This window comes from Diceros bicornis, chromosome 13 (assembly GCF_020826845.1).
Source record: "Diceros bicornis minor isolate mBicDic1 chromosome 13, mDicBic1.mat.cur, whole genome shotgun sequence".
NCBI classification, from domain to species: domain Eukaryota; kingdom Metazoa; phylum Chordata; class Mammalia; order Perissodactyla; family Rhinocerotidae; genus Diceros; species Diceros bicornis.
Genome location: NC_080752.1, coordinates 49,159,599 through 49,229,295, shown reverse-complemented (window position 1 = coordinate 49,229,295; position 69,697 = coordinate 49,159,599). Strand labels below are relative to the sequence as shown.

General features: G+C 51.0%; 4 protein-coding genes across 6 annotated transcripts; all 4 read right to left on the bottom strand.

Moving 5' to 3' along the window:
* Positions 1 to 17,590: 17,590 nt before the first annotated feature.
* Positions 17,591 to 20,210, bottom strand: GJA4 (gap junction protein alpha 4). The gene has a single exon (XM_058552067.1). The coding sequence runs from the start codon at positions 19,152 to 19,154 to the stop codon at positions 18,153 to 18,155; it is 1,002 nt and encodes a 333-aa protein (XP_058408050.1). The 5' UTR covers positions 19,155 to 20,210; the 3' UTR covers positions 17,591 to 18,152.
* Positions 20,211 to 26,774: 6,564 nt separating this feature from the next.
* On the bottom strand, positions 26,775 to 31,231 carry GJB3 (gap junction protein beta 3). 2 transcript variants are annotated; one of them, XM_058553611.1, is made up of 2 exons: positions 31,155 to 31,231; positions 26,775 to 28,275 (listed from the first exon to the last, which is right to left on the bottom strand). In XM_058553611.1, exon 2 carries the CDS (start codon positions 28,239 to 28,241, stop codon positions 27,426 to 27,428), a length of 816 nt encoding a protein of 271 aa, XP_058409594.1. In that variant the 5' UTR covers positions 28,242 to 28,275; positions 31,155 to 31,231; the 3' UTR covers positions 26,775 to 27,425. The 2 variants fall into 2 exon arrangements, with proteins under 2 accessions (XP_058409594.1, XP_058409595.1); XM_058553612.1 differs by lacking the exon at positions 31,155 to 31,231 and adding an exon at positions 30,477 to 30,543.
* An 18,281-nt stretch (positions 31,232 to 49,512) lies between these two features.
* Positions 49,513 to 50,346, bottom strand: GJB4 (gap junction protein beta 4). The gene has a single exon (XM_058552066.1). It carries the CDS (start codon positions 50,344 to 50,346, stop codon positions 49,546 to 49,548), a length of 801 nt encoding a protein of 266 aa, XP_058408049.1. The 3' UTR covers positions 49,513 to 49,545.
* A 2,722-nt stretch (positions 50,347 to 53,068) lies between these two features.
* GJB5 (gap junction protein beta 5) lies at positions 53,069 to 56,788 on the bottom strand. 2 transcript variants are annotated; one of them, XM_058552064.1, is made up of 2 exons: positions 56,578 to 56,788; positions 53,069 to 54,251 (listed from the first exon to the last, which is right to left on the bottom strand). In XM_058552064.1, the coding sequence occupies exon 2, from the start codon at positions 54,225 to 54,227 to the stop codon at positions 53,406 to 53,408; it is 822 nt and encodes a 273-aa protein (XP_058408047.1). In that variant the 5' UTR covers positions 54,228 to 54,251; positions 56,578 to 56,788; the 3' UTR covers positions 53,069 to 53,405. The 2 variants fall into 2 exon arrangements, with proteins under 2 accessions (XP_058408047.1, XP_058408048.1); XM_058552065.1 differs by lacking the exon at positions 56,578 to 56,788 and adding an exon at positions 54,489 to 54,676.
* Between the last annotated feature and the right edge of the window lie 12,909 nt (positions 56,789 to 69,697).

Here is a 69,697-nt window from a genome sequence, read left to right as displayed (position 1 = left end):
GTGGTTTTAATGGAACATTTTATATGATTCCATTTTCTTTCCTTTCTTAGCATATCAGTTATATATATATATACACATACATTTTACTTTTTAAAATGGTTTACATTTTGCCATATACATTTACAACTAATCCAAATCCACTTTCAAGTAATACTATACCACTTCACGGGTACTGTGAGTACCTTATAATAACAAAATAATCCTAATTCCTCCCTACAGTTCATTGTATCATTGCTTTCATTCATTTCACTTATACATAAGCACACAAACACACTCAAATGTGTTTTTGCTATTATTATTTTTGAACAAACTGTTATCTGTTAGATCAACTAAGAATAAGAAAAATAAAAGTTTTTATTTTATCTTCATTTGTTCCTTCTCTGATGCTCTTCTTTTCTTTATGTAGGTCTGAGTTTCTGACCTATATCATTTTCCTTCTCCCCAAAGAACTTCTTTTAACATTTCTTGCAAGGCAAGTCTACTGGCAACAGATTTTCTCAATTTTTGTTTGTGTGAGAAAGGCTTTATTTCTCCTTCACTTTGGAGAGTAATTTTGCTAGGTACAGAATTCTAGGTTGGTAATGTTTTTCTCTGAACACTTTAAATATTTCACTCTATTTTTCCTTGCATAGTTTCTGAGGAGAAGTCAGATATGATTCTTATCTTTGCTCCTTTATACATAAGCTGTTTTTTTTCTCTGACGTCTTTCAGGATTTTTTCTTTATTTTATATTTTATGTGATTTGAATGTGATATGCTTAGGTGTGGTTTTTTTTCGCATTTATCCTGCTTGTTTTCTCTGAGCTTCCTAGATCTGTGGTTTAGTATCTAACATTAATTTGGGGGAAATTCTGAGTCATTATTGCTTCAAATATTTCTTCTGCTCCTTTCTCTCTTTCTTCTGGTATTCCCATTATGTGTATGTGATACTTTTTGTAGTTGTCCCCCAGTTCTTGGCTATTCTGTTATGTTATTTTTTTTTTTTCATTCTTTTTGCTTTTTGCTTTTAAGTTTTGGAAGTTTCTATTCAGATGTCTTCACACTCAGAGATTCTTTCTTCAGCTATGTCCAGTCTACTAATAAGCCCATCAAAGGCATTCTTCATTTCTATTACAGTGTTTTTCATCTCTAGTATCTCTTTTTGATTCTTTCTTAGAATTTCTATCTCTCTGCTTACATTGCCCATCTGTTCTTGCATCCTGTCTACTTTATCCATTAAAGCCCTTAGCATATTAATCATAGTTGTTTTACATTCCCAGGCTGATAAGCCCAACATCCCTGCCATATCTGTGTCTAGTTCTGATGTTTGCTCTCTCTCCTCAAACTGTGTTTTTGCCTTTTAGTATGCCTTGTAATTTTTTCTTAATAGCTGGTCTTGATGCACTAGGTAAAGGGAACTGCTGTAAGTAGGTCTTCAGTATTGTGGTGGCAAGGTGTGGGGGCAGGGGAAGTGTTCTATAGTCCTATGATTAGTCTCAATCTTTTTTTTTTTTTTTGGTGAGGAAGACTGGCTCTGAGCTAACATCTGTGCCAGTCTTCCTCTATTTTGTATGTGGGATGCTGCCACAGCATGGCTTGATGAGCAGTGTGTAGGTCTGTGCCTGGGATCCGAACCTGTGAACCCTGGGCTGCCGAAGTGGAGCACGTGAACTTAACCACTACACCACGGGGCCAGCCCCATAGTCTCAATCTTTTAATGAGCCTGTGACTCTGGACTGTGAGCTTCACAAGTGCTTCTCAGGTTTTTCTCCCCTCTCCCCTTAGGTGGGACAAGTTGGCTATAGTGGGCTGGAGTTGAGTATTTCCCTTCCCCCACGTCTGTTAGGCTCTGATAAAACTTTAGCAGGTTAGGCTATGGTTAAATAGTTTCTCCCGAGGACAGACCTTGCAAAGAAGATCGGAATGCTCAGGTGTATTTAAAAATGACTACTTCCCCCCTCCCCCTGCTGGAAGCATGAGGGGATTTTTCTCTGATATTCACTGTGAGAACCTAGTTGAGCTCCTGGAGGTAAAACTCACAGAACTGTGAGGACCCCCCTATGACTGGGTTCTCCTGGAGTTTTCAACTCTCGGACTTGTCCATACTGAGACTCCAGGGATTCATCAATTACAGTTTAGGTTTTCCTACCCCAGCACTGGTTCTCTCAGAAGTTTCAGCTCATGGGTCCAGTATGTTGTGATTTTCTATATTCACCTGTTGGTCTCTCCTTTTTGGGGGGCAGTGGTCTGCTCTGTGACCTCATTTCTCTTACAGATCCAAGAAGAGTTGTTGATTTTTCAGTTCGTTCAGGTTTTTACTTTTTGTTTGGATGGAGTGGCACTCTAAGCTCCTTACATGCTGGACTGGAAACTGGAAGTCTCACTTTCATTGTTGAAATATATTTTCCCTGGATTTAAAGTTCTAGATTGATAGTTTTTTTTTTTAACTCTAAAAAATATTGCTCTATTTTGTTTTGGCTTGCTTAGTTTTTGATGAGAAATTTTCTGTCATTCTTTGTTCCTCTGTATGTAATGCTACTTTTTATTCTGGATGCTATTAAGATTTTCTCGGGGGCCAGCCTGGTGGCGCAAGTGGTTGGGTGCATGTGCTCCGCTTCAGTGGCCTGGGGTTCACCAGTTCAGATCCCGGGCACTCACTGACACACCGCTTGTCAAGCCATGCTGTGGCAGCGTCCCATATAAAGTGGAGGAGGATGGGGACAGATGTTAGCCCAGGGCCAGTCTTCCTCAGCAAAAAGAGGAGGATTGGCATTGGATGTTAGCTCAGGTCTGGTTTTCCTCACAAAAAAAAAATAAAAAGACTCTCTCTGTATCTCTGGTTTTCAACTATTTGATTAATATGTACCTTGGTGTGATTATATTTATTTTTCTTGAGTTTCATTGAGCTTTATCATTGAAATTCTGTGAGTTTATGTCCTTCATCAAAGTTGAAATTTTTTCAGTCATTTCTTTTTTAAAATATTTTTTCTGTCCTCTCTCTCTCTCTCTTTTTTTTTTTTTTGGTGAGGAAGATTAGCCCTGAGCTAACATCTGTTGCCAATCCTCCTCTTTTTGCTGAGGAAGATTGGCCCTGGGCTAACATCTGTGCCCATCTTCCTCTCTTTTATATGTGGGACGCCTGCCACAGCATGGCTTGATAAGTGGTGGATAGGTCTGCGCCTGGGATCTGAACCTGCAAACCCTGGTCCCCGAAGCAGAGTGCAAGAACTTAACCACTACGCCACTGGGCCAGCCCCCTTTTCTGTCCTTTCTTTTATCTTTTCTACTTCTGATATTTTCCCATTCATTTGTTAGACTACCTGATATTGTCTCATAGGTCAATAATGCTTTGCTCATTTTTTTCAGTTTTTCTTTTTGCACTTCATTTTGGATAGTTTCTCTTGATATATCTTCAACTTTACTCATAATCTTTACTACAATATCTAATCTGATGTAAATCTCATCCAGTGTATTTCTTTTTTTTTTTTTTGGTGAGGAAGATCAGCCCTGAGCTAACATCCATGCCAATCCTCCTCTTTTTGCTGAGGAAGACGGGCCCTGGGCTGACATCTGTGCCTATCTTCCTCCACTTTATATGGGATGCCGCCACACCATGGCCTGACAAATGGTGCCTCAGTGCACGCCTGGGATCCGAACCCGGGCTGCCAGCAGTGGAGTGCACGCACTTAACCGCTACGCCACGAGGCCGGCCCCCGTCATCCAGTGTATTTCTAAATTTCAGATATGGCATTTTTTTCTCTACGTGAGTTGCATTTTAGTCTTTTAAAAAATATCTTCCATTGTTGGCTTCAGCATATTCATATTTTCCTTTATATCTTTGAGCATAATTTTTTTTTTTTGTGAGGAAGATCAGCCCTGAGCTAACATCTATGCCAATCCTCCTCTTTTTGCTGAGGAAGACTGGCCCTGGGCTAACATCTGTTCCCATCTTCCTCCACTTTATATGGGACGCCGCCACAGCATGGCCTGACAAGCAGTGCGTTGGTGTGCGCCCGGGATCTGAACCTGGGCCACGAGCAGCGGAGCGCACGCACTGAACTGCTATGCCACCGGGCTGGCCCCATAATTTTTTTTGTATATAAAATAACTCACTTTTTTTAAACTCACTTTTTTGCTAATTCCATCATCTCTATCATTTTGGGGTCTGTTTCTATTGGTTAAATTTTCTTCTGGTTATGGGTTACGTTTTTCTGCTTCTTTGCTTGCCTGGTAATTTCTACTGAGTGTTGGACATTGTGAGTTGTCCATTTTGGATGCTGGATTTTGTTGTATTCCTTTAAAAAATATTCGAATTGTTCTAGCATGCAACTAAATTACTTGGGATTGGTTAGGTCCTCTTGAGGCTGGCTTTTAAGTTTTGTTAGGGTGCGTCCAGAGGATCCTTGAGTCTCACTACTGCATGATACTCTTGTCAGGACTTTACTCAATGCCCCATGTGTTATGTGGTCTCTCCACTCTGGCAGGTGGGAACACAAATTATTCCCAGACCTTTGGAGCTCTGGGATTTGTTTAGCTTATAGTTTTCCAATGATTCTTGCCCTGTCCTCATGGAGTTTCACCATGGACTCAAGGGGACTCTTCCGAGGATCTCTGGAACTTTCTCTCTGTGCAGCTTCATCTTCTGTGGCACTCTACCCCAGAAAGACTAGTTGTCTTGGCCTCCCTGAATTCTGGTCTCTTTCTCTTCAATTCAGCAAGACTCCTGGTCTCTGTTTGGGTTCTCTTCCCTGCTCTGCAACCTGGAAACTGTTTCCATACAGTAAACTGGGGCAATTGTGCTGCTCACCTTGTTTATTTCCCTTCTCTCAGGGAACATACTCCTTCACTGCCTATTATCCATTGTTTCCTATATTTTGTCTGGGTCTTCTAGTTGTTTATGATGGAAGGGAATTTTTCATAGCCGTTAATCGTTTGTGAGTAGAAGCACAATTCTCCATTAATTTTTAATTTCAATAACTTCTAGAAAAGTTCTGTAAGTTTGATTTAGTTCTCTTTCTAAAATGTATGGATCTTTGTTTCTTAATAATATATTTTTTTCTTACCTTTGATTCCCTTTTGTTTTTTTAATTCATTTTAAACACACTAATTTGTATCACTTAACTAGTTCCATAATAATATTGTGTAGCATATCACCCAAAAACTTAGCGGCCGAAAACAAAAATCGCTTATTCCTGTGGATGTGTTGATCGGCTGGGGCAGCTCTGCAGAACTAGGTTAGGCTCCAATGGGAGCCTCTGCTTAAAACTGTGGCAGCTCGTGTGGCTCCCTTTCTCACTGCAGATCTGGTCTGCAGATCGTGGTCTTCTGGGACAGCTCTGCTTCTAGAGTGTCCATTCAGGTCCCTGGCAGAAAGGGCAGCGGTCACTCAGGTAAAGATCTTCTCAAGATGACTGCAGAAGCATAAAAGAACAAACAGAAACACGTGAGGCTTCTTAAGGCTTAGTCTGGGAACTAATCCATGGTCACCTCCTCCCCATGCCACTGGTCAATGCAAGGCATCTAGCCAAGCTCTAAGTTAAGGGGTGTAAAAGTGCACTTTGGCTATGCTGAGGCCGTGAGTGTGGCCTCATCGTAGGGTGTGGATGCAAGGAAGGATAAGGTTTTGGGGCCAGGGAGTCAATCTATCACAATTCAATCTATTGAACCTATCCAATGGCTTAATGATTTGAAGTTTTTGGAGGTCAATTCTTCTATATGTTGTTTTGCTTACCTTCTCTCATGTTGCATTTCCTGATGTTTTTATGATTTTGGATTATGTGTTCATATACGGTGGGGCTTTTTCTGTGGGACTTCCATGTGGCTTTGCTTGAGGAAACAGCCCTTAAGATTGACTTTCAGTTTCTTTTGAGTACGCTAAGGTTCATATTAGCTAAGGACTACTTATTACGTCAATTTCGTAGGTTGAGGGTATCTGGACATTACAAGGAGCAGAAATATGAACCCCATACTCATGTGAGAACAAGTTTGTGATTACTAAATCTCAAGGAGGGGCATTTTCTTTTTTCTACTAGCACCAGGGCTGAGAGAGAGAGAGTACTGGCTGCATGCAGGAGTCTCAGTTCAAACTCTCTGGCACAAATGGGCCCAAAGCCTTGTCTCTTATTTCTATATCGTCATTAAAAGCCAATCCCCTGTTACCAAAAGCAGGACAACCAAAAGCACTGGTACCCGCACACTCACTTTGGTTTTAAATTTCCTCTTTAGTTTTGGCATCTCTTCTCAGATCAGCTATCCACTTGTAGAAACAGAAACACTTTTATTTCTATAAACAGAAAGTTGCTTGTAAACAAAAATTTCTGTTTTATAGAGGGAAGTCTTTCAGGTTCTTGCATCAGCTATATTGCCATTTTGTACATGCTTTTCTCTTTTCCTGGATTCCTCCTCTCCCCCTTGCTCAAATCCTTTGGCTAATGCCCTCTTATCCTTCAGAGCTCATTTCTTCTGAAACCTCCAGTAAATAAGATATCCCTGTTATTCTTCCTTACTGCAAAATTATTTTCCTTTATAGCATTTATCACAATTTATAATCTTATAGTTATATGCTTTATTTAACTTGTCTCTTCTCCATTAGACTATAAGTTCCTTGCAGACAGAGACCATATCTATTTTAATTTCACTGATCCCAGAGCTTAGTACAATGCTTAGAATATGGCAGACCCTCAATAAATATTTGTTGAATGATTAGTTGTGATGTTTGGAATACCTTATGTCATTAAAGTTGTATATATGATATTAGTTAGTCAAAATGATAATCAAGTGTGGTTCCCAAAACTTGAGAAATATGAATGAGGGAGGGGCTCTAATGGTCTGCTTCAAGGCTCTGCCCTAGACTCTGGTCTGGTCAAGGTTTTAACCAGTGATTGGATGATGACATCTATGGAGTGTGTCAGAGAATTATACAGGCTTTGTCAAGACACTTGGTTGAAAGCAACAGAAATGGACTCTGACTGGTTTAAACCGAAAGCTATTTAATTGGAAAGGTATTAGATGGCTTATAGAATTGACCCGGAAGGCTGAGAACTGGGCTTGAACAGGATCTAAGGAAGGCAAAGCTCAGCCAAGATCCCAGCCTGGAAATTGTTCGCATAGGACCCCTCAGCTGGGCCTGTTGTCAGTGGATACATCCTACCATGTTCTTGGATTCTGTAGTCCTTGGAAACTTACCATCTGCTATGGACTGAATGTTTGTGTCCCCCAGAATTCATAAGTTGAAACCTTAATCCCTAAAAGGATGATATTTAGATATTGGGCCTGGGCCGGCCCTGTGGCTTAGCGGTTAAGTGCGCGTGCTCTGCTGCTGGCGGTCTGGGTTCGGGTCCCAGGCGCGCACAGACGCACCGCTTCTTCGGCTATGCCGAGGCCGCATCCCACGTACAGCAACTAGAAGGATGTACAACTATGACATACAACTATCTACTGGGACTTTGGGGGAAAAAAGAATAGATATTGGGCCTTTGGGAGGTGATTAGGTTGTGAGAGTAGAGCCCTAATGATGGATTAGTGCCCTTATATGAAGAGATGGGAGAGAGCTTGCTTACCCCTGCTCCCTTCTCTCTGCCAGGAGAAGAAACCTGGAAGAGAGTTCTCACCAGAATCCGACAGTGCTGGCACTCTGACCTCTAGCCTCCAGGACTGTGAGAAATAAATGTTTGTGTTTAAGCCACCCAGCTTATGGTATTTTTGTTATAGCAGTCTGAGCTAAGACACCGTTGTAGCACTGGGCTCCTCTCTAACTGTCCTGTGTCTTGGCAGTGCTCCTTGGAGAGTTCTGGGTAGAAGCATCTGATTGGCTGAACTTGAGTCATGAGCCCAAGCCCTGGTTGCCGGGTTCCAGGGAAAAGGTACTATCTCATCACTGCAGCTTCCGTAATGGGAGGTAGACCCTGCCTTCAATTTATCTCAGGACTCCCTCCCCACTGAGAAGGGGTTCAGATGCCTGTTCAGAGACAGCTGCTTATCCAGAGAAGATGCTCCTCTTATCTGCCTGGGTCTCTGTTTGCCCCATTTTCCCCTACCTCAGGCTCCAGGGATGTAGCTTCCTTTCCTTTCCTTTTGTGACACTTACCTGTCTTCCATGCAACATTTTGGAGTTCTCTTCTCCTAAATTGGTTGTGGGCAGGGTAGGTCTCCCCTGCTCTCTGCTTCTTCATATTCTGCAAATAAGCTCATGGACTTTACTCTTTTGAAAATGTTCCCTGCTGAGCTCTGTCAGAATCTCTGAGTTCAGGTCAATTAAATTCTACCAAATTTTTTTTTTTTTTTTTGGTGAGGAAGATCAGCCCTGAGCTAACATCTGCCACTCCTCCTCTTTTTGCTAAGGAAGACTGGCCCTGGGCTAACATCTGTGCCCGTCTTCCTCCACTTTATATGGGACCCTCCCACAGCATGGCTTGACAAGCAGTGTGTTGGTGAGCGCCCAGGGTTCCGAGCCTGCAAACCCTGGGCTGCTTCACTGGAGCACGCGCGCTTAACTGCTTGCGCCACCTGGCCGGCCCAATTCTACCAACTTTAATGAGCTTATTTTTCTGGTTCAAAAAATGGTGTCTCTTCATAGGATTTCCTGGTTCTGGGTATTGGGGGTGCACAGTCCAGGCCCTCAGGGAACTCGTGGTCTAGTGGAGGAGACCTAGAAACCCAGACCATCAATATCAAAATCCTCGGTCCAGGTTTCTGACTCTTTTCAAAGCCTTTCAGATGTTGAAAAGCTTGGGCCACTTTCATTTTTTGAGGCTCTTGCTATATTAAGTAGTAAAGAATTGTATAGACAGAGTTACAAAAATTGTGGTATGTTTCAAATATGTGAATATTGAATGCTTTTTAACACACATGCTAAAACACAATTATATGTATAACCTCATTTGGAAATAATGTCAAAACTCCCATTGATGTCACTGCTGGGTTCGTAGAGAGTTTTCAGTCTTGGTCTGTCCCCTCATTATCTCTACTTCAGGTATGTCTGGCTCTGACACTCTGTTGTCATCTCCTCAGTCCTTCTGGAGGCCTCTCTAGAGCCAATCCTGGGAAGCCGTCTGGGCTCCCTGGCTTACTGTGTTCTCTTCTCGGCAGAGACTAACTATTGTAAGGCCGAGAACGGTTCTTCCCCTGGGTAAAGCTTGGCTTATGCACCTACTGTCCTAGCCTAATGCCTGCGCATCTCATTTTGGGAATCTTTATGGGCCCTGTGCTGGGCTGGGCTTCCTGTGTCTGTCTGTCATCTCTTGTATCCTTTTATAGGAATCTACCCCCTGCCCCCACCCTCGAGTTCCTGTTTCTGGTTTTAGAGATCCCTCTGGGTCACAGCTGAACTGGACTGATGAAGTTCCCTGAGCTCAGGGCACGGCCTAGGTAATCAGGTGCCCTCACACTTTCAGGTTCTCTGTGATACCTTGCTCTGCTGCCTCCACTCCTGTGGAGTGGGGCGGATAAAGGGATATGGTCTTTTTGAAATAGTATTTTGCACTTAACAAAGACCCCAAACATGCAGACCCAGGAATAAACATCTTCTGCACCAGGGAAGGCCATTTAATTGCATTAAACTCTCAGATTTATCAGATGAAGGATAAATCCAATTTATCAAAGTTAGGAGTGGCTAATACTGTGGATGACAGAATCCAGATTTAAGAGGATGGTTCTTGTCAGTTGGAACAATGGGCTAAAGTGGATATGATGGCATTTCACTGGGGCAGATGTCAGATTTGTCACTTTTATTGCCCAAATTCCCAATTACATAAGCTCATGCTTAGTAACAGCTTAATTGCAGCCCACATATAAAAGGCTCGGGGATTTTAGCTGGAAAGCTTTCCAGTTGCTTTTACCAAATGAGCATAACTCTGTTTACAAAACGTCTCCACATGGCACACAAAGAAGGCCAGGAACAATTTTACTTAGGGCTTTTAGTTGAAGTGTAAGCAAAGTGAGACTATATAGTGTGATGACATACAAGGCTGCTAAACACTTAATTCAAATAGGCAATTTTTTTTGTGTGGGGAAATGTAAATTACTAAGATAGATTCATGAAGAAGAAAATTTGAACAGACAGTTGCTGAAGACAGTGAAAAAAATGTTAAAGAACGACATAAGGGCCAGCCCCGTGGCTTAGCGGTTAAGTGCGAGAACTCCACTGCTGGCGGCCCAGGTTTGGATCCCGGGCGTGCACCCACTCACCGCTTCTCCAGCCATGCTGAGGCTGCGTCCCACATACAGCAACTAGAAGGCTGTGCAACTACGACATACAACTCTACTGGGGCTTTGGGGAAAAAGAAATAAATAAATAAAATTATAAAAAAAAAAAAGGTTATTAAAATAGTTTAAAAAAAAAAGAATGACATAAGAAAGGCACCGAGTCCAGACGGGTGTACAAGCAAGCTTGTTCAAACCCTCAAGGAATCACGCCATTAAAAGAATTGCAGAGCACATAGTCTACCCTCCCACTTTAATTGGTCATTGGCCTGGGTATAGAATTCCGGGCTGCTAATTACTTTCCTTAGAATTTTGAAGGTGTTGATCCATTGTCTTGTAGCTTCCAGTGTTGTCGCTGCAAATTGTGATGCTGTTCTGTTTCTTGAGACTGTGTATGGAACTGTGTTCTCCCTCTGGAATCTTGTAGGCTCATCTCTTTGTCTCCAGTGTTCTGAAGATTTTCAGTTGTGTGGACCGATATTTGTCCATTGGGCTGGGCACTCAGTGGCCCTCTCAATCTAGAATGTTCTCTGATTATGCCCACTCCTGTTTTTATCTGTTCCCCTTTTCTAGAACTCCTGTTAGTCAGACCTCCTGGACTGGTACTCTAATTTTTTTTTTTTAAACCTTTTCTAATGTCTATACACCTTTGTCTTTTACTCTATTTTCGGGGGTGTTGCCTAGCTATCTTCCAAACATTTTTTTTCATGTTTTAATTATTTTATTGAGGTCATATTGGTTTATAACACAGTGTAAATTTCATGTGTACATTATCATAGTTCAGCTTCTGTATAGACTGCATTGTGTTCACCACCAACAGTTTTTATCCGTCGCCGTACACATGTACCCCTTTACCTCTTTAGCCCTTCCCCCACCCCCTTCCTCTCTGGTAACCATTATCTTACACCATACAAAAAGTTAACTCAAAATGGATTAAAGACTTGAGTGTAAGATCTGAAACCATAAAACTCCTAGAAGAAAACATCGGCAGTATGCTCTTTGACGTTGTCTCAGCAGTATCTTTTTGAATACCATGTCTCCCCAGGCAAGGGAAACAAAAGAAAAAATGAACAAATGAGATTACATCAACCTAAAAAGCTTCTGTATCGCAAAGGAAACCATCAACAAAACAAAAAGACAACCCACCAACTGGAAGAAAATATTTGCAAAAAATTGGAAATTAACAAGGGTTTAATTTCCAAATGTTTTATTGAAGTTTTCAATTCTTCTATCTTGTTTTTATTTTCCAAGGCCTTGGTTTTGTTGTTGTTCTTTGCATGTTTCTTTCTTAGAGCATCATCTTATTTTACGGACACAATATTCTCTTTTATATTTCTGAAGAAAGCAGTAAGTTTTAAAAAAATGTTTTATTCTTCATATGTAATCTCTGTTTCCTCTAGAAAGCTTTATTCTGTTTGATTCAGACTCTTCCATATAAGATACTTGCCTCAAATGCCTCCGGTCCTTGGCCGTATGCTCCTATGTAACAGCAGATCCCTAAAAAAGCTGTTTCCATGCTCTGAGCGAGTGGATGGGGCTTCCTGACTGATCTTCATTGCATAGCCATCTAGTTGTCTGTTTCCTTGAGGAGCCCCTATCTTTAGGTCTTTTCTTTTGGGTCTGTCAGATTCCACTGGGAAGACTCTTCCAAACACCTGCCTAGAAAATATAGACCTGGCTTCCAGGATTCTCAGAAAAAGTAAAAATAATAAGGGAGAGTGTATTCACCAGATATTTAAGTGTGTTACAAAGCTACACTAATGAAGAGCGTGATAGTACCATGTAAATTGACAGATCAATGGAATAGACTTTTAGATAGCCCACAGATAGACCATTTTATGTGTAAAAATGTAGTACGTGATCAAGCTGGTGTCGTGAACTAGTGTAGGAGGGATTATTCATCAAGTGGGATCATTAGTTATTGGGGAAAAAAGTTAGCATTTCACCTTACATTATATGCTAAAATTAATTTATTTGTTCATTCTTTATTTATTCACAATTATTTGTCTTCTGTTCGAGACAGGTTAAAGTATTAAACATATAAAATGAAAAATAATCTTAGAAAAGGAGAAACAGTATTGGCATGAAATTATCGGAAAGGAAAAAATTGGTAAATTTGATTACATAGAAATTAAAAAGAACAAAATGACACACTGAGAATTTTTTTATAACAAACATACCAGTTAGAGTTTTATCTTTATAGAGAGATAAAAGAGCTCGATAAAGAGCTTATACAAATTGATAAAGAGCTTACATAAATTGATCAGAAAACACTAAAACCTGAGAAAAATATGGGCAAAACAAATGTACAAAAGAAACGTTAAGTGCTGAGGAAGTATATTTTAAGATGTCTAGCTTCATTAGTAATCAATGCTTATGCATTGAAAGGTGATACCATATTTTTTTCCTGTTTAATAATTAATAAACAAAGGAATTAAAAATTTTTAATAACGCTGGTCACTTTCATACAATGCTATTGAACAGACAAGTAATTTTTTTCTGGAAAGCAGTTTGCAGTTCACATCAAAAACAATCCTGAGAAACAAATATATCATGTCCCTTTCCTTCATCTTCAGAGCCTTGGAGGATGCTGAGCATTCTGCCTGAATGCTCTTCCCCATCTCTTCCCTGGATCATTCCTCCTCACCTTTCAGAGGCTGAAGCTCAGGTCCTCACGGCAGACTTCCACAACCTACAGTCTAGACCAGATCTTCTTTTTATAGCCTTATCTATAAATAGAAGGCTGGGAGCCAATTAGGGGGAGAAGGCTGAGTGTCTCGCCATTCAGTATGTGGACTTTCACTTAGCTCCTCTATGTTCTTTATGGTACTCCTGCCCTCTCCTATGCATCGTGTTTCCCCATCCATCTCTGTTGTGTCCTCTCTGGAGACTAAGCTCCATCCCCCCGCAGGGTGGGGGAAGGGTGGCCAGCGGGCTGCTCAGCACGGAGGAAGGTATCCATGGGCGACTGCTCTCAGTCAGCTCTCCTGTTTTCAACTCCACCTTCTCTCCCACTCTCAGAGGTAGTTGGTGCCTTCACTTCTTGTCATTTGCTTGTGCTTTTTTGCTTTTCTGGATCATCCAAAATGAATTACTTTCACAATCAGAAAAAAGCCCCTAACTTTTTTAAATCTAAAATTTCATACCTTTTGACCCAGTAATTTCACTTCTTGAAATGTCTTTCTTTTAAGGAAATACGCAATTTGGAAAATATTTATGTACAGGCATCTATACTACAGTACAATTTATAACAGAGGATAATTAGTTGCAAACAATCTAAAAATTCAATTATCAGGGTCATGTTTAAGTAGATAATAATAAAGACATATGATAAAACCATTAAGTGGTGTTTCCAAAGATATTTGATGACATGGGGAAAAGGCTTATGATTTAATGTAAAATGAAAAAAGCAGAATATGAAATTACAGGTACACCTTTACTCAGATTTTATTTAAAAATATACGTGGAAGAGGCTGAAAGGAATTACTTTTGAGTATTAACAGTTATTATCCCTAGATGGTGGGATCTCATTGCCTGCAATGATCATGCATGAAATTTATACTCTGGAAGAAAATTTCTATATATGGAGAAGAGAAGAAAATAGAAAAGTTAATGTAATCCTAGGTTGCATTAATAGAGGTAGAAGTTCTGAGGCAAGAGAGGTGATCATCTGGATTCTGATCACCTGGAGCATCATGTCTGGGAGTACCACGTCTAGCACCCAGGGGAGGGTGGCACATGTTGAAAGTGGATGAAATGCAGGTTGGCCAGAGACTTCTGGAAATCAGAGTCAGCTGAGGAATAGGGGAAGAGCAGGCTCAGGATCTCAGGACTGGCCTGGTGGCTATCTGCATGTGGCTGCAGTGCTCGTATGGGAAGGACAGAACAGTTGAGCCTCGTGCAGCCAGGGCTAGTGGGGAGAGGCTGTAAGGCGGAGAAAGAAGTTCCAACAATCCTGTGACGGATACCTCTTCCTGCAAACGTCAGTGGTCACGCTGAGCTTAGTGTGAAAGGGAAATGAAGGACTCCAGTCAAGGCACTGGAGGTCAGTGTTGGAATCACGAGGTCAGCAACCCAGTGGTCAGCGAGCCAGCACGTTAGATTCAGAAGTTTTGACATCACCCAGCCTGACAGCTCTCTGCTGTGTTTATACACGGCCCGTGACGTCCACATGCTCCCATGGGTCACAGATAAGATGGCCTCGGGTTCTGCAGAATTCCCAGCACGCTCCACAGAACCCCAGCCCTTTCTCGCCTACTCAGAAAGGCAATGTGAGTTCAAGTGACTGGAATCAGTCTCATTGTAGAAATAACCTTGAATCTGTTCTGATTCATGAAAAACAGCACATCACTTGTGAGCTTCAGATCAATGACTAGTGACAAGTTACTCCGTGCCATGGTCCTCATACCTAATTGCCACATACCTGTTTCCCATGCAACCTTTCATTTCGGAATGAGGGCCAGAGAGGGGAAAGGACCATAGGGAAGTGAGTGTGGGTGGTGGGAGGCGAGAGTCAAGCCTCCTATGGCTCTGTCTGTGACCGGAAATTGCCTGTTACCCACCTAGATTTTGGTGGTGGCGGGGGGAATAGGCTGGTGGGAGGAAGAAGGAGCCAGAGGATGAAGTGAGATGTGAATCTGCTGTGTTCCATCCAGGCCACATCACCAAGGAGATGCCCGAGTCCAATATACACTTAATGTTCTCCTGGGCCTCCCCTACCAGTGCTTGGAGGTGAGGTGGGGCCGGTAGCGTGGTAGTATGGGTTGAATCGTGTCCCCCCCAAAATGTATGCTGAAATCCCAACCCCCAGTACCTCCGAATGTAACCTTATTTGGAAACAGGGTCTTTACAGAGGTGACCAAGTTAAAATGAAGTCATTATCGTGGCCCTAATCCAATATTGGTGTCTTTATAAAACGAAGACCTTTGGATGTGGAGACAGATATGCACACAGGGAGAATGCCATGTGAAGATAAAGGCAGAGATGGTGACTCTCCCTCACGGCCCTCAGAAGGAACCAACCCTGCTGACCCCTTGATCTTGGACTTCCAGCCTCCAGAACGGTGAGAGAATAAATTTCTGAAGCCACTTAGTTGGTGGTACTTTGTTACGGCAGCCCTAGGAAGTGAATGCAGGTTGGATGGAGCTTGCAGCCCTCTTTATTGCGTAAGTCTTTACCCTACCCCACTGCGCCCACCCCACTCTGTGTGGTCTCATCCTCACTGCTCTATCTTCACCCTTAAACCCCAGGCCATTTGCCCCTGTGTTTGTGTGGCCACCAGTCCAGGACCCAACCCCAGCCTTGCCAAATTCCAAGCCCTGGGCCCTGGCCTGACCCCAGCCCCAACACCAAGCTCAGAGAAGGTGAGCTTTGAGGGAGGGGAAGAATGCCCTCCTCGCTCACCTAACCTGTCTTCTCCTACTTTTACAATCTAGGGATGGTAGGGAACACCAGAAACACAGGCTCCCAGGGCCCTCGGGTTGGCCTGGCTCTAGGAGACCAACCTCTAACCCACAGATATGGCCTCTCACCCTGGCTGGGGAAGAATCCCTTGGAAGAAGACCTCAATCTCCTGGAGTTACACCCTTCCGATGTGTGAACAGCCTACTTTCTACCCAGTCTAACTCAGTCCTTCATTGCATAGCCAAAGTGAATGCAGGGCTAGGCCCATGGAGAATAAAAGTGACTCCTTGGTGATTCTTAGAGACTCACTGGGGAGATGAAATAGATCATACTAAGCAGTGGTCCAGATTCCTGAGATGTAGAGATCGCTACTAGAGACTGGCTGGAGAAGTCAGGGAGGGCTTCCTGGAGGAGGAAAGACCTATGATAGCCTAGCTGGAGACGGTGAGCTGAATTTCATTGCCTGACTACTAGGAGCCAGGCACCCTCAAATACTTTCTCTTATTTTAATTTCTTGTCACTTGTGAGGCAGAAAAGATGTTATCTGCATTTTATAGGTGAGAAAATTGAGACTCAGAGAACTAAAATGTTTGACTGTATATATTAGAGGCAGCATTTAAACTGAGGACCCTCTGATATCAAAGCTCATCTTACTCTTTCTTCTGCACTCAGCCTCCGCCTTTTCCAGGGTACAGTACTGTTTAAAGGACTGGTGGGGTTTGGAAGTGTGGAGGAAGGGTTACGCCAGCCTGGCAAAGGAGCAGGGTGATAATACACCAGGTGACTTTGAGGAGCCATGAGAAGGCTGGTCTGATTGGATCTCAGGGATTCAGAGGGAACAAGCGGAACCAAAGCTGGATGAGTAAGAGGGCTGTAACTTATCAGGCTGAGTATCCAGACTTGGTGGGTAAGTAGTGAGTGAGTGAGTGAGTTCTGGGATGAAGGATACAGCGTTGGTGTTTCGACGATCTTGATGGGAGAGGGGCCAAGTTGCCCACCTGCTGTAAAGGCTCTCGAGGAGAAGCATGTAGCCATGTGAGATGAACCGCATTCCCTCCTCCAACCCCAGCCCCACATCTCCCTGGGTAGGGGAGGACAACAGCTTGCCTCTGAGGGTCATTACCTGAGTGCTCCATCCACCCGCTCACCTTCCACACGGAAGGTCAACTCTGCCAACACTGAGCCCATCCTCAGCCATACCTCCCACATCCTAGGTGGCTCATCAGGTCCTAAGCACCCCCCGACCCCCTGACCATTCCCTTCCTCCATGCCTTTGCACAAAGAGTTTCCTCTGCCTGAATACTATGTCCTCTTCCCCTCTCCAGTGAACTCCTATTCACTTGTCAAGATCCAGTTCAATTGTTCATTTTTTTTTTTTTCTGCAAACGTTCTGACTCAGAGGCAAGATTCGGTCCCTCCACTGGACCCTGACAGTCCTTCCACGTCTCTATGCTGCCACTGTCTGTTCTCACTGAGTGAGTTTCAGGTGCATGGGCGGAGATCGGAAGCAGGCCCTTGAGTTGCTCCTCGTGGTGGGCAGACTAGAAAGGGCCATGGTAGGATAGGGTAAGTCATCTAAATCTGCCACCCCAAATACCAAGGGGTCTAGGATGAGGCAGGAGGGGCTGCAGGGCCCATTTGAGCTGGACTCAGAAGGGCTTGGCTGGCAGGCAGGCTCTTGGGGAGCAGAGCGTCCAGTGAGGAGGCCCACTGCAGGGGGCAGTGTGGCCGGGCACTGGATGGCCATGGGCAGAAGGGGTCAGACACTGCTTTGGCCACTGATTAGTGGGCAGGTTGAGGGGGCTGGGGCAGTGGGGATGGGAAGAAGAGGGCAGGGCCTGAGGCATTTCAAAAGACAGAGTGTTTAGGACCCAGGGCTGCTGAGAGGCAGAAGGTATGAGTTTGAGGGTTTAAGGCTGGCTGGAGGTGGGGTTGCAGAGGCCAAAGACAGATGATGCAGATGATGCCCAAAGCCTGGGCACAGCAACTGCACCCCCCAACCCCCAGCCCGAGGCACAGCACAACAGCATCAAGACACACCTAGCTTGTGGTCAAGTCCTGTTTATTTTAGAAGCATAAACAGCAGAACTAGGCAGGAGTGACAACAACAAGACACCAGTCCTCTTGACAGGGCCGGATCCAGCACAGGCTCTGTGTGTGTGTGATCAAGGCCCACCCAGCAGCCTCGAGCAGCCTTTTCCCAGGAGGACAGAGTGTGAGGACAACCTGGTGGAGGTGCATCTTCCATGAAGGTGGGGTGGGGTAAATTGTCTCTGGGTCCCTCTGATCCAGGTGAAGAGGGCCAGATGGCCCACATCACTCTTGGCCAAGAGCACCCCAAACTGGCTCTCTCCGTGCCTGGGGCAAAGCTATGATCTGCAAGGGAAACTGTGACAACCTCTGGGCACTAGGAGGACTCCAGGTGTTCAAGATCAACGTGCAATGAGGCCCTGTGGCTGGCAAGCACCTGTTCCCCAGCCCCAGTCATCTCCGCAGAGCCTGCAAGGAGAGGGCATCTGAGGCAGCCAGATTTCCCGGGGCCCCACTGTTGGGTGACACAACCCCAGGCTCCTACACATACTGCTTCTTGGAAGCAGAGCTGCTGGGGCGACTGGGGGATTTCCGGCCACTCTGCCGGGGTGGGTCCAGGAAGAGGGGGGGCCTGGAAGAAGCCAGCCTCTCCTCCGTAGTCAGGTTGGCCCAGTTCTGTTCACTGGACGAGAGCCCATTGTAGGTGGGGCATGGGGGGGATGAGGGCCCCTCGCCCATGGGGAGGTAGAAGAAGACCTGGTCCTCGTAAGGCTCCGAGGAGGTGCCCTGGGCTGGGGGGGCGTCCTGGCCCTGTCGGGCCCTTACCCCTTGGCTGAGGCAGCGGCACAGCAGGTGCACCAGCTCCAGCAGGTTGAGCACCAGGGAGATGAGTCCGACCACCAGCATGAAGATGATGAAGATAGTCTTCTCCGTGGGGCGCGAGACGAAGCAGTCTACGCGGTAGGGGCAGGGTGGGCGCTGACACACAAACACGGGCTCCATGGCCCAGCCGTAGAGACGCCACTGGCCGTACAGGAAGCCGGCCTCTAGCACGCTCTTGCAGAGCACACTGGCCACATAGGTGCCCATGAGCGCCCCGCGGATCCGCAGGCGACCATCCTCCGCCACCGAGATCTTGGCCATCTGATGCTCTACGGCTGCCAGGGCCTGCTCCACGTGTGGGTCCTTGGTCGGCAGTGCCCGCAGCTCCCCCTCCTTCTGCCGCAGCTGCTCCTCGCGCCGGGACAGGTAAATGACGTGGCCCAGGTAGACCAGGGTGGGCGTGCTGACGAACAGGAACTGCAGCACCCAGTAGCGAATGTGGGAGATGGGGAAGGCCTGGTCGTAGCAGACATTGGTGCAGCCCGGCTGGGCCGTGTTACACTCAAAATCCGACTGCTCGTCCTCCCACACCGACTCACCAGCCAGGCCCAGGATGAGGATGCGGAAGATGAAGAGCACTGTCAGCCAGATCTTGCCCACCACAGTCGAGTGCTCCTGGACCTGGTCCAGCAGCTTCTCGAGGAAGCTCCAGTCGCCCATGGCTCCCGGGCCTCCGTCTGCAAGGAGACAGAGGACACTGTCAAGGTGGCATCCTTCTCAGATGTCCTAGCAACAAGCCTGCAGAGAGGTCGGTCATGCCCATTTTACCTACAGGGAAACTGAGGCTCAAGGAGGGGAAAAGACTGGCCTGGGGGCTCACACCCAGCAGAGTGGTCAGGACTAAAAGCAGATCTTTGAATGATGGCTCCTAAGCTCTGGCAAGGTTATAGCTAGGGTCCCTGTCTAGTCACACAACTGTGTCCCTCTTCTTCCCAGCCAAAGTCCCAGGATGACCACAGCCCAAGGAGATCTGGATCAAGTTGATGCTCCTGAGTCTATGGGAACAGAAAATTTGAGGAACTTATCCAAGGTCACACAGTTATGCCATGCCCCTCCTCCCTTTTGCCCAGGACAGGCTGTCCCCAGACAGTGGGAGGTGGTGGTGCCATCTTCAGCTTCTCAGGGGGCCCAAAGCCTCAGGTCCCTGCTCCCCTCCGCGGCATCTCTCCCCCAGCTGGCCTCACTCTAACCTCTGAGCTTGTGGTAGGGGTGGTGGGAGGGGTGTGAGACGCTGAAGGCAGCATCCTGCACTGGCTCCACCTGCCAGCAATAGTGACCACCTGCAACTTAAGCACAGACACTTGATCCTGTCCTTTTTCTCCATCCCTCCCCCCTCAAAGCTGTTGCTGCCAAATTCTTGAAGGAATCCTCATAGCATCATAGCGGGGTGGAGGCACAGGCCACCGAGTTCCCAGAACATCTGTGGGGGGAAGGAGGGGAAGAAAGGTAGGGGAAGGGAGAGGGGAGCAAAGCTGTTTAGAGCCAGGCTCTGGAACCAGACCTGGGTTCAAATCCCAACTCTCTTACTAACTGGGACCATGGATAAGTGACAACCTCTTAGCCCCTCAGTCTCCTCTCCTGTAAAATGGAAATAATAATATTCCTACCTCCTAAGGTTATAAGGATACAATGAAAGAAGGTAGGAACCTGGCTTAGCACAGAGCCTGGCCACAGGCAGGCTGGGTGAGCGTGGCCCTGGTGGTGCTCCCAGCAGCAACCCTCAGCCCCTGGCAGGTGGCTGACCCGACCGTGTCCCCCGCCCTCTCGTCCGCTGGCAGATGGGGCCCCGCCCCACCAAGCGCAACTCACCGCCTGCTTGCCGGGCGGCCCAGGTGGCGGTGGCGTCGCACGATGGCCGGAGCGGCGCCCGCGGGAGCCCTGCTGGACGGCGCCCGGCGGGGGCGCCTTAAATAGCGCCGAGGGGCGGGGTGGCGGCAGGAAACGGACGGGAGGGCAGCGGGCGCTGCTCAGGGTGGGGGCAGGGGCGGGGACCGGGAGGTGCAGACTCGCTGAAGCGCCTCTCGAGGAACGGCCAGGGAGGTGGCGCTGGGAGTTGGGGGTGAAGGGGACTGAGAAGCCGCCTACCTTCCCCTTCTTCGCCCTCCCCGGTGTTCCAGCCGGTGGACTCTCCTAGCCTCAGTTTCTTTGGCTGTGGGACAGGAGTTCTCCAAGGCCAAGTTTTTTCAGGGCGGCAGGATTTGAAAGGATTGCAGCAAGAACTGCTGACCCCAGCAACCGGCCTGAGGGGCTGTGAGGGATGGGCAGATGGGGATGAGGGTGTGGGGGTCTCCAGGGATGGGCCTTTCCTTGACCCCGGGGCTTGTTGCCCTTGGTGAGGAGAAAGAAGGCAGAAGACCGCTGAGTTGTTAGGTGGTCACGCTGTGCCCCACGCTGCGCCAGGACTTGGCAATCCAGGCTCATTAGGACATGGGGTACCACGCTGGGAGAGAGGGGTTAGAATCTGCCCTCCCTGTGGTGGAGCTGAGGTCTCAACCCAGCCCGTATTCTTGCAGAATTCTCAAACCTCCCCACGCCTGGGCAGGCTACTACATCACAGTGACCCACATCAGAGGTCACTAAGCATCTCGCTTGGACCACTTGAGACTGGGGAGGGGGGACGCTCGGCCTTTAGCTTGGATCCCGTTCTCATGCCTCTAAATGGCCGGGGGGTGGGGCGGGGGGCGGGCATCCAAAGGAATTGAAGGGGTGGGCAGAGCCTGCCCTTGTTCATGCAGGCATCACCCCTGTTAGTGAACATCAATCAGGGTCTGCTGTGCTGCAAGCATGGTGCATGGAGCTGGGGACTGACCATAAACCAGCCACATGTGCTCTCTGGCCTCCAGCTCTCACGGGCTGGTGCAGGAGGCAGGCACTGAGCATTTTGACCCTTGGGTAAGAGTAAAATTATAATGTGGAAAGTTCTGAGAAGCACAGGGTGACTCCCAGGGGACCAGGTTAGGCGCGTTTCCTGGAGGACACTGCATTAGCCAGCTGGGGGGCGGCGTATTCCAGGCAGAAGGAACAGCGTGAGCAGAGGCCCCAGGACCTGGGCTGCGAGATCTTGAGACCTTGGCCACTGACCACAGGGTGCCAAGACTTCACTGCCTTGATGGGCAGGGGCAGTAGAGCCTAGAAGTTGAGACTTTGCTGTTGACTCCTGTGCCCTTAGGCAAGTTGCTGAAACCCCTGTACCTCAGTTTCTTCCTCCATAGAATGGGGGAAGTAGTAGTTCCTACCGTGTAGGGTTGGTGGGAGATCCAGTCAAAGCACATAGAATATTGGTACACAGGAAGTTTTCAAGTGAGTGGTGGCTAAAAACACTGTGACAAAACATTTGTGACAAAAAGGGTCTGTGGGTGGTCTTGGTGGCAGCAGAAAGGGCTGAGGATGGGGAAGCTCAGAGACCGAGTGGTGGTGGAGGGCTGGGGCGCTAAGGAAAGGGAATGTGGCAGGTGGGGGCCAAGGCCTGGGGCTGGTGGCATAAGGTCCCTGTTTCTCCACAACAGGATTCAGTCCTTGGACTCCAGTGCCCCCACACTGGGTCCCCAAGGGTCCTGCCTTCAGCCCTAGCAGGAGGACTTCTAGGGCAGCAAGTGTGGTGGGCTCGGCTCAGATCTCAGAACTTCAGGATCAGGCGGAGCCGGCTTCCCCTTCCAGGCCTGTCCCTCAGGGCCAGCTGAGCTCAGCCGCCTGGATTTCCAAAGCTGACAACTGCGCCCACTTAGTTCTGACCCCTGAGGGCATGAGAACGGAGGTCCCTAGAGACAGGTTCTCACCACGCTCCCACTGCAGCCTCTGCTCCCAGAATCCCTCTCTGCGGCCGGGCCCAGGCTCTTCCGGAGCCTTTCTAATCCCGTCTACTGGGAAGGAGGGAGGAGCCAGTAGAGATGTCACCCTTCTCTCACCCCTTCCTCAGGGGCCCTGGAGGTCAGAGTCTGAATGACTTGGCCCCTTCTCAGGGAAAGGAGAAGCCGGGATCAGCCAAGACATTAATCCCCACAACCTGGCCATTCTGCCTGGGAATCATCCCTAGGACCCCACACCTCCCTCCGTTCCCACTGCCCTGACCCTGTTTGGGCCACATCTCAGTGGCCTCCCAACTAGTCTCCTGGCCTCCAGTCCTGTCCCTCCAACCCAGCCTCCACCCTTCCCCAGAAATCTGACCATAACACTGCTCTGCTTAAAACCCTTCTATGGCTCCCCATGGCCTCCTGGGGAGGCATCGCCTCCTAGGCCACTTCTCCAGCCTCATCCCTCCCCCCTTTCACTCCGTGATCCAGCCGCACTTAACTATGGTGGTTCTCTGTGCACTCTCGCCTTGTCCATGCCATTCCCTCAGCAGGGAGCACCCTCACGTGTGAGCACCCTCACCCTATGAGGTGTTCAGGACTTTGCTCAATGTCACCTTCTCCCAGGAGTCCCCTATCTCCACTGGGTTAGGTGGGCCTTTGTGCTCACAGCCCCTCCGACTGCCCCTGGGTGCATGGCTTTTCCATTTTATTTTTAATTGTGGCAAAAAACACATAACATAAAATTTGCCATCTTGGCCATTTTGAAGTGTACCATTGAGTAGTGTTAAGTACATTCACATTGTTGTGCAACAGATCTCCAGAGCTTTTTCATCTTGCAAAACTGACACTACACAGGTTCAACAACTCACATTTCCCCTCCCCCACCCTGGGTGCCTGGTTTGCTTGTCTTTACCCCTCCCCCATTAGACTGTGAGCCCCTTGAGGGCAGGCAGCTGGGTCTTGTTTCCATCTCCAGCGCCTAGCAGGGCTCCAGGCCCATGTGTGAATTGATCATTTACGGAGCACCCCCCAGTGCTGTGGCACTGTCCTAGATGCTGGAGATGAAGCAGGGAACAACAGAGATCCCTGTCCTTGTGAATTTTATATTCCAGCTGGAGGGAGACAGACAAAATAAAATATAGAAGCTGTTAGATGGTGATAAATGCTACATGGAAGGTAAAGTAGGAAGGGAGAATTGAGGGTGCAGGGGGTGAGGAGAGCAATTTTCACTAAGCAGCTGACATTTGCCACCAGTCCTGAAGGAAGGAAGCGAGCCCTGTGGCTCTCTAGGGGAAAGAGCATTCCAGGCAGAGGGAAGGACAATGCAAAGGCCCTGAGGCAGGAGTGTGCCTGCTGTTTCCTGCCTGGGGAACAGCAGGGAGGTCAGTGTGGCTGGAGTGAAGTGAGCAGGGAGAAGAGATGAGTTCAGAAAGGGAGCAGAGGCGGTATGGAGCGGGGCAGCACTTGCAGACCACTGAAGGCCTGTGTGAGATGCCTTTGGAGGTTTTGGGCGGACGTGTGATCTGGCCTGACTTAGGTTTTACAGGATCTCCCTGGCTGCTGTGCTGGGAATAGACTGTGGGGGTGGGTGGCAGACACGGACGCCCCTCTGCAACGTAGGACTCACTGCCCAGCTGTGCGGAGTCTGGTCAGCGGACAGCCTCCAGCCGTCAAGCCTGCTTCGGCTATCCAGGTGGCCGAGCTCTGCTCGGTTGGCCCCAGGACATGACTGAGCCAAGCGGTGGTCAAGGCCCGGCCATTTCCACCCAACGGGACTCCTCTAATGGACAATCTTGGTCTAGGAGACACGTAGCTCCCTGCGGCGGTCTTGTCGCCCAGTGCTGCTTCCTCCTCTTTCCGCTCACCCGTGTTACTCCCCAGTACGCTTTGCACTCAACTCCTAGTGTCTGCTTCCCAGAGGCGGGGGCAGGATGCAGGGAGACCGTTGAAGTAATCCAGATGACAGGTGATGGGGGATCTTAGCTCAGGCTGCTGTAACAGAATACCACAGACTGGGGGACTTAGACAACAGAAATTGATTTCTCACGGTTCTGGAGGCCGGCTGTCTGAGATCAGGGCGGCAGCGTGGTCGGGCTCTGGGTGAGGGCCCTCTTCCTGGTTTAGACAGGGCTGTCTTCTCATTGTGTCCTCACATGGTGGGGAGAAAGATCATCCCTCTCATATTTCTTCTTATAAGGGCTCTATCCCATTCTTGAGGGCTCCACCCTCATGACGTAATCACCCCAAAGACCCCACCTCCTGACACTACCACATCAGGGTTAGGATTTCAACATATGAATCTTAGGGGGGACACAGACTTTCAGTCCATAACAGGAGGCTTGCACCAGGGTGATGAATACAAAATAACCTGCTGTTGACCTCGGGCTGCAGGGTGGCTGCTACATCACGCAGTAGAGGTGGACTTGAGGGCTGTGTATTTGAAATCTAAATCTATCATTTGCATGATTGAAGGAAGCTTGCGATGAATCCTCCTGTAATGGGGGAGGAGGAGGTGGAGGCCTGTACCCTAAGAAGAGAAGGCCAAGGGGACATGAGAGCCACCTTGTGGTGACAGTGATGCGCACTGGAGACTCTGGGTGGTGAACAGTGGCCCAACACATACTGGGTGAGAACAATGAGCTGCACTGCTTGGAACAGCTTTCAGGCCAAAGGCGGGATGGGCAGGGCTGGAACATTCCCTCATCCATGGTCCTGGCCCCCATCCTGGAGAAGTGGGGCCAGAACTGGACGCCCAGTCCCTGCTGGGATAGCTGACGATGTGATCTGCTTGCTCTGACCTGTAAGCCTCCTTGGTCACCCTGGAAGATGCTGGAATGCATGGCAGCAAGGTGGAGATACCCCTCCCGGAGACCTTCGCAACCATCCAGTCCCAGCTGGGGCTCATGTGCAAAGTGGCCTGGGCAGCAGGCAAACTTTCCTAAGCATGGTGGTGCCTGGATATTATTGGATATGTTAGCACTGTACTAATGTGTTACTCACCGCGTCTCCTTTGATCTCTGTAACAATCCTAGGAGGAGGAACTGTCCTGAGTGCTGGGTGGCTATGTTCCCTTTGCCCCTCAGATCTACTCTCCACCCTGCTCTGTGCCCTGGGAGGCTGACCTGTACTGACAACAGGCTCCCTTGCCCTCTGGCTTTTGGTAGGGTTGGGTCAGTGGGAGCCTCCGGCAGGTGAGCAGGAGATGGGAGAGTGAAGCTGGGGTGTTAATTTGGTCACCGTGGTCGGATGCATCCTGCAGCTGCTGTGTGGCCACCCTGTCCACTGCTGCCCTGGTACCAGCCCCAGGGGACTGCAGCACCCTTTGTGGGTGTGCTTAGTCATGCCCATACCTTTTAACAAAGTCCCTTGAAGAAACTCTTTGAAGTTACTTGGTTTGCATGTGCCATCTGTTTCCTGCTGGAACCCTGATTGATGCACTTTCCCTTGTACTGATGACAAGGCTGAGGTTCTGAAAGCTTGCCTCAGGTGCGGTATGGTGGAGCTGTGGTCATGAAGCAGTTAAGCTATGATTCAGACCTCGAGGGCGGTGTCAGCCCAGCCCTGGGCCCTTTAAACTTGGCTGGCTTTTTCACCCCACTAACGGCCACACGTGAGAGCAAAGGTGCAGCACCGGCTGTTCCGACTGCACAATGACCCGACCTCTCTCTGCCTGCATTGACCCTTGGCTCACTGCCTCTTGGACTTCTGGCTCCTGGCCTTGGCTTTGATAGTCACTAATTGTTCCTCTGGGTTAGCAGAGCCTTGCACCCCCTTTTGCTTTTCATCCTAGTCTGGCTTGGATGTTTGTGTCCCCTAAATTTCAGGTCACCACACAGTGCTGGGAGTGGGGCTGTGAGCGAGGGGTTGGTTAGTGAAGGAGATGAGTGTGTTTCTGTCTCCCCCAGGCTCTGAGCTCTTTGGGCTCAGCTCCTACTCCCCTGTGCAGTCCCAGCGTCCTGCCAGGGGCCTGGTGTGGAGAGGACGCTCAGGGAAAGTGCAAGGAGCTGAATAAGGCCTTGGGTGAGGCTGGGACAGCATGGCCTTACAGGAGATGACTGGCCTGTTGAGAGCATATACAAAGAACGAGAGTATGAATAACGGGTTTTGTGTACATAGGGCGGGGATGCGAGTTGTGGACGGCAGTGATTCAATTACAGAGGAGGAGAGAGTGTGGTTTGTCCAGAATGTGAGGACAGTGATTATGTGTGTACACAAGGCAGGGTCTCCCCATAAACGGTAGAAGCGCTGTTGTAGTGGGAGCACAGCGCCCTCTTGTGACCATATCTAGAATCACAACTTGTATATCAGTAGGTTCCACCCCCTGCCTCCACCTCCAGGCCAACCCCAGCGCCAGCCTCACTTCATGTCCAGCCTGAGTCAGCCCCTATCCTCACTTCACCCCCAGCTACAGAGCTTCCTCACCATCCAAGGGCTACCTTCCCTGCTCTGAGGGTCTTGTGGGTGGAGTGTAGGAGAACAGAGGACAGAGTCAACCTGTAAAAACACAGCCTCTATTGATTTCAAGGAAACTGCCTTGGTGACGTTCCTATCAGCACATCCACCCTGAATCCCTAGGAGCAGGGCCTGAAAGGCTGGCACCAGACAACACTTGCAGGGAGGAAGATGGGAGCAAAGCTGCCTGAGGCTGGGGGAGTAGGGTTTGGGGGGAGGGGGCGTTCCCGTGAGGGCAGTGGTGACCCAGATTCCCTTTGGTCCGATGCATCCAGCACAGGGCAAGCATCTCTTTTTGTGGCCTCCAGGCCTCTGCACCTGTTGTTTTCTCTGCTAGGAAGCACTTCTCACCTCTCTTAAACATTATTTCCTAAGGGAAGCCTCGCCTGATCGCCCCCTCCTGGGTTAGGGAGAAGCCCTGCTATGAGCCCCCTAAGTGTCCCTTTGCGTGCAGAAGTTAATTTGTTTGTTTCAATGTCTGTCTCATCCACCGGCTGGCACTGGGCCTGTACCCTATACCCAAGTAGACAGCACAGAGCCCAGTGCTCAAAAAATATCTGCCCAAAATGCAATTGGATAGTTTAGTGAATTTAAAGTGGGCGCACCCAGCACCTCTAGGACCCTCCACCGGCACAATACCGCCCTGCCTGGCCCCTCTGGCAGCCCAGTCTCGCTCCCCAGCCCGTGGTCAGATGGCGGTCATGCTGGGTGCTGAAGCACGTAGCTTGTCATCAGCAGGGTCCAGGCCCAGCTCCCCAGCCTCTACCAGCAGCTTGTGGTGGCAGTGGCAGGTGGAGGCCCGGCGGGCGGAGGACGGGGGGCTGCGGCCCCCTGGGGACCTGTTCTTGCTCATGCATCGCAGGATCCTGTGGAAGATGAGGTAGCAGATCTCGCAGATGGTGAGCACGATGCAGACGGCAGAGGCACCCACCATGAAGTAGGTGAAGACCTTCTTCTCAGTAGGCCGGGCAATGTAGCAGTCCACGATATTGGGGCAGGGTGCCACGTTGGCGCACTGCACCAGGCGTGGCATGCCGAAGCCATACCAGAGAGTGTGCAGCACGTAGAGGAAGAGGAATTCGATGACGAGCTTAAAGATGAGGCTGAGCAGGTAGGTCCACCACAGGCCGCCATGCTTCTTGCCTGCATTGTCGTACAGCTTGGCGCACTGGTCACCGTGTTTTAGGCGGTGCTTCCGCTCGCGCTCCTGGCGGTAGCCCACGTGCAGGATGACCAGCAGCGAGGGGCACGTGACAAAGATGAGCTGCAGGGCCCAGAGGCGGATGTTGGAGATGGGGAAGAAGTGGTCATAGCAGACGTTGGTGCAGCCTGGCTGCTTGGTGTTGCAGTCAAAGTCCTTCTGCTCATCCCCCCACACGCGTTCCGCGGCCACCACGTACACCAGCACGCGGAAGACGAACACCACTGACAGCCAGATGCGCCCGAATGCCGTGGAGTACTTGTTGACCCCGCTCAGGAGGGCCTGAAGAGTCTTCCAGTCCATGGTGCCTGGGAGGCGTGCCGGGGGCCGTGCGCACCTGACAGAACAATAGGAAAAAGCATATGTTATTGAATTGGTATCATTTATTGAGGATTTACTATGTACAAGGCATTGTTCTGAGGTCTTTATGTGGATGGACTTGTTGGATCAGCACAACGATTTTACAAGATAAGAACTATTCTTCTTCCTAAGCTACAGATAGGAAACTGAAGCACAGAGAGGTTAAGTAACGTTCCCAAAGTCACAGAGCTAGTTTGCTGGAAGGAAGGGACTGTGCATTTGCTGATGACAACAATTACCATTTATTGAGCATTTCCTATGAGCCAGGCAAGGAGCTGAAGGCTTTACGTGCAGGATCTCATTTAATCCTTATAATGGCCCCAGGAGGTAGATACTACTGTCTTCCTCATTTACAGATGAAGAAATTGATAATCCAATGAGATAATGGTTGCAAAGCACCGAGGACATAGTGCGTGCCCAATAAATGCTGGCCACTCATTGTGAAAGAGGTCAAGTCACTCATTTAAAACCAGAGCTGCTTTCAAGGCCAGGCTGTCGGTGCCAGGGCTGTGCTCTCTACCAGCTCCTCTCCCCTTCTCTGCTGGATGCCTGCCACAGACCAGGTTCTTGCAACTTACCTCACTGATGCCTTGCTACCGCCCTGTGAGGTTGGGGTTATGGCCCCATTCTATAGGGAAGAAACTGAGGCTTGGAGAGGAGAAAGAACCTCCCCAAGGTCTCCCAGCCAGCGGGTGGTGAAGTTGGGAGACCAATTCAGATTGGGGGTGCATGGGGGGTAATGGTCTGGCTCCTGGGGACACCAGATCCAGGGAAAATCTAGACACAATTCCCCCCTCCCTGTGCCAGGTCCTGGGGGAGCCCCAGCCACCCCAGCCATGCTGGATGCCAGGGCTTTGTGGTGGGGAGATATGCTTTGTTCAGATCCTGGAATCACACGTCTTCCTCCCCGTCCTGGAGTGACTCAGAGGGTGCGGAGAGGTGGGTCTGCCTGAGGGCAGCTACTGTCTGCACACTGCCATGGGTGTGGGAGCACGCACCTCTCCGTGTGCCTGTGTGGGCCTGTGTGCACATGTGAGTGCTCCTGGGGCTGGGGTTGTGACTCTGAGCATGCAGGATGCCTGCGGGGCCACCTCCTGCACCACTGCTTCTCACCCCTCCAAGCTATCATCACTCTTGCCCGTATCATTGCCACGGCCTCCTCACTGGCCTTTCAGTGCCTGCTCCTGCGCCTCTAGAGGCCATTAGACCGGATCATGTCACTTCCTTGTTTAAAACTCTACTAGCTTCTCGTTATGGTTAGAGTTAAACCAGATTCATTAAATTAAACCAGATTCTACCTTCTCACCCTCCTCTCCTACACTCTCACCCTGCCTGTCTCTGCTCCAGCCACCCCGGGGGTCTCGGGGACTTTGTAAGTATACCTGCTGCCTGGAATGCTCTTCCTCCAGAACCTCCCATGGCTGGATCCTTCTCACCATTCAGGCTTCTGCTCAAGCATCTCTGAGGTCTCCCCAGATAAACCCGAATCTGGGAGCCCCTGCCCTCCCAGTCACTCTGCTTCTGTCCCCTTTATTTCCTTTATAGCATTTAATCACCCGGTGGAATTAAAGTATTTGTTTATTTTTTTGTTCTTATTTATCATGTCTCCCCCACTAAAATGTCAACTCTGTCTTGCTTACTGCTTTATATTTAGTGCCTAGCGTTTGGCACGCAGGAGGTACTCAATAAACGTTGAATGAACAAATAAATGAATGCTGAATTCTCAGTGGCAGCTTGGAGGGAGGAGCTGTGAGGTGCAGGCAGGAGCCCCAAGGGGCAGTCTGGCCAAGGGTGCTTGGGGGAAATACTTCCCGCTCTGGAGAGAGGGAGAAGATGCAGTTCCTTCTCAGCATCTCAGCCCTCCTGATGCTTCTTCGCTGGGGATCTCAGGCAGGATGGGGTGGCAGAGGAAGACCCCACCCCTAGAGTCCCTCCTCTTCTCCCCCACTCCGCCGCCTCTAAGACCTCGCCTTTGGGGAGGGGCAGCGGAATGTGCATTGGGGGTGGAGTCACACCTGGAAGCAAGCCTTGGCTCTGCCACTTACTAGCTGGGTGAATTCCAAGAATTCTCCCATCTCCTTGACCTCTTTTCTTTATCTCGAAAGGGAAATAATTCCTATTTTCTTGAGCTGTTGTAAGAATCATAAGAGACCATTCCCTCCCCAGCTGGCCACTCACCTGGTGAGGGTTCAAGAACACGGGAGTGGAGGTTGGAGCCTCGTCCGCCAGCCCCGGGAGGGGAGGGACCCTAAAGTGCACTTCCACCTCCCATGGCAGCCCACCGCGGTGCAGCCCCCTCCTGGGCCCCCACCTTCCAGTCCTGTCGGCCCGCTCCCCGTGACACACCCCAGGGACGCGACTCATCAGCAAAGAATTTCCCTCCAAGCCCAGCCCGGGACTGGTGGAGCCGGTTCTGGTTGCCCCTGCAGTCCCCCCAGCACCAGCTCCCAGCTACCCGCTTTTTCCCAGCCCCGGGAACAAGCCGCGCCCAGCTTTCACCCCCCACTTCAAAATGCACCCCCCGGCCCCCCACTCCCCCGCCCCGGGCAGCACAGAAGTACTCTTTCTCCTTCCCGCGCCCCCCCGCCCCCCCTTAGGCAGCTTGAGAGCTTGCGGACGTGGGTGGGGGCACCCGAGAAGCTTCCAGCAGCTGGAGCCCCCACCCCGCCCAGCATCGAGGGGCGAGAGGCAGTAGGAGGGTTTGGGGCGGGGGGAGAGGTCCCTCCACCCTCTCCCTTCCCCTCGCCCCCATCCTCAGCCTGGCGGGGCAGGCAGGCTCCAGCCCCTGCCCCGCCGCCGGGGGTCGCCCGGGAGCGCTCAGCGTCCGGAGAGGACCCGCCCCCGCCCCGCACTCACCTGCAGCAGCGCGGCCAGCGCGGGGCCGGGACCCCGCGTCCTCGGGGCCCGCAGCAGAGGCGAGCGAGGCCGGAGCTGGGGCTCTGCAGTCGCGGCGAGGCGCGCGGCGGCCGGCACTCCGCGGGGGCGGCGTGGAGGAGGGAGGGTCGGGGGAGGAGCTCCGGAGCCCGCCCGGCGGGGGGTCGGGTTCTCGTCCCGACGCTGCCACGGGTTCCCGGAGCCACTTGTGGAGGGGCTCGTCGCTTGCCTCAGCCTCCGTGTCTTCACGTGTGAAATGAGGGCATCGGTGGCTACGGGCAGGGCTGTTGCAAAGGCTCCACTGAGATTAGGGGCGTGTAGCACTCTAAACTGTTAAGTGCCGTGGCCCGGGACGGACTGCAATCAGGTTACTGCCTACGCTCGTTACCACGGATACCGTGCCCGCGCCCTGCCCGTCACCGTCCCTGCCTGGCGCCCCGCCTCGACCCTGCGTGGGGGCACTCCTGGGGGTCTGCCCTTTCGGTACGACGGCCGTTGACGGCGGTGCCCGGCTCGGGCTCTGCGTCCTCCACTGAGGCCTGTGCGTTTTGGAGAATCTTGTGCCCACAGTGGGAAGGGGCACAGCGAAACCTGTGCCTGGAAAGGAGATGGGAGGAATCTTTTGTGCGGGAGTGAGGGCAGGATGGGGGGAGGTCATTGCCTGGAGTTGCTACAAGGGGCAGATCCTGTGGGAGGGGGGTGAGGGACGGAGGAGGGCAGAGGTGCTCTCGACTCCCTGCCCAGGGAGGTAGGCTTGTGGCTGGGCTGGGCTCTGGGGACAAGGACGCTTGGTCTTATTGACTAGTGTGCCATGACTAGGAACCTAATTAGAGCCTCTGGTGCCCCAGCCTTGTCAGGAAACCCCAGGATTTCCAGCCTCCCTGGGAGTCCCAGGATCTTAGTCACCACAGGGCCGGACACCTCGCTGTCTCTACAGAGATGGTGTTGACTAACACAAGGGTGACTATACATTGCATCTTCCCAAGACTGTACTGGTTTATGCCTGGGGCCTGGGAATAATTAACAGCACCCTCTTTTGCTCTCAAAAGTGCCCCTAAACGTGGGAAGATCAAGTCACCCTGTCACCCTAGCTACTACTCCTGATAGAGAGCTAACACTGCTTTTGGAGCTTGGAGACATCTTTGTGCCAGGCACTGTCCTGTGGGCTTTATTTCATCTCACAGCCGAGATGAGCATCCTTCCTGCTTTTATGAATGAGAAAACTGAGGCACAGAGAGGTTAGGTGACTTGCCCAGGGTCACACACATAATAAGTAGCAGAGCCAGCTCTGGAGGCCTCAGCCGTGTTGACTTTCTGGATGGGGCAAAACCCCAGGGCAGAGGTCAACTTTCACTCACTGGATCATGGCCCTTGAAAATCGTGGCTGAGACTCAAGAGTGCTGGGTGGTCCGGATGCTTCTGGGTGTGTGTCTGTATGGGGAGATGTGTGAGTATGACGGTGTCCTGTGGGGGGGTCCAGGAGTCTGCCACCTGCTCCCTACCAGCTGCTGCTCTGCTGCATTTCAGAGCAAAACCCACTCCTCACGTTCTCACCTCCTAATCACGCTTCCACTCATTTGAACAACGTTTCTGTTCCTACCATGTCACTAAGGACAGCCCTGTCAAGGTCACCACGGATCTTCACAATGCTAAATCCAACAGTCAAGTCGCTGTTGCTATCCTCCTGCACCTTCAGAAGAACCTGACACAGATGGCCACTCCTTCCTTCTCAAAACACTTTCTTCCTTTGGCTTCCTTGACACCATACTCCTAGGTTCTTTGTACCTTGGAGGCCTCGCATCCTCATCTCCAGTGTGGGCGTGTCCCAGGGCTCAGCCTCTTCCCTCCAGGGTGAGGTCATCCAGTCCTGGGGCTTCCAATACCATCCATTCACTGATGAGTCCCGCACGTCTGGTGCCAATCCTGACTTCTCCCTGAACATCAGACTAGGTGACCAGGGCTGCCCACCTGTGTTTTTCCTTCCTCAGATCAACTGCTTCTTCAGCCATATAGATATTCTTCTTTTTACTTTTACCCTATGGAGTGTGCTATGCACATGGTTCTGCACTTTGCTATTTTCACTTAACAAAACATAGGACATTTTCCTCTATCAGTAGACATAGAACTATCTCATTCTTTAAAAAAAAATGCAGATGAATAGTATTCCATTTTTCCCTATTAGTAGATGTAGAACTGTCTCCTTTTTTTTAAACCCAGCTGAATAGTATATGTACTATAATGTAGTTAATCAGTCCCATATTGATGAAAATTAAGGCTGTTTCCAATCTTGTATTTCTTCCTTTCTATTAAAAACATCCTTGCAATGAATATCCTTGGACAAGCATCACTGAACACATTTTTTATTATGTCTGTAGGATATATTCTTAGGAGTGGAATTTTTGGGTTAAAATTGTATGCTCATTTAAAATTTTGGTACATATTGCCAAATCCTCTTCATAGATTTGTTAGTTTATGCTACCGTTAGACATGAGAGTGCTTGTTTCCCCATATCCTTGCCAATATAGAGCATTATCAAACTGTATGATCTTTGCCAGTGGTATCTCATTAAACTTTCATTTTGCATTTCTCTTATTATGAGTGAGATTTGAGCGTATTTCTTTTTCTGTGGACTATCCTTTGCCTTTGCCCATTTTTCTATTGGATGGTTGCCTTTTTTATACTTGACTTCTTAGGAGCTCTTTACATATTAAAGAAATAGGCCCTCTATGATACAAATAGAAAAGATTTCCTCCCTAGACCCACATTTGTATTTTGACTTTGTACATGGAGTTTTTGCCATGCAGAATTAAACTTTTTTTTTTTTTTTTGAGGAAGATCAGCCCTGAGCTAACATCTGTGCTAATCCTCCTCTTTTTTTGCTGAGGAAGACCGGCTCTGAGCTAACATCTATTGCCAATCCTCCTCCTTTTTTTTTTTTTTTTATTCCCCAAAGCCCCAGTAGATAGTTGTGTGTCATAGTTGCACATCCTTCTAGTTGCTGTATGTGGGACGCGGCCTCAGCATGGCCGGAGAAGCAGCGCGTTGGTGAACGCCCAGGATCCGAACCCGGGCCGGGCCGCCAGCAGCGGAGCGTGTGCACTTAACCACTAAGCCACGGGGCCGGCCCCGAATTAAACATTTTTTAGGTAGTCAAATGTATCAGTCTTATCTTTTATGGCCTCTGGGTTTGGTCATAATTAGAAATGCCTTCCCTACTCTGAGAATTGAAAATAGTTTGTCTCCCATGGTTTCTTCTAGCCAAAGTACTGCTTTAATGATATAAATCAGATCAGGTCACTCCCTGTTAAAAGCCAGCAGTGACTTATCATTACCTTTATACCAACACCCACCCTCCTGACATTGGCCTGCAAAGCCCCAAATGACCTAGTCCTGCCTCACCTCCTATCACATGTCCCCTTGATCCCTGCTGTCCAGTCACACTGGCCTTCATCCTGCTCCACAAACAAGCCCTGACCTGTCCAGCGTCCCGGCCTTTGTATTTGTTCTTCCGTCTGCATGGGCTGCTCTTCCCCTGGCAGTTTTCTCCTCCTCACTCAGGTCTCACCTTCTTACGGAGAAGAAGTTCTCTGGTCGCCCTATCTGAAGTTCGCCCTCTTCAAAACATTCTCTGAAATTATCTCCAAGAGAGCAGAGAGCTGCTGGTTGTGCTCCTGCAGCATCTCCAGGGCCTGGAATGGAGCAGACGCCCAGCTACTATTTGTAAAGTAAAGGTTGTGTGTGAGAACTGTGTATGTGAGATTGGGTAGTTGTGTGTTGAGGGGATAGTGTAGGGAGTATGTGTGTGTTTGGTGTGTGTGGTTGTGAGTATGTGTGATTGTGGAGGTGGCTGGTAGGGTTTTGTGAGGTTGTGTGCATGTGTGGTTGTGTGTGAGGTGGTGGCGTGTGGGGTTGGGTTATTCTTCTCTGGTGACTAGGTGATTTTATTGCCTAGGTCCTATCATTCTGACCTGCCAGATGCCACCCCCTCACTCCTGACATTGGGCAGTGCCCCCAACAATTGGCTTTCGCTTTTTCTGGAATGGGCTGGAAGAGTCCCCATTCTGGAAGGAGGCTCTGAGGACCTTGGGACCCTGCTGTCCCACTGCAGAGTTCTGCTCCCTGAGCAGGGGAATGTGTGGGAGGCCATCTAGGCCATTCCCCTGCCTTAGGGCAAGGCTGTGTTGCACCAGGGCTTGGCAGCCGCCTTGGCCACCCCCTCTCCCCTCAGGGCCTACACCTGCTCTCTGGTGTGGACAGGCCTTACATCTGCCTCTGTGCCTCTTCCAGCCCAGGCCTTGCCCCAGTCTGGTCTTGCTCCCAGGCCGCACCCTCCGTCTGCTGAGGCCTCAGGCAGGGGCTTCCCTGGGAAGGGGCAGGGCCTTCCCTCTCCGGCTGGGATTGTCCTCGTGTTTGTGTCTATGGCAGGGGCCTGGGCCTTCTCCTGGGCCTGGAGGCCCTCTCGTCCCTGGAGCAGAGAGGTGGGGCAGGCAGAACCCACGGGAAAGCAGGTCAGGTGGAAGGATCAGGGCTTTCCAGCCCTGCTCTAGCATGTCTGAGGCTGTGGGTAGGGAGTAAGAGATCTCCCAGGATCCGGGCTAGAATGTTGCTTTCCTTCCAAGACACCCAGAATTACTTGGAACCTCTGCCCACACAACTTTATCCTCAATGCAGGTAATACGTGACTTCTCTGAGTTGCTGTCAGGATTCAGCCATCCCGCATGTGTACTGAAGCCCCCGCTTCTCACCCACCCCAGGACCTCACGCTGCCTCCTCCCTTTCTCCTCCGTAATCACATTTTGCTCTTTACTGGATCTTGCCCATTACAGTAAACACACTGGTATTTCTCCGTCTTAACAAACAAACAAATATCACTTGACCCCACTTCTTGCAGCATCTGCCTCTTTTCTTTCCATGCCTTTATAGCAAAAGTCCTCAAAAGAGTCGTCTTCATTCGTTGTCTCATTTTTCCTCTCTCTACCCTTTCTTGAACTCTATTCAGGCTTTCGCTCCCCGTATCCCACCTGAACTGCTCTTGCAAGGTTCCCAGAGCTAACTTTCAACCCTCATCTTTCCCTGCGCTCCCAGTAGCATTGGGCTGTCAGGACATCTCCCTCTCTGGAGGCTTCTCCTTCCTCTCTGGCTTCTCTTTCTCAGTCTCCTTTGCTGGTTCCTCCAGATCTCCCTGACTTCTAAATTCTGGGGTGTCCTGGGGCTCAGTCCTGGACTCCTTCTCTTCTCTGTCCTCACTCACTCTCTTGGTAATGTCATCCTGTCTCAGTGTTTAAAATATCAAAGTTAGGCGGACAACTCCCAAATACTTATCTCCAGCCCAGACCATTTCCCTGAACTCCAGACTCATATATGCCCCTGTGTCCCACCTCTCCCTGTGGATGTCTGGTAGCTATCACAAACTTATCATGTCCCAAATTGCTTATTAGTAAGTAATACTAATTTAGGATTGCCAGATTTAGGAACAGAGCAAAACAAAAACAAAAACAAAACCCCCAGACCAGCTGCTCAGTTAAATTTGAATTTCAAATATTGCATGGGACATACTTTACTAAAAAAAATTATCAGTTGTTTATCTGAAATTCAAATTTAACTGGGTGTCCTGTATTCTCTCTGCCAACCTACTCCTTATGTTCCTCTCCAGCCTTCTCTTCTCACTCTTTGAGTGAATGGCAACTTTACTCATCTACTTGTTCAGGCCCCAAACCTTAGAGTCATTGTGGATTCTCTTTTCTCATGCCCCACATTTGATGTCAGTGAATCACTTTTTGAAAGTGCTACTTTCAAAATATTTTCAGAATCTGGCCACTGCTCACAGACTCTGTTAATATTATCCTGGTAACGTTGAAGCCGTGAATCATTTCTTCTGTGCCTTTCTGCAATAGCCTTGTACCTGGTCTCTCTGCTTTATCCCTTGTCCCCATTCATCTGTTGCTAACACAGCCACCAAGGGGATCATGCCCCCTTTTGTTCAAAATGCTCCTCTGGCTTCCTGCTCACTCTCTCAGAGTGACAGCCAAAGGCATCATGATGGCCTGTAAGACCCCATGTGAGCTGGTCCTTGGCAGCCTCCTCTGAACGCTCTGGCCTCATTTTCCTCTCACTGCCCTGCCTCATGGGCTTCCTTGCTATCCTGGGTGCACACGGGGTCTCCCACAGCCGCAGCCCCTGTGTACTTGCCCTTCCATCTATCTGGTACACTTTTCCCCCAGATCTCTGCCTGGCTTGCTCTCTCACCTTCCCTGGCCTTCCCATCTAAAGCTGCAGTTCCTCTCCCAACGTACCCTACTCCCCTTCCTGCTATATTGTTCTCCTTAACACTATAATCACGTGACATATTTTATATTGTGCTTATTCTTGTTAATTGTCTCCCCCATCACTAGAATCTACGAGAACAGCCATTTTGGCCTGCTGTGTCCACTGGTGTGTTCATTCCCAGTGCCTAAAACAGTGCCTGGCAATTCATAGACAAAAGCGCTTACTGAGTGGGCAAATGAAGCCCATTGGGGCCGGCCTGGTGGTGCAGCGATTAAGTTGACGCATTCCGCTTTGGTGACGCAGGGTTCGCCGGTTCTGATCCTGGGCGTGGACCTACTCACCGCTCTCAAGCCATGCTGAGGCGGCATCCCACATAGAACTAGAAGGACCTACAACTAGGATAGACAACTATGTACTGGGACCTTGGGGAGAAAAAAGAAAAAGAGGAAGATTGGCAACCGATGTTAGCTCAGGGCCAATCTTGCTCGAAAAAAAGCTTAAAAAAAAAGAAGAAACCCATGAAGCAGGGTAAGCTCCTGTCCCAGGCCAGCACACAGCAGCTGTTTAACCAGCTCCCTTCTAACTTAGCATCCCACCCTCCTACCCTCCAGAAGTCCCTCCCTGACCCCCTGCCCTCCTCCAGGAAGCCTTTACTAACCGAGCCTCATCTGTTTTTCCTCCTTACTGCCACCAGAACCCCTGGTTCTCAAGGGTCAGGTGGACTGTCTGTCTGTCTGAGGCTCTCTGTCCACGTCCAGCCTCTGCTCTCCTTCTAGATGGGAGGAGGCTCTTTGCTTGGGCTGTTCTTGGAGCTGCAAGAGTGTGGGCCATCAGGGTGGCTGGGGAAGCCAGCCCATAGTGAGGTGTGTGCAATATGCCTGAAATCAGCCGGCCACATGCAGTGTGGGAGCTTCTAGAGCCTTAAGCCCGAGTTGAGGAGGTAGGTGATGGGCACTGGGCAAAGGGGAGTAGAGCCTAGACTGGGCCTGGGCTGCAGGGTCGTGGTTCCTGAACTCATTGTTCCTACAAACTGGGGAGGTCCTGACATAGGCGCCTGAGTAGATGGTTTGCCATTAGCTGAGCTGGGGAGCTCAAGAAGAGGAACAGGTTGGGAGAGGCAGAAGAAAATGATGGGGACATCGTGCCTGGAGTTCGCTAAATGATATATGTGTTTGTAAATGAGATTCCAGTGCAGCCCTTTTGACAAGGCCATTGGGACATTCTGACATGGCCCGTAAAACTCTTCTTATTATGAAGCAAGTGCACACAATTTTGCCCCATCCCACTCTCCATCCCTGAGCCTCACCTGATGCCCAACATTTAGCCTATCCCAGAGCCTCAGAGGTGGAGTATGGCCCAGGACTGGTTGTTTTCACACAGCCAATTATCCTCTGCATCCAAATGCCCTGCTGGAGTGGTCTGAGTTCCCTGTAGGACATGTGTGTTGGTGTCCGGAGGCAGCTGGATGTATGGGACTGGGCCTCAGGAGAGAGAAGAACACTGGGAACCCTTGTGCCTCGCTGGTGCGAATGCGAAATAGTGCAGCTGTTGTGGAAAACAGTTTGGCAGTTCCTCAGAGAATTAACATAGAGTTACCATATGACCCAGCAAGTCCACGCCTAGGTATATAACCAAAAGATCTGAAAACAGAGACTCAAACAAATACTTGTACACGAATGTTCATAGAAGCACTATTCACAATAGCCAAGACAAAAGTTTAGAAACAACCTAAATGTCCCTCAAAGGAAGAAAGGATAAATAAAATGCGGTATATCCATACAATAGAATATTACTCAGCCATAGAAAGGAATCAAGTTCTGATACCTGCCACAATATAGATGAATCTTGAAAACATTATGCTAAGTGAAGTAAGTCAGACACAAAAGTATTTGTATTATGATTTCACTTATATGGAATATCTAGAATAGGTAAATTCATAGGGATAGTAAGTCGTTAGAGGTTACCAAGGGCTGGATGGAGGGTTGAGTGGGGGTTATTTTCTAATGGCTACAGAGTTTTTGTTAGGGATGATGAAAAAGTTCTGGAAATAGTGGTGATGTTTGCACAACCTTGTGAATGTAATTAACGCTACTGAGTTGTACACTTAAAAATGGTTAAAATGGTAATTTCATGTTATGTACATTTTATTACAATAAAAAAAATTAAGAAAAAAGATAAAAGGGATTGAAATACGGATTTGGGAGTGGACAGTGTCCGGATGGTAATGACAGCCATGGAAGAGGACGAACTCACCCAGGGAGGGCATGGAGACTGAGGAGAGTGGACGGCCTGAGACAGAGCCCTGGGGACCTTCCCAAAGAAAGGGAGGTGGCTGAAGGAGATGGGGGGAGGCGTTGTTGGAGTGGTGGAAAAACTGGAAGGTTGGTTCCGAGAAACCTGGGTGTATTAGTCAGTGCTCTTGATTGTACGTGACAGAAATCCAGATTGAGTTAGTTTGGGCACAAGGGGAAGGTGATTGATTTGTAGAAACATGGGAAGGGCAGGCGGACCTTGGGGCCCCAGAAGTACCTGGCTGGAGTCAGGTCTGGATGCATCTAGGACCTCTCTCCTGCTTGCCTCACCTTTGCTCCTCTCTGACTGTTGGCTTCCTTCTCTTCATGTACTGATGGGCTTTTGCACAGGGCTTTTGCTCATGGTCACCAGCAGCTCTGAGCTCACACCTTCCCAAGTTTTGCCACTACACACTTCCCTTAGAAAGGATTCAAATAATCTGGGGAAGAACCCTGAGTGGCCCCACCTAGAGCACATAAGCACCCTAAGGTCAAGGGGCCAGGACGCACGACCAGCAGTCGCTTTTAGCACCCCAGTTGAGAGGAAGAGGAGAAGTGCTGGGTGGACAGAACACATAAGGTGTCTATGGCACAGGGAAGAGGCTCAAGAAGGAAGGCCGTCCACCCTCTTAAATGGCTCATGGCACCAGACAAGGATGGGTTAGCATTCACTGGGCTTAGTGACAAAGGAATTGTAGGTGCACTTGGCAAAGGCAGGGTGGTTGAGGGGGGTGGTGGGGCAGAGACTGGATCATAGCGGGTGGGAGGGAGTGGGAGGCTGGGAAGTCGAGACAGTAACACCTCTGTTTTGGGAGGCGCAGTTGTGAAAGCCAAGAGAGAGATAAGAAGGTAGCTGCGGAACACATGGGGTCAAGGAAGGGTTTTGTTTTTGCTCTTTGGATGGGAGAGACATGAGCATACTTAAACGCTGACAGAGCCAGGAGAGCGGTAGAGGTTGAAGAGACAGGAGAGAGTGAGGAGGTGGGGAGAGAGGGCATCCTGAGCTCAGCTGGGAGATGAGAGCATTCAGAGGAGTGGGCTCACCCTTTTACTGTGTAGGGGAAGGAGGGAGGACCAGTGTGGATACAGTTGGTCTGGAGGTCTGGTGGCAGTCAACAGGAGAGCATTCTTCTCAGATAACTTCTCCTTTCTCTGGGAGGTAGGATGTAAACAAGATGGAACTGGCTAGAAGGTTTGAGGAGAGTGGAGAAGGTTGAGAAGGCTCCCACTGTGAATAGCAGCAGAGAGAGCAAAGCAGGGAAGAATGAGGATCGTCAGGCGGGGCTGGAGAACTTGAGTCTGTGGTGGCCTCACTCTGGTTGGTTGGTTGATTCACTCTAGCAGAGCCCAGCACTGGTGTAAAGATGGGAGAGCACAGTTGGGCTGATCCGGTCCTGGACTTTTGCTAAGCAGGAAGGGCAGAGGGACAATGGGGATATTGGTGGGACAGCAATTCATTTGAGTCATTATCTTAGCAAATATTGATTACCTTTTTACTGCATGCCGGGCATGGTGTAGGGCCTGAAGGTACATTGGCAAACCAGGCAGATACTGTTCCTGCCCTCAGAGAGCCTACAGTCCAGGAGGGAGGGCAGACATCAATTTAGAAGCCCCCATGTGAGATGAAGGTGGTGGAGAGATGCTGGGGAGCCGGAGCCGAGGCTGGATACAGAAGGAAGTGAATATAGGAGGGGCTGGCAGATTGGGAGAAGGTCACAGGGTCAGGTCTGGAGGTGCCTGTGAGGTCACCTGTTGAACAGACATGAACAGATGTTGAGGGAGGAGCTGAGTGAGAGGGCTGAGGGGAAGCTGTGGTCAGAGAGTGGGAGGACCAGCACCTGTCTCACGGTTTCCTCCTTCTCTCCTGTTACGATGGCCCACTTGTCCTTCTCCTGTGGAAGTCTGAGCCTCCATCTGGGCTCTGCATCCCATTCCTTCTGGCTCTCTTGAGGACCTTGACTTCCTTTTCCCTCTGCTGGATTCATTTCACCGCTATTTAAATATTCCCAAGTCTCTCTCATTGTGAAAAAAAAGAAATTTCTGGACCGCCCCTACTTTCTTGCAACAAACACCCTTTCATTTTCTTTTCTTCTTGCAGCCACCATTTTCCAATCAGTTGTCCACATTTGCTATCTCTATTTGCTTGGCGCTCACAGTCCTCTCACTTCACTGGGACCTGGTTTCTACGCCCTTTTCTCTACAGATGATACTCCTGCCATGGGTACAAATGACTATGTTTGTTAATGAACACTTTTCAGTCCTTATCTTACTTGACCCATGGTAGTATTTGGCCCTGATGGTCACTTTCTCCTCTAGAAACTCTTCTTCTAGAAATTTTTAGAAGTTCTAGAAACTTCTCTAGAACACTCGTCTCTTGGCTTCTGTGACATTACCTTCCTCCTCTTTGACATCCTATTCCTTTGGCTTCTATGATATCAATTTTCCCCACAGTCTTGTTTGCTGGCATTCCCCCACTCTCTTTGGCCTTTAAGCCTCTGTCCTAGGGCATCTTCTCGTCTCTCCCCACACAGTCTCTGCACAGTATTAGCCTTAAGTTACCACCTGCCATAGAGACCCAAATTTAAGATAACTCCAAATAAAAACCAACCTCTTCTATTCCCAATGAAGAGACCCTCCAAAAAGTTTGGGGGCTAATTTGAATACATAAACTTCTAGTGTGGTCGAAATAATTATTTACTTTATTAATTTAGTTTGCTATACATTTTTAAAATCACATATTATACAAAACAATGTAGTAAGATGTATTATTTTTTTCTCCCCTCATATTTTATGAAGCAATTTTATCTAAACTTTTAACATTTTTCTTCAACACCTGGGTAAACATCATTAGAGTTTTATCATTAAACTTTTACAGAACACACAGACTTTATTTTTGCCCAAGTTACTTGTGACATAGTGCTTTTTGACTCTAATGCTGGAAACTTTATTCTTTGCCACAAAAGCCTGGTTGCATAATATTAGGTTGCATAAATTTAAAAAAATCATCTGGTAGGTGTGTATTTGTCATCTCCACAACATAGTCACTTCTTTTATTGTTCTTTTAAAAAAGGGCTTGCTTAAAAAGACAATACTTGCAATTATAAGGTCATACCCCCAGGAATAATGATTGAATCTGTGTGAAATGTCTTTGCCTCCATTTTTTTCTGATTGTACCAAGCGACCTCCATGAATATCCAGATCTTCAAATTGATTGAGGTTATTTCAGGCTAATGAGTTCCCCCCAAAGAGCATTTTGTTGTTCAAAGCCCAGTAATTGAGAGCATGCCCCATAATGAGGGAGACTTTGTAAGGTCTTGAATGTAAGACAAATCCTTCCTACCTGAGGGGTAATTTTGGAGCAAAATCTTATCTTATATTCAGATGTTTTGCTGACAACTCGCGAATCTGTATCTCCTGACCTGTTCTTTCCCCCCTTATATCCAACAGCCTACAAGCCATCTCCACCTGGGTGCCAATCACTCAGTCAGTTGACACATTTTTATTGAGTACCTACTATGTGTCAGGCCCTGTTCTAAGTGCTGGTGGATAAAGGGGTGAAAATGACGGAGTGCCTGTTCTCAAGGAGCTCATCCTAGTGGGATGATACAGAGAATAAACATGTAAACAAATAAGAAAATTTCATATGTTAGTTAATGCTATGAAGAAGATAAAATGGGGTCACGTGGTAGAAAGTGACTGTGTGGTGTGTGTGCTTCCTCTGCAGAGGGTGGGACAGAAATGTCCCCTAGAAGAGAGGATGTTTGAGTTGAGATATGAATGCCAAGGAGACAGTCGTGTAAAGCTCCAGGGGAAGAGTATTGCCAGCAGAAGCCAGTGCAAAGACCCTGAGATGGGAGAAGGCCAGAGTGGGTGGGCTGTTCAAGAAGGAGAGAGGCAGGGCCTGACCAGGTAGGGCCTTGCAGACCATGGCAAAGAGTTTGGTTTATTTTCATTTTTAGGGCCACGAAGGGAAGCCAGTTGGAGGTTTTTAAGCAAGGGAGTGACTTGACTGATCTGATTTACTTGCTAGAAAGATCTCTCAGGCTGCCATGTGGAGGAGGAACTGCAGAGGAGCAAGAGTGGAGGCAGGGAGCCAGCTGCTGCACCTGCTGGTATCCAGGTGTTCAGTGAGGTGGCTTGGCCTGGGATGGAAGCACTTGGAGATGGTAGGAAAGGAATGGACATTGAACATACTTTGGAATTATATCCAATGTGACTTGCTAACGGTGTGGATGTGATTGCGAGGAAAGAGACACCTAGATTTTTGAATTGAGCAGCTGGGTGGATGGGGATGGCATCTTCCATGGTGGGGAAGACTGGGAGAGAACATAAGTCTGTTCTCTGTTAGGGGGATTAGGAGTTCTATTTGGTTGACCAATAGGAAGTTGAATACACGACTCTAACACTAGTGAGAGAGGTCTGAACATATAAATGTGGGAGTCATCAGTTTATAGATAGTTTTATTGATGGTAAGTACTGAACAAGATCACTGAGGAGAAAATGCATATAAAGGAGAAAAGAGAGTAGAGAACTGGGCCCTGGGGCATCCTGCATTTAGAGATCAGCAAGAGGAAGAAGAGGCATCGATGGACATCAAGAAAGACCTATTAGTGAGGTGGAAGGAAAGCCAGGAGAGGGTGCTGCCTGGAAGCCAAGGGAAGACAGTGGCTAAGGAGGGAGCTCTCAATAGCCAAATGTTGCTGAAGAAGTGAGATGAAGAGGAAGAACTGATCATTGCTTTTGGCAACTTGTTGGCCATTGGTGACCTTGACAAGGGCAGTCCTGACTAGAATGGATTAATGTGATGAGGAAGTAGAGACAGCCAGTATAGACACTTTTAGAGGATTTTGTTTTTTATAAACAAGGTAATAGCTGGAGAAGGATGAGGTGTCAAGAGGGAATTAAAAAAGAAAGAGGAAAACACGAAAGCATATTTACAGAAAGGGAATTGTGAGGCAATGGCTGTGAAGAGTAGGTGAGAGGTGATGGCGTCCAGTGTCCCGGCGGAGGGGGGTGTCAGGAGCAGGGACACTTCATCTACATTACAGGGGAGGAGGCAGAGTGAACAGCACTCATGCCAGGAGGTTGGCAGACGTGGTGGTGGGGAGATGAGCTAGTGCTTGCCTGTGGCTTCTTCTTTCCAGTGGAGTATAATGCCTGGCTGTCAGCTGAAATGGAGGGGTAGGAGGATGGGGGCAGGAGGCTTGGGAAAGAGGAGAAGGTATGATATAGTCATCTTGGGGAATAGGGTTAAGGTTTTAGGAAAATGTAGAATTTCTTAGAGGTGCTGAGTGCCTGCTTGAAGTTTCAATTGAAACCAGTCAGTCCAGTTGCGTTATTCTCCAGGTGCTCTGGAACAAGTGCCACAGGAGAGTTGGATTTAACTGGAGTTAGGGTCTTGCCAGGTGAGTAACTATAAAAGCACAGAAAGGCAAGGGAGTGGAAGATATCTACGAGTTGGTGATTACATGGTGGCCCAAGGAGTCTAAACTGGAAAAGGAGGGAAGGGATAATGGGAAGGTGGTGATGGACGGTGAAATAGTTGTGGGTCAATAGATGGGGCAGAAGGGTGGCTGGAGTGGGAAATAGAGGGAGTGAGCTGGCTAGATAGGAGATGAGGCAGCACTCGGTACACACAAGGCCTGGGGTGTGAGCGTGCACGTGGATGGCTTCGATGGGTGGAGAAGAAGATAGTTGGAAACACAGAAGGTGTTGGATGTCAAGTCACCAAGAATGATAGTAAGTGTAGAAGTAGAGAGAAAGACAGCAAGCCAGGGGCTGAGATGGTCTGTGAACACAAGGGAATCACCAGGATATCTTATTGTATCTCAGACTCAACACGCCTGAAGTGATTGGTGTCTTGCTCAAACCTGCTCCTCCACCAGGTAAATGGCACCACCACCCAGAGCCAGAAACTTGGGTGTCACCTTGATTCCTCTCTCCACCTCATCCCCACACCCAATCAAATCACCAAATCTTTCCGATTCTATCTCATAAACATTTCTTCCATCCAGCTACTTCTTTCCATCCCCACTGCTCACATCCTAGTGTGGGCCACTGTTGTTTGTCACTTGGACTATTGTGTCAGATGCCAACCAGGCAGCTCTGCCTTGGCCCCTCCGCCTTGTAACCAGAGACACTGTACATTAGATCATGTTACTTATAAGTGTGCTAAGACTCTTCAGTGAATTTTCATTGTCCTTAGGATAAAGTCCAAAATCGTTAACACAGTTTTACAGAGAAAGCACAGCATGATCCAGCTTCTGTCTGCTGTAGCCTAACTCCTCCCATGAGCCCCCTCGCCTGGCTCAAGCCCTCCTGGGTGACTTCCCGTCCTTGTCATCAGGTTTACTCTCTGTTCTAGGCCTTTTATATGGTGTCTCCTCCTCCTGGAATTCCCTCCGCCCTTTCCTTGGCAAAATCCTCCTCTTTCTTCAGGTGTCCGCTTAAGAAGTCTCAGGGACCCTTTTCCCGGATGCCTGGGTGTTGGATCCACCTTGCCCCTCCCCCACATCCACGCTTCCTCGGCATGCCAGGAGTTTAGCAGCTGTCCTCTTCAGAGAGTGTAAGTTCCATGAGGTCGGGGACTATGCCCGATTCTTCCCAGACAAATCCTCAGCCCTAGGATGGGGCTTGTCACATAGAAGTGAACAATAAGTATTTGTCGACTTAAATCAAATGGAAGATTCTGGAGGTGGAGCATTTATGAGTGAAGACAAAGTCCAGGGTGTGGTCCTGTGAGGAGGTAGCTAAATGGAGCAGAGGAGGAGGTCGTGAGAGATGAGGGGGGCATAGAATGAAGAGGACAGTGATGCACAGGTGGTCCCTGCAGCCCTGGGTCATGAGAGAATACCAGAAGACTCTGAGTCACGTGCTCCAGTTTTTAAGGAATGAGGCGAAGTGGGTGGCAGGAATGAGGGCAGGCAGAGGGTGGAAGAAAAAGATGGCAGGAGCCTAAGCTAAGTGAAGAATTTTCAAGAAGGTGGAGGTAAAAAGGTCCGATAGTGGTGGTGAGGGCAGTGTGGGGGGCTTGAGAGTGTGGGTGGGATTGAGGATATGATAGCGCCATGACTCAAGTGTTTTCCTAGAGGATTATCCCAGCCTGCTCCGGGGGCCTTGGGCTGGTCAGATGGTGTTCGGTCTCCATCTGGCTCAGTGGCTCAGGACTTGAGACTTCGGGGAAGAGCACCCCTGGAGAGGGCTGCCATGGGAGTGGTCAGGTCCCAGGCTATCACACCATACGCTGGCCCAGGAGCAGCTCCTGGAATGGGGAATCTGGAATCTCAGGGAGAGCTGACTATGGCTGGTCCCCTGGCCTGCACGTGGAGCTACCTTGGACATGAGCAGTGATGGGCCATCGGGTTCTGAATTGGTAGAGAGTGCCACCCTGTTCCATGGGATTGGGTGGTCACAGGCTCTGGTCTGGATTGGAGGAGGGGACGCCCTTGTTTCCTGGGGTCAGTAGTTCGGTAGATGGTATTGGTGCCCTGCCCCTGTCCCCTTTACTGGGGGACACCCATTCCCCAGCTGCTGTGACTATTGACCCCTCATGGCTTATAGCTGCCCCCGGAGAGTTGACCTTGACTGAGTGGCCTTCTGGCCAGCCCTCCTGCCCTCAGGGTGGCTTGAGGCCAGTGAACTGACTGATACGGGACTTCCAAAGCAGGATGCCTTTTCCTCCAGTGGGAACAACCTGTGGTGGGATTTATGGTCCAAAGGCCCTTCCCTCCATAGGGTCCAGGCCGAGGCTAAGTTGCCCTGAACCCAACCCTGCTCAGCTCAGCCCCCTCCCTGTCCTGCTGCCCTCGCTGCACCTTTACATGACACAAATTCCCATCACTGGCTCTGCTTCCAGGGACCCTGGCCTAAGACAAGGTGACTCTCCGGTCTTGTCCCATAATCAGGGGTGGGCATGGAGGCTCTCCGTGGACCACAGAGGACACAGCCCCCCACAGACTCAGCCCATCTCTGTGGGCTTGGGAGGTCCCCTCCCCTTTCTAGGCCAAAGTTTCCTCCTAAATGAGAACTTTAGGCTGGATTTAGGTAAAACAATAACAACACCTAAACATATAAACAAGAAAACACTTTGCTGAACTTCCTGGGTGAGGTGTGCTGGAGGATTCAGATAAACCAGACACGGGCACTTCCACCAAGCGGCTCACGGCCCATTTACTCACTTAGCAAGCATTTATTGAAGCCCCGAGTCCTGGATGACTCAGCGTCCTACCCCTGATGGACTCGCAGACTGATCCAGAGACTCAGCCACTCTGATTCGGGGGGATGGCAGAAGCATGGGCTAGGCTGGCGCATGGAGAAGGCGGTTGAGGCTGTCCTTGGGGTTCAAGGAAGGGTCCTAGAGGAGGGAGGAAGGGCATTCCAGGCAGAAGGACAGGATGTATGTAGGCACAAGGCATGACACAGCATGGTGTGTCTGGTGGGGGAGCCACGAGTCATTTGGGATTGTCGGTGAGTACAAGGAGGGAGAAGCAGGGGGTGAGGTTGGGGAGGTCAGCAGGGGCCAGGTTGAAGGCAGGGGTGGGGGTGGTGGCGGCAGTGGAAGAATTTTTAAAGCAAGAGGAATGACATGGTCAAGATTCATATACAGAAAAACCACTTTGTCCCTGTAGTGGAGGGCAGATGGGAGTAGGGCAGGGATGAGGGGCAGATTCAGGAGGCATTTAGGGATGGAATTAGTGGGATTTGGTGCTGCACTGGGAAGGGGGGTGAGGCGCTGGGAGATGGGGAAGGATGAGGATGTCAGGCCAGCTCGCGGCTTGGACAACTGGGCGGATGACAGTGCCATTCACGGGGGACGTGATCTGCAAGGGGGGCACGTTTAGGGAAAGACAACAAGGTCAGTTTGGGAGTGGCTGAGCGGTAGGTGCCTGGGGGCCTCCTTGAGGGTTGTCCCGAGGGCAGTTGGTGGGGGCTCTGGGACTCAGAGGCAGGTCCAGGCTGGAGGTGTGGTGTTGGGTGTTGCCAAGGTCTGAGTGGTGGGGATGGGGGAGGATGACGGAATGTGTATCCAGTAAAGAGAAGGGAAATTCCTCAGACTTGAGGATCCATGAGTGACCCTTTAGCTTGGACACTTTCAATGAGTCCCTGGCCCATGGGGATCTGCTTCCTAGACACCCTGGCAGACCTCTCATCCTGGACCTACCTCAGCATCATTCCACCCCCACCAAGCCTTCCCCTCCCACCCTCAGAGGGGCCTCACCTCCTCGGGACCTGTGCTGGGCAGGGTTAGGGAGGCCGGAATGGGGGAGGCAGAGGCCTCTTGAGCCACAGGCATTCATCAGAGGGACACTCACTGAGAACGGACTCATGCTGGGCACAGGGTCTCCTGGGGTCCCTCCTTTGGGCCAGCTGGTTGCAGGTCCAGAGACCTCTGGAGCAGCCTCTGGGCATTCCCCATCACGTCCTGGGAGCACACTCTGTGTGTGAGTGTGTGGGGTGTGTGTGTGTGACGGGTGAACCTGGCTCTGAACTTCTGGCGCTCAGGTGCCCCCCGAGTGGCCTTGGCCTCCTCTCTGAGGTCCGTCGTGAACCCCACTGCTGGCTTACCCACCACTCCCCACGTGGTCTTCAAAGTTCTGGGAAAATCGTATTTATTAAGGATTTTGACATACCCTATCGCCGTATATAAAATCCCCGCCAGCCATCATATTCCCTGCCCCGAGGCTCAGAACTCAGAAACGAACTGCCCCCACACTGGTCCCTGGGTGGACTTTCTGAGCCCCAAAGATGCCACTGCCCTGCTGTGGCCTTAGGGAGCAGGTGAGGGATCTGGCGGTCCCAGCCGTCATCTTCGCAGGTTATGGATACACACCTGCATCCACCGTGGCCGAGCCGGCCTTCATTAGGACGGAGTTCCTGTCCTGGGGGTGCTCTCCCTGGGAGAGGGCATATGGTGGGCACGTATCGGGTAGGTGACCCTGGCACCGAGACTTCTGGTGCCTGGGGCCCAGGGTCTGCAGGCACCTCTTGCCCACCAGGTAGGTGACTTCACTGAGGTTGAGCAGGATGCAGATCACAGCTGTGGCCACCATGAAGTAGGTGAAGACCTTCTTCTCTGTGGGTCGCGAGATGTAGCAGTCCACAGTGTGGGGGCAAGGCGACTCAGAGCAGGCCACCACACGGGGTATGTCGTAATCCTGGCAGAGGCGGTGGAAGATGTAGAGGAAGCCCGAGTCCACGGCGGCCTTGAAGATGAGACTCAGCAAGGACGTCCACCAGAGCCCGCCCCTCTTCTTGCTTGGGTTGTCATACAGGGATGGGGCGTTGGGCCCGTGTTTTAGGCAGTGCTTCCACTCGCGCTCCTGGGGGTAGGCCACGTGCATGACCACGAGCAGCGAGGGGCACGTGACGAGGATGAGCTGCAGGGCCCAGAGGCGCACGTGGGACACGGGGAAGAACTCATCGTAGCAGACGTTGGGGCAGCCCGGCTGCTTGGTGTTGCAGAGGAAGTCCTTCTGTTCATCGTCCCACACCTTCTCGGCCGCCACCATGTACGCCAGCACGCGGAAGATGAGCACCACGGACAGCCAGATGCGGCCCAGCGCCGTGGAGTACTTGTTGACCCCGCTCAGGAGGCCCAGCAGGAACGCCCAGTTCATGCTGATGGTGTCCCTGCTTCCTCACGTGGCCGGTCCACACCAGTGCGCATCCACTCAGGGCCTGGGGGCCATGGGGCCTGGGAGAACCTGGAAATGGGTGCCCTTTATTAAAAGAGCGATTGGCAAAACCATTTCACAACCACTGTGTCATCATGTCCTCATTCTCAATGACTCGGTGGGGTAAAGACTGCCATTACCCCCACTTCACAGGGGAGCAAGCTAAGGCCCAGAGAGGCAGCCGCCCACGGCCCCACAGCTGGAAGTGGCAGAGCTGGTCTTGAACTTCCATCTTCCAGTTCCAAGATCAGGGAATATTTTATTCTATAAAGTAATAGATAAGTGTGGAGGATTATCGTCCTGCGTGGATGTGCCAGCCAACCTCATTGACCCCAAGTTTCAACCTTGTGGGGCACGTGAATTTTAAAGAGATAGTAAGAAGGCGTGGATTGGATGGTCCACTCTCCCATCAGCTGCCAGGGCTGGACCGAGGCAGGAGGGGAGGGATGTGTATCTTTATCCTCCAACTTCCTCCAACTTTTACTGAACACCAACACAAGCCAAGCCCTGTGCTGGGTGCATTCACATCAGCTTCTTGGGCAGACCCCTGAGCAATCTCCATTCTCATTTCTCCTCTCTGGCCCCAGGATGTCCCCAGCCCTGACATTCCCTCCCAACTAAACCTGCTCTTTGAAACCATGGTGACTTGGCATCATCCCGCCATCCCCCACTGGGCCCCAGGGCTGAGTGTCCTGACCACAGTGGGTTCCTCTGGAATTCCAGCCATTCCAGCTTTAGGGAGGGACTGGGGAAGGGACAGAGGCAGGATTCTGGCGGGGTCCTCCCCTCACCACTTACTTTCTTTCTCAGGGACACCTCCCTTCTCTGTCTGCTCAGCAGCTGTTTGCTAGCCAAGTCTCCCATAATTTCCATAGAGGCCCCTCTCCTGTGTGCTCCATCCTCCACACCCCCTCATCTGGAGCGCCATCACATTCCACCTCCTACTCAGCCCCTCTCCTCTCACCTCGTGCCCTGGGGACATTTTCTGAGCAGCCTCCTCATCTTTGGTGGCAGAATGGATCGCCAGTACTGAAATGGTCTGTTTCCTGTCTTCCATGCCAGACTGTCAGCTTCTGGAGGGCAGCCTCTACATCTCGTTCATCTGTTTCCCCAAGACTCTCCTAAACCAAATGGAAACCCCACTTCTTCTTGATCCCTCTTCTTCCTGTCTCTTCTCTGGTCATCTGTCCTCCCTTCGGCCTGGCAGGACATTCCTTCCCCTCCTTGGGGCTTCCCTGGGGTTTCTCCAGGCATCCTCTGTCCCCTCTGCTCCTCCCTGGAGCCAGGCCCACAGCCTGAGCTTTCCTGGGGATCCTCAGCTCATCTGGTCCCTGCTTCCCCTCCCAGTCTCCCCCAACTTGGTCCTCACTTTTCTTGGGTCTAGTAGCCACTCTCCTGTCCCTGGGCTTGTCTGTCTGCCTGAGGGCCTCCCGGAGGCAGCTTTTGTTTCTCACTCCCCTGCTGGGTGGGGCTTTCTGAGCCAATGAGCCAAGCAAGAGTGAGCGGGTGGGCAGGCGGGCAGGCAGACTTTTCCGGGCACATATTCAGAGTCAATACCTGCGGCGCTCTCCTGGCCCGCGCCTTCTCTCCAGCCTTGCCGGGCATGGCTGGGTCTGGCTCCGCGGGCTGGCAGGTATGTAGGTGACACTGCAGTGAGGGGGGGCAGGAGCCTGGTATCCTCATGCCCGGGCCCAGGTCAGCAACAGTGGCATTGCCCCATCACCTTCCCGTTGCCTTATTCCCCCTTACTCCCCATCCCCAGGCCTCTCTTTTCTGGAAGCCTGGTTCTGAGGTTGTCAGCAGCTGACATCTATGGTAAGGGGCACCTTTGATTCAGCCCAGGATTGCATCCCACCCTGGTGGGGACATTTCTGGGGACTAGAGCTTGGGCTGTTGGTGAGTCATGTAGGGGCAGGGAGGGGCCGACTGTGGTTCTTCTAGACAAGGGTACCAGCTAGCCTGGTGGAGACAAGGAATGCAGATTGGCAACATGAAATGCCCCAGTTGGCTTGGGGCCTGGCACAGCCTCACTGCCCATCCTCTATGGGCGTGGGCCTCTGGGGACAGCCTTCAGGGAAGTTGGAGTGTGACACGGTGAGGGGCTGCAGAGGGGCCTTGCACCTGCATCCCAGAGGCTGGGACAGTGAACGTTAATGTACAGCCAGGGAAGGGCTCCTCTGCCTCATTTCCCACAAGCATTTATCAAGCACTCCCTAATACCAATGATTAACATTTATGTGGCCTTTTACAGACGGCTAATCCCGTCCACAGCCATGAGCTCATCCAGGCCTCACAACAACCCCACAGTCATGGTATTACTAACCCATTTTGGAAAGGAGCTGAAGTCACTTTCCCAGAGTCCTGGTGGAACTTGGGTTCAAGTGTAAGTATCTGACTCAAAAGTCCGTGAACTTTCCACTGCAACACGCAGCTCCCTCGTACCGACCTCCATTCTCCTTGCAGACAAAATAACTGGGAGTAAAGGTTAGACTTGAGCATGAGCAAGCATGACCCCCAGGAGTGCTGGGGACCCTTTCCTGGGAGAGATGATGGCCTGTCACCTGGCTGGATCAAGTGCAGCCCTTTGCAGGGGCAGAGAGGTTGACCCAATGACCAGATAAGGGTCACAAAGGCTGAAGGACCAAAGGGCACCTTGAATCAGTGGATGAGTTGACTTTTATTAATCCCTGACATGGGCCCCTCACACTGAAGGCACATGCGCATCCGTTCTTTTATCAATGACCCCCACGCCACAGCAACAACTCTGTGAGGGGGGCTCATTCTCTCCATTTTACAGAAAAGGAAACTGAGGTGCAGAGCAGAGGGGACTCGCCAAGGCCACACAGCTGGGGCGGATGGCAGGGGCTGTGGAACAGGGATTTGATCCTGGGCCTCTGACTCTCCCTCTTGCCTTCCCCTACTCGCGGCTCTGCTCCCCCACCCCCAAGGCTGCACCTAAGAGACGCTGGGAACTTCCAACCCAGGCCTGAACAGGCGGCCCCTCACAGCATGGTTTTCTTCACGTGGTCTTGAGGGCGATTTGGTAAAAGAGGAGGGTGAGCATCTGAGCCCAGAAAGATGAGGTCGCCCGAGAGGAGGTCGTCCTGTTTGCAGGAAGAGGTGGCACAGTCCCCACGACGGCCCACACCCGTGGCCCGGGCTTTCCTCGCTGCCAGGCACTCGCAGCACCTCTTGTTCACCAGGTAGGCCAGCTCCACGAGGTTGAGCAGGATGCAGATGGCGGCCGTGACTACCATGAAGAGTGTGAAGATGTTCTTCTCCGAGGGCTTGGAGATGAAGCAGTCCACTATATTGGGACACGGAGCCGCGTGGCACTTGACCACGGGAGGGAGGCTGTATTTGGGGTAGAATGTGTGGAACACATAGAGGAAGGCGGCATCCACGCCGGCCTTGAACACCAGGCTGCAGACATACGTCCACCAGAGCCCACCTTGCTTCTTCCCGGGGTTCAGGTAGAGGCGCCCCCCATTCTCCCCCGCTGCCTCTCGGTGTTTCTTTTCCCGAGCCTCCCGGTAGGCCACGTGCATGACCACAAGCAGCGAGGGGCACGTGACCAGGATGAGCTGCAGGGCCCAGAGGCGCACGTGGGACACAGGGAAGAACTCGTCGAAGCAGACGTTGGAGCAGCCCGGCTGGCGAGTGTTGCAGTCGAAATCCTTGTGATCGTCACTCCACACACGCTCAGCCGTCACCAGGTACACCAGCACGCGGAAGATGAAGACCAGAGACAGCCAGATGCGTCCAAAGGCTGTGGAGTACTTGTTGACCCCGCTCAAGAGCCCCTCGAAGATCCCCCAGTTCATGGCGGACCCAGATGTCGGCTGCTACTGCAGGGAAACGATAATAATAATTTCCCACATTTATAGAGTACTCACTCTGAACACTTTATAGAAATAGATCATCATATTTAATCCTCACAACCACAGAGGAACTAGGTTCTATTATTGCCCCCTTTTTACAGATGAAGAAAACTGAGGTTTAGCGGGGTTACACAAGGTTACACAACTATTAGGTGCAGAGCCGGGATCTGAGCAGAGGTAATTAAGTCCAGACCCAAATCTTACCCATAAAAGTGGGTGAAGGCGGGTCCAGGGAGCCACCTGTTCCTCCCAGGATCTGCGGCTCTGGTCTTGCAGTCCTCAAGAGTGAAGGCTTAAGGAGGTAGGGCATCCTGCCTTCTCCCTCTGTTCCAATCCTGGCCCTCCTCTTCAGGGGACTGAGCCTTGAGGTGACTTCTTTTCTTTCTGAGCACTGCTTTCTCCCCTTAGACAGCCCCCTCCCAAGGGGACCCATCCCTTGCTCTTTCCTTGACTTGGGGGATGGGGCTGCAGAGGAGGCTGGAACCTTGTCCCCCAACTCCCATCTCGTCTAATATTCTATAAATATCCAGGCAGTGTCCTGCTAAGGGGCGACTCACTTGAAGCAAGGCCAATGGAATCCAGCTGAAAGATAAGGTAGAGAGCGATGGTTCTCTTTATACAATAGGCTTCCTAGAGTAGCCTGGTATTCCAGTGTTTCCCAAACTGGTATTCCATGGAACCCTGTTCAATAGGGTGGCAATGGAAGTAGTGAGAGAAAAGGATTCTGTGTTCAAGAAAGGTAGGCAAACACTGCATTCAGTAAAGTTAAAGAGGTTCGTTTACTTGACCATGTTAATAAATTCACGTGATGAATCCCTAAAAGGTGGACAGAATATGTAGCATTGCCCAAACTCCTTTGACCACAGAATGCTTTTTTATCATCTGTCAAGACACCAAAATGGGAAATGCTGCTCTGGTCAGTTCCGCTGGTGAGTTTGGGGTGATGAACACACAGGAATCAGGTTTACCTCCATTTAAGGAATGTCACTGCTGTTCAGAGTGAGGGATGCCCATGTCCTCACTCAGAATCCCTCTGCCTGTTTCAAGGGGTCCACTGAGACCCATGCACCATGGTCTGACCCTGCTGGGTCCCCCGGGATGCCAGGATGCCTGTCTGCACAGCCTCTTGCTGTAAGGGGTTCCTGATGCTCTTCCAAGTTCTGGTCTACGTTCAAGTCACCATGCTGTCCTGACCCCCCTGTGTGATCTGCTGCAGATGAGCAGGGCTGTGATAAGAGCCAATGTTTGTTGTGTGTTTATGCAGCGCCAGGAACTGTTCTGAGCACTTGGCAGGAAACAATACGGCAACTGTATGATGGGTATGATTTTTTTTTTTTTTTGGTGAGGAAGACTGGCCCTGATCTAATATCTCTTGCCACTCCTCCTCTTTTTACTAAGGAAGATTGGCCCTGGACTAACATCTGTGCCCATCTTCCTCCACTTTGTATGTGGGTCATCGCCACAGCATGGCTTGATGAGTGGTACATTAGTCTGCGCCCAGAATTCAAACCTGCAAGCCCTGGGCTGCCAAAGTGGAGCACACAAACTTAACCACTATGCCACTGGGCTGCCCCTGAGGTATGATATTTTTTATTCCCAACTTGGAGATGAGGCAAGTGGAGCACAGAGCGGTTAATTAATTTGCTCACAGTTACACAGCTAGTGAGCGGCAAAGCTGGGATTTGAACCCAGCAGGCTGGTTCCAGAGCCCACACTCTGGGCCTGGACCCCTTTCCTTAAGTTGGGGGAAGCTGCCTGCCTGTCTGGTCTGTGCCCACTCCCTCCTGCACCTGGCGGATCCTGGTTGAGGGATGCCGGGGGTGTCTCTGCTCCTTACCTCCGTCTATGCCACCTGCCACTTGGACATGGGGCTCTTGCTCTGAATCATCAGCTTGTCTTTGCTCAGTCCTGCCTAAGGTGGGTGGAACTCCTGGCAGCTTCTCAGGGAACACCCGGGGAGGCTCCAGCTCTTAGTCCCCAGGGCATCTCCGTCCGGCCCACTCGGGGTGGGGCGGGGTGGGGCTTTGCAGGCCCAGGCAGAGCAGCTCTGCCTGCTCAACTCCCGGGCCCCCTGTTAGCCCCTCTCCCACTCAGTCCCTGGCTCCCACCTCTGCTTGGCTGGGGAGAGCGGGAAGAGCTCAGAGCAGAGAAGGGAGGAGCCCTCTATTCCTCCACCATCAGGACCCAGGGTGGTGGATGTGTCCAGGCCACCTCTCCTGACTCTCCACCAGGGAAGGCTTCCTCTGCCAGGTGTGCGGAGGGGCAGGGCACCTCTGAACACAGATGACCTTACCTGAGTGGCTACTTCTCAGGGCTCTCCAGGTACCAGCTCCTGGCAGCCAGCAGTTAGACTCAGCAGGCAGCCCAAACTCATACCAGAACCAGGGAGGGTGTCTGGGGAAGCCTCTTCCTGGGACAGAGCCGGCAGAGTCGGTAGGCAGCCTGGGTGTGCCACCGGCCTAGGAGGAGGAGGAGCTGTGCCCGGCACTACCATTGGCTGGGCCCCAGCCTCCCCAGACTGCCTCTGATGAGGCCCAGGAAACTTATGGGTTCACTCCTCTTAGGATGCTGAGCCCAGAATCCTGGCATCCTCTTGGGGGAGAACCACAGGTCCACTCTGACCCCTGCTTGTCTTCCCATCCCTGGGCTTGTGTGGGAAGAGCTGTAGCCTGTCCTGCTCATCCCTCTCGGGAAATTCCCCACTGCTACTTCCTGGACCTCGGCGAGCTGCTCGCCAGATTCTCCCCTCTCTCAGCTTGCTCCTCAATGGCCTTGTGTTCTCACGGCTTTAGTTGGAAGCATTTGGAAACACCATGACTTTCAAACTCTGTCTCCAGCCCAAATGCTTTTGCCCCATCAGTTGCCCCCGCCTGGATGCTCTTCCCTCACCTTTCACCTGTCTACTCCTCCAAGAAGCCTTCCGTGACTGCGCTGCTCCAGGTGGCTTAGGGTCCTATCTCTGGGCTTCCGCGGCCCCAAGCTTCCACATCATCGTCAGACTGTGCTGGAATAGTTGATCTTAACTGAGCTTGTTCCAGGTAGGACCCCGTTTGTTGAATGAACAAATCAATCCAGTCCACACCAATAGACATTTTTAGAGACTTGTTATGAGCAGGACATAAAGTGGACCAGCCCCTGAACCCCAGGAACTCACCAACTTGGCCTTGACCAGCTGATAAGTCTAGTAGCAGCTACACAGCCTCTCATGACTGCAAAGAGGTCATGGAACAGGTTTCTGGGCCCAGCATCCCCATTCCCCGCCATCCTATTGCTGCCAGAAGCTAGTTCAGTCTTTGCACCCGATACTGAGTGCATGAGGGGTTGCACGGTGAGCCATCCTCTCTGCTGCATACACAGCCCCACCCCTGCCCCAAACACACACACAAACGGAGCCTCCTCAACCCCTGCATGGACGACTCCCCCCACCCCCCAAGGGGCTGCTCCCTACCCCCAACACTGCACACACGGGCCTTTCCACGGCCCTTGTTTTAAATTCATGAATCATGGCTAGGCACTGCTGTGTGCCAGGTATGGTGTTTGGTGCTGGGCTAGACAAAGAGCAGATCAGAGGAGGCTGAGCAGGGTCTCCCCACCTGGGGCAGGCACACAATGGGGGCCCAGAGTCACACTGATGTAAGAATGGCCTTGAGGGTGAAGGGGCTGGGACTGGGACAGTCCTGTCCAGAGCAGCTGCCTCCCTGTCTGTTGAGGGAGGCATTTCAGGGAACTGCCTTAAGGCAGGGGACCTCTGTATCTCGGCCCCACACCCATATATCCGGGCCCCACACCTCTCCATCCGGGCCCCACACCCTTGCATCTGGACCCCCACACCCCTGCATCCGGGCCCCCCACCCCTGCGTCTGGGCCCCACACCCCTGCATCTGGGCCCCACACCTCTGCCTCTGGGCCCCACACCCTAGCATCTGGGCCCCTCACCCCTGCATCCGGGCCCCACACCCCGGCATCTGGGCCCCTCACCCCTGCATCTGGGCCCCACACCCCTGCATCTGGGCCCCTCACCCCTGCATCTGGAGCCCTCACCCCTGCATCTGGGCCCCACACCCCTGCATCCGGGCCCCACACCCCGGCATCTGGGCCCCTCACCCCTGCATCTGGGCCCCACACCCCTGCATCTGGGCCCCACACCCCGGCATCTGGGCCCCTCACCCCTGCATCTGGGCCCCTCACCCCTGCATCTGGAGCCCTCACCCCTGCATCTGGAGCCCTCACCCCTGCATCTGGAGCCCCACACCCCTGCATCTGGAGCCCCACCCTTGCATCTGGGTCTCCTACCCCATCCCCACCTGGAGTCCCATTCCCCTGGCTTTGGGTCTCACCTCTGCTACTGTCAGATCTATTTCTCCCGTGTACAGTGAGACACTGCATGCCCATGAGGGCATCCTGAGGAGACACTGACGCCATGCAGCACAGTGACTGAGCACAGGCTGCGTGGCCTGATTCCCATTCTGTCCTTCCTCGCTGTGCAGTGCCTCAGTTTCTTACCTGTACCGTGAGACAGTAACACTGCCTCACTCGTCGGGGTGGCACGCTGATTACCCGGCCCGCAGAGGACAGTGCTAGAACGGAGACTGGCACAAAAAAAAGCCCTTTCTACGACTGCCTCTGACCTATGTGACCTGCCCGCACACGCCCGGCACATGGTGGGTGCTCACAAGAAGCGATCTCCTCCCCCTCTCCTTATTCCTGTGCCTTTTCTCTCTGGGATGTAGTGAAGGCAGAGAAGGGAGCGGGAGACGCACATACTCACCGGAGGAAATCTCACGTGGATGGATGTTGTCTTTCGGTTAAAAAGGCAAAACCTGGGCCAGGCAGTGACTGTCTGAGAGGAGGGAGGGCGGGCAGGGAGCGCCCGGGAGGGTTTCTCACGGGAACACAGACTCAGCCTCTAGGCCTAATTAACTTCTAGGCCGCCCTTTATCAGCAGGTCACAGAAGTCAGCGGACGGGGCGTCCAGGAGCCACACACCCCGCAGGTCCATAGCAAGCACAGCAGTCCTGCACGCACACACGGGCCACACTTAACGGGCACGGGGTTGCACACACATGGACGGTGCTTCCTTTCGCTTACTGCTGTATCCCTGGTGCCTAGAAAGGTGCCTGGTACCAAGTTAGGTCTCTATTTATGTCTATGGAATGAGTGATGTATGAAATGCACACACCCTGCAAAGGAGTTCACGCACATCTCTCCCCCTCCACGTTCTTCCCAAAAAACTATTGCCAAGTACAGGAGAGAGGGGACACGGGAATGGATCAGGTACAACATCGTGAGAAGTGCTATAAGAGACCTACAACAGAGAAGGGCATGTCAAGTTCTGCCAGAGGGAGACCCAGATGAGGTGAAATTTAAGCTGGGTCTTGAAGGATGTGTAGGAGTTCAGGAAGAGGAGAGGCCTTGGTGGCAGAGGGCACAGAGTGTGCAGAGGACCTCTGTGAAAGAGGATGGAAGTGCTTTAGAGAGTGGACAAGGGGGAGGGTGGGGGCACCACAAGGCACGGTGCCTGAAAGCTAGGCAAGGACCTTCTGGATCGTGAAAGACCTGGAACTCCATGCTAAGGAGTTTGGATTTATCTTGTGTGCTGAAGGAGGCCTGGGGGAAGGGAGGAAGCTACACGTCGGATTGGTACAGTCGATTCTCATTAATCATGGTAGTTATGCTCTGTAAAGTCACCGCAAACACTGAATTAGCAAATACCGAACCTTTGTCAGTGGGAGAAATATAGGGTTAGGTTCCCTCTGGTTGCAACATTTTCATCAACTGATCAATACATAACCTTTTATGCGTTTCTGTTTAAAGATACCCTATTTAATATACACTGTTGAATCACTAACACTGAACTCATGACCAACAGCACCATAATTCACCCCTGAACGAAGCTCATCTAACACACGTATTTTCTCCCTAAGGCACATCACAGCCTTCCTGAACTTAGGAACACCAAACAGCGCTTCAGTGCTATGCTTGGGGGCCAGTTTACACAGCAAAATCACCTTCCAAAAGCACAAAAATGCGAAAAAGTGGCAATTAATTGACCTCAAATGGGACATTTGTTTATAGCATCGGAGCTGAAACAAGAAGGCGGAGTGTCGGCTTGCTCAGCCTCGGCTGGGAACGGGCACGTCGCGGAGCTCAGATTTTTCCTGCTCTGTGCACGTGCATGAATGACTGTGAAAGCACCATGAGTATTGATTTGGGGGTTAAATAAATTTTAGTGAGTAGATGAACTCACAAATACGGAACCCGTGAGTAATGAGGATCAAATGTGTGTTTAGAAAGCTCTCTCTGGTTGGGAAAGAGACGTGCGAGACCAGTAAAAAAGTTATTGCAATGATTTTGTTACCGCCCAAAAAGGGGGTTCTTCCGCCCGCTGCGAGACATGCCAGTAGTCAAGAGGCAAGGTGGTAGGGGAGAAAGCTTGCTAGCAAGAGGGAAGATGGCCGACTAATGTCTGAAAGAACCATCTTACAGAACAAAGACTACAGGCCAGTTATATAGAGGGCTGGTCTCTGAGTAGGGGAGGCATCTGGTCCCAGAGTTGGGGCATCCATCTGATTTCTGGGTAGAGGCCTCTGGTCTCAGGGTGGGGCATCCATCTGGTCTTAGTTTCTGGCATCCTTTGTTTTACTTGATATGCATCAGAGGTTGGAGCAACGCCCTCTACCCTGACCTTTCGGTTGTCATTGATGATGGCTATCAGCATAGACTCTCTGCCTGGGGGTCATCACATTCCTAAGGAACTCAAAAGAACAAAGTTATCAACTTATAGCATGTGGGAGGGGCCATGAAATCCAGAGTTAGTCAGAGGTCAAAGTTACAGTATGGTTTCTTTTCTACCATATGGCTTCCCTTATGTCAACCTTGTATTGGGCCAGTATCAATTTAGGCAAGTGATGAACAGGAGGGATGGATTTGGGAAACAGCACGTGTAAGTGGCAGTGTTTAGGGTCTGACTGGATGCAGAGGGGGAGGTAGGAGGAAGACCCAGATGGTTCCCAGGTTGCTAGTGAAGGTGGAGGAAGAGTATCCTCCACCCACTGTGGGTCCTTCCTGGCTGGGCTACAAATTAAATTGACATGAGACCGAATAGCAGGAGAAAATCAAAGAAAATTTAGTAACATATATACATGGGAGAAACCAGGGAAACTGAGTTTCTCAGCCAATGGCGGAGGTTTTCACATTAAATAGATTTAGACAAAGACAAAGGAGGATGTTGGGGGTGGGGGAGGAGACAGCTATGGGAGATTACCAGAAAGCACAGCAATCAAGAGTACGCAGTGGGGGCCACGCTGCTGCAGCGGCCCGGGGTTCAGATCCTGGGCGTGCACTGACGCACCGCTTGTCAAGCCATGCTGTGGCGGCGTCCCATATAAAGTAGAGGAAGATGGGCACGGATGTTAGCCCAGGGCCAATTTTCCTCAGTAAAAAAGAGGAGGATTGGCATCTGATGTTAGCTCAGGGCTGATCTTCCTCACACACACACAAGAAAAGAGTATACAGGGGACAGCCAGCTGGCACAGCAGTTAAGTGCGCACGCTCTGCTTCAGTGGCCCGGGGTTCGCAGGTTCGGATCCTGGATGCAGACTGAAGCACTGCTTGTCAAGCCATGCTGTGGCGGCGTCCCATATAAAGTAGAGGAAGATGGGCACAGATGTTAGCCCAGGGCCAGTCTTCCTCAGCAAAAAGAGGAGGACTGGCAACGGATGTTAGCTCAGGGCTGATCTTCCCCCCACACACAAAACAAGAGTATGCAGATTTAAGTCCTCTCTTTCCATACTGCTAAGAGTTTTTAGAGATAAGGTCATCCGCCTTCTTCCCAGTACAGAGAGGGAGATACCTTTACAAATGGAGATTTCCCTTACAAATGTAAATTATCCATACCCAGAGTTAAATTCCTGTAGGCAGTTAGTGAGGGAGGTCAAATGTCCGTCAGAGAAAATAATCAAGGTAAAGAGACGTATTTTTAGTTGGCCAGTTTTGATCTCCCACACTAGTTTTGGTGATTCAGCAGGTGGGGGTCTTTTGATAGAAGTAAGGAATGCAGGAGGAAAAGCAGGTTGTCTGGGGGGAGAGGGGAAGGTGGTGCCTAGGTTCTTCCCAGATGTTTGGGAGTTAGTGAGTCCAGTGCTCCATGTGCCGAATGGGAGGGTGTGGAGGACAGCCACGTGTCGGTCCACAGCCAGCAGTTGGCAGCAATGGCCGGAGATGAGACACACTCTGGAAGTCTTCAGCCCCAAGTGGGTGGTGGGAGCCACTGGAGTGGATGAGGTGGCTTTGGGAGAGCGTGCTGAGCCAGAAGAGAAGAGGGTCCGGGCAGAGATCTGGGGAGCACCGACATTTTAGGAAGCAGGTAAGAAAGAGTTGCCTGTGGAGGAGGAAACAGTCAGGGATGGAGAGACCAGGACAGGCAGGGGAGGGGAGAAGGTCATGAAAGAACATCCAGGAAACTCCCCTGCAGAGAGGCCCATCGGGTCCCTGGTGACTTCTGCCAGAGTAATTTCAGCAGGTGGTGGGGACAGAAGCTGGAGGGTGGTGGGCGAAGGAAGTACAGATCTCACCTTTTCAGGAAACCTGCAAGGGAGAGAGGGAGGGCAGTGGGCAAAGGGTCAGGGCTGAAGAAGGGTTCATTTCTTCCAGGAAGACAGGAACAGACGCGCAGTTGGTGGGGAGGAGCCGCTGGGGAGCCATTTGACCCCCCAGTGGATCCTGCTTTCCCTTCCCCACTCTGCTCTTTCCTGGTTCTCTGGACCTACTTGGCCCTCTATGTCCCCCAAACCCCCAAACCGCCCAGGCGTTCCTGACTCTCCTCATCGTGAGCAGCATGTTCTCCTGGCTCAGACGGACCCCTCCCTCAGCCCCAACTTCAGGAGATGGTCCTGGGCTCGCTGCTGGGTCAGCTCTGCCCCTTCCAGCCTGGGCTCCCTGTTAGTGGGTGTAGGGTGGGTGGGAGTGGACTCTCTTCTGGAGACCAGCCATCCCCCAGGCTCCCTTCTAAACATCTTTTTTTGTGTGTGTGTGTGAGGAAGATCAGCCCTGAGCTAACATCCATGATAATCCTCCTCTTTTTGCTGAGGAAGACCGGCTCTGCGCTAACATCTATTGCCAATCCTCCTCCTCCCCACCCCACCCCCAAAGCCCCAGTAGATAGTTGTATGTCATAGTTGCACATCCTTCTAGTTGCTGCATGTGGGACGCGGCCTAGCATGGCCGGAGAAACGGTGCCTCGGTGCGCGCCCGGGATCCGAACCTGGGCCGCCAGTAGCGGAGCGCACGCCCTTAACCGCTAAGCCACGGGGCCGGCCCCCCAGGCTCCCTTCTGAATGCAGCAGGCCAGGGGCAGTATAGCTACTGTGGCCTGATACCCCACCAGTTAACCATCGCAATTACTGTTCCCGAAGGAGAGAAAACTTTTGGTCCTGAGGGAACAAGATAGGCTGGCCGGTGGGGCCAAGGTGGTGCTCATTCACTCGACTCAGCAGAGGCGGAAAAGCTGGAGAAGAGGGTAACAATAACGTCAGCTTCATTTACCGAGCACCTCCTCTGTGCTGGAAACCAGGCCAAAGGCTCTACATGCACCATACATGTAACAGCTCCCTGTTCACTTCGCCCCTCTCCAATCAGTGCTCCACACACAGCAGTCATCTTTGGAAAATGCAAATCATATTTAAAAGAAAATCTGTTCAAGGCCTGTCAGTGGCTTCCCATTGTCTTGAAATAAAATCTCATCTTGCTAATATGGTCTATAAAGTCCTGCACGATCTAGCCTCTGCCACCCTTTGTTCTCAGCCTCTTCCCTTCCATCTTTTTGATCCAGCCACAGCGGCCTTTTGCTTTCTAGAATAGAGAAATCTCTTTCCTACCTCAGGGCCTTTGCACATGCCTTAATGTTCTTTCCTCATTCCTTTCTGAGCTAGCATCAATTCAAGTTCCAGACCTCAATTTAAATGTCACTCTCAGAAAAGCCTTCCTTGACCCCTGGAACTAGGTAGAATCTCCATTATCTATTCTCTTGGCATATGCTTCTTCATTGTAATCCTATCACAGCTGCATTCACAGAGTTATGGGTGTGCTTGTGTGTTTAACGTCCTCTCCTTTAGACTGGAGCCTTCAAGAGGACCAGGCCCATGAATCATGCTCGCTGTTCCATCTCCATCATCTGGCACAGTACCTGGCACACAGTAGGTGCCTAATGAGCAATTGATGAATGAACGAATGAATGATTCTGTTTATCAGGAATAAAGGAGCCAAGAGCATTGTCAACCCTTGGGCACGAGGGTGTTGAAGCGATGTTGTTTATGGAGCACGGGCTGTGGAGCCGGGCTGACTGAATTCCCACCCCAGCTCTCCTATTTACTGGCTGTGCAACCCGGGGCAAGTTTCTTAGCCCCTCTGGGCCTCAGTTTCTTCATCTGAAACATGGAGACCACTATAGCACTACCTCATAGGGTTATTGTGAAGGTTAGATGAATAAAAATGTATAAAACACGTATGCCTGGCCCCTAATAAACACCTAATACATGCTAGCCGCTGGTCTTCTCAGCTAGGACCAACGTCTGGCAGTGGGATGGAGCTGATGCTGCTTTCTGATTTCTTTCCCTCATTGTTTGGTGACGGTCTTTGGAAGAGCCTGTCTCAGCTCTGCTAGGGGAAATGGGGGAGAGGTAAATGGCCCCACGGGCCTGAGCAGCCCAATCTTTCACCGTCACTGGAAGGATACAGGGATGCTGCACATCCGGTTCCTGCCCTCCAGTTGCTTGTGACCTAGAGGGGAGTGAAGGGACCCAGTCACGTAGGTTCTGGAGGAAGAGCAGGGCCCAGCCCCTGGGAGAGCTTCCTCTGCTGCTGATCTGCGTCTGTCACAAGGCCTGGGCCGGCCTTAGCCGGAGGGCCTGCTCCTTTCCGGGAGAAGCTTTGCTCCCGAAATGAAAAGAGTTGTGAGTTCCCACCCCCGGCAAGACTTCATGGACTGTTCTTTTGCAGAAGGAGGGGAGCTGCGGGAGGGCAGGAGTCTAGTAAGGAGGTGGCGTGGGAATGGTGGGAGGCAGGCATGGCAGAGAAGGGGCAGAGCTGGGAAGGGGGCAGAGCTGTGTGGCAAATGGAATCCAGTTCAAACCCCACTCCTACGACTTTGCCACACGGCCTTGGTCAAACCATTCCTCCTTTCCGAGCCTTAGTTTCCTTTCTGTAGAACGGGGGTGACAGCTGTTGTGGGGGGTCATTGAGAGGACCAATGTGTAGAGCATTGAGCTACAGGTGGCATGCCCCACCCCCGCCCCCACTCCTTTACTTCCCTGCTCCGCAGGCCGTGGCTCTCTGGTTGGTAGTGTGGACATCCTTGTTTAATTTCCCCGGGGCCCCAGGTGGGCACTCATAGTCATGCTCATCCTCTCTGACCTAATTCTCTTCTGGGGCCCCTGGACCGGTTCTGCCAGTTCTGTCTATGCTCCCGAGCTCAGCCTGAGGGGTCTGGAGCTGGCTTTGCCCTTGGTCTCTCTCTCCTACTTCTGGGTGGGTTGGGTCATGGCAGCAGGGAGACCCACCATCCCTGAGATCGGGGGACCAATGCTTTCACGACTCCTCATCCCTCCAGCCAGGCCCACAGTTGACTGAATCGATGGTCCCCATCACCTAGTGCCCTGCTGGCTCTGAGCAGCTTGTCTTGGTTCCCCATGGGGCCTGCTTTGCAGAGGACTGAGGGGCTGAAGTGTAGTTCTTGCAGATTTGGCCACAGGCCACCATATTCCCCACCACTGGCATTCCGGGGCCAGGGACCCCTTTTGGGCTTTGCCCTGGATGCTCAGAACCTCTGCTCAGTCATGGTCTCGTGTGGGGACCACATGGCTTATTGAAAACGATCAGACAGATCTGGGTTTTAAGCTTTGTTCCATCAAGTGGTCAGTTCATGTAGCAGCACCCACCCTGCATCTCCTTGGCCTGTTCCATTCTGGTGATTGAGACAACTAGGTAAAGCATGGTGATTTACAGCAGGCAGGCCCAATGACCAATGGCCACACCTGCCTCTCTGCCTGGGCTCTCTGGGCTTCTGGGGCCGCTCTGCCCGTGTACGGGGTAGCCTGAAAGTGCCAGTGAATTAACGCCTCTCTGGCAACAGACCTCAACCAATGACTGCGGGAAGTTAGGGCATAAATCCTCCAGCCTCCTCACCCTTCAGCTGAGACAACGGTCCTACCGTTTCCCAGAGGTCCGCAGCAGGAGTAGGCTCAGTTGCCCATGGAGGTAACTCGCTCCATTACACACCCTCCGTCAGCTTCCTTCCCTTCTCCGCCTCGCTTCCCATTCCCCTGCTGGCAGCTCCTGGGATCGCCTCCCAAATCAACAACTTGCATGCAAATCCTTGTCTCGGGCTTGGCTTTTGGGAGAGCCGAAACTAAGACATCCCTGCGTGAACAGACGGCACCCTCATTTCCTGCGGGATTCTCCCCTCTTACTCTCACCAGCCACGTCTCACAGACCTGGCTCCCTTGTGGACTGTCGATTGGCCCAGAGGTGGGACCGGCCCCAACCTGAGCTAATCAGTCATTCTTACCTTGCTCAGGTGATCAGCCCAAAGTGACAACACAACCCACGCTGATCTACTAAGGGTCCTTCCCTGGGACTTTTGAACACGCGGCAGGGAGCGTGTCCATCCAATGCTGAACACCGTGAGGCTCTGGACCTGCTGGTGGCCTGCTGTTTGGAAATGCTCTTCTGCTGGATGAGATGATGATTCTGGGACAGAAAGGGAAGCAGAAACAAGGGAGGAGCAAGTGAGTGCTTGGAAGGCATTTGCGTCCCCAGCTCCATTTATCTTTGGAGCCCCGTGACACTGTTTTCCTTCCTGCCAGCGCGTAAGCAGCTACATCGTCCCTTTGCCTGAGCCTCTTGAATTCAGGTTTCTGTCACTTGCAACCAGGAAAACTCTGTGTGACCTTAGGTTTGCCACTCAGCAAAGCCTGGTGCACAGCAGGTGTTTAATAAGTGTTTGTTGACTGACTTACGCCCTCTGCTGTAAGTGGTCCCCACTTCCCTCACTGGTGTGTTGGAGTCAATAATAACTACCTTATAGATTGTTGGAAAGATAAGTGAGACAATGAAGGGAGAGGGCTGTGTTGGCTATATGAGGACCCAACCAAAGAGCTCCCTTCTGCCCAGTCAGCCGGGGAGGAGCCGGAAGGGCGAGGCAGCTCCGTGAGGGGCTCAGAGCCCAGCCTGGGTCTGTGGATGGACAGGGCCAGGCGACTGCTGGCCAGTCAGAGCTGTATGAAGATGATGGTGATGAGACTAGAATGGGAGGCTTGGAAGGATTTGTTTTTTTGAAAGAGAATCGATAAGAAGGGCAGAGGAGGGAATTAATGTTTATCGACTCTGTTGTGAGCATGCACGGGGCCCAACTCCTCGTATACCTCAGAGAGAACAAACTGGCGACCCGGAGGCGAAGGTTTTGTTTGGCCTTCATGGTGCTAAAGAAACATTTCAATTAATTGCCAACATAGACAAATCTGGAGATTGCACATCAAAACATGTTCTTGAAAAATTGGAAGTTCTGGCAACACAGGGCCCATATTCCCCACGGCACCAGTGGCTGGACTGACAAACAGCCGCTCCTTTTGATGGGGCGTCCGAGCTCCGGTTTGCCATGGACCTGCCAGGCCTCTTCACTCGTGTATGTTACTTGCCTGGCCCTGTAGTCATTGGAGGTTGTAATTCTGGACATTCTCAACCTATCTGGACATTCTCAAGCCCTGCAAGTGGGTACCCTTAGCCCCATTTTACAGAAGATAAAACTGAGGATCAGAGGTGAACTGATCAGCTCCAGGTCACACAGTGAGGGAATGATGGAGCTGGGGTAGTAGCTCAGTTCTTACTGACCCCAAAGTCCGTTCTCCTGCCACAGCATGGGGGCTGTCTGGCTGTGTGTGGGGTGGTGGAGGAGGTGGGGAGGTATCAGGGATTGGGAGGGGGAGTGCCACAGATAGACGCAGGGAGATGGGGGGAAGATGATATAGTCAGACCGGGGCATTGCCAGTTTGAAGGGACCACAGGCTGTCCAGGTGAAGGGGTCTGCTCCCGTGTAACTTAAGCTGGTCCCCGTGATCTGAGGTAAACAGAGAAACGGATGGTTGTGGCAGATTATCTGAGAGGAGTGAGGCAGGAATGATGTCAGGTGTCTGGTTGAGAGCCAGGGTGGCTGGTGCTTCAGGAGATGAGGGGGGTGTGGGGGAGGAGGAGGCGGGTAGGGATGGGGGAGGCAGGTTTGCAAGGGGAGATGGTGTGCCCAGGTTTGGAGGTGTTGGGTTCAAGGGCCTGTGGGATGGACATGGGGGGATGTCCCAGGAAGAGCTGGCTGAACAGGCTGGAGCACAGAGAGCTCCTGGCTGGAGATAATGGTGCAGAGATTAAGCTGTGATGTCCAGGACAGACAAAGTGCCCAGGCCTGGGGTGTCAGGGCCCTAGTGTTTGGTGGAGATTGGAGGAATGCCCCTCATTCACTTTCTCTGACCTTCTACCAGGTAACGAGGATCCCCACCTCTGCTCGCCCAGCGGGCTCCTCCATAATCAGCTTCCCTGGGGGTGTTTAAGGGAAATGGATGAAAGCCAGGCGGCAGGGAAGGAGGGAGGGGGAACTGGTTATCGTTTCTCCTCGGCTCCAGGTGGATAATTACACAGCTCTCTGAGCCCCAGGACTGGGCCAGGAGGCAATCCATATAGACAGCCTCTCCACATTAATGGAACTCCAAGGGATTTGGGGTGGGGGGAGGGCTGAGCCTGAGAGAGGCTGAGGGGAGATGAACTAGAGACAGGAAGGCACTGTGTCTGACAGAAAGGGCCCGAGATGCAGGGTCTGAAACAGAGATGGAGAGAGACGGAGGGAAAGAGCAAGGAAACGGAAGCCCAGAGAGGTTAAGTCATCTGCTCAGAGTCACACAGCAGTGAAGCTGGGGTTTGGCCCGTCTGTCTGCCTTCAGAGTGCCTGGTCGTAACTCACTCTGTGGTTTGGCCTTTGTCTTCACTGAGAAGTCACTGGGAAACAGGCCTGCAGTAAAACCTGGGCCAGAGCCTTGACTTCTGGAGACAGTGAAGGGGGAGAAGGCAGCAAGCACTGCTTGTCCCTCAAGGCTCAGCTCAGACTGGGACCCTCCCCTGCTGGAACTAAGGGCTTCCGCTCTGTGCCCCCCAGCAAGCCCTGCTTCCTCTGTCTGGACCTCGTTACCGGGAATTGTCTCATTTTCATACCTTCCTCTTCCAAGGCCGTGAGCCCCTTGAGGGCAGGGCTGGGCCTGGGACATCTCTACGCTGGTACAGAAGGCTCAGGAAATTTAAAAATCAAGCAAAAAAGGGGCATTAGTGAAGTTGGAGTCTAAATACATCTGGAGTTTGGTTTACGGTATTGTGTCCAC

What these genes read in the sequence shown, in the direction of transcription:
- GJB4 (XM_058552066.1), bottom strand. Translation starts at nt 50,346, where the DNA reads ATGAACTGGGCGTTCCTGCTGGGCCTCCTGAGCGGGGTCAACAAGTAC.
- GJB5 (XM_058552064.1), bottom strand. Translation starts at nt 54,227, where the DNA reads ATGAACTGGGGGATCTTCGAGGGGCTCTTGAGCGGGGTCAACAAGTAC.
- GJA4 (XM_058552067.1), bottom strand. Translation starts at nt 19,154, where the DNA reads ATGGGCGACTGGAGCTTCCTCGAGAAGCTGCTGGACCAGGTCCAGGAG.
- GJB3 (XM_058553611.1), bottom strand. Translation starts at nt 28,241, where the DNA reads ATGGACTGGAAGACTCTTCAGGCCCTCCTGAGCGGGGTCAACAAGTAC.